At 32.2% G+C, this 72,089-nt stretch overlaps 9 protein-coding genes across 9 annotated transcripts; 5 read left to right on the top strand and 4 right to left on the bottom strand.

Annotated features, from left to right (window-relative positions):
* Window positions 1-457: 457 nt before the first annotated feature.
* HELRODRAFT_172841 (hypothetical protein) lies at window positions 458-8,736 on the top strand (the record flags this gene model as incomplete). The annotated part of the gene is made up of 7 exons (XM_009019475.1): window positions 458-545; window positions 3,872-3,985; window position 4,406; window positions 6,226-6,340; window positions 7,024-7,113; window positions 7,507-7,738; window positions 8,675-8,736. 7 exons carry the CDS (start codon window positions 458-460, stop codon window positions 8,734-8,736), a joined length of 702 nt encoding a protein of 233 aa, XP_009017723.1.
* A 1,236-nt stretch (window positions 8,737-9,972) lies between these two features.
* Window positions 9,973-11,655, bottom strand: HELRODRAFT_172842 (hypothetical protein; the record flags this gene model as incomplete). Its single annotated transcript, XM_009019476.1, has 1 exon — window positions 9,973-11,655. The coding sequence occupies one exon, from the start codon at window positions 11,653-11,655 to the stop codon at window positions 9,973-9,975; it is 1,683 nt and encodes a 560-aa protein (XP_009017724.1).
* Window positions 11,656-21,718: 10,063 nt separating this feature from the next.
* On the top strand, window positions 21,719-22,495 carry HELRODRAFT_172843 (hypothetical protein; the record flags this gene model as incomplete). The annotated part of the gene is made up of 1 exon (XM_009019477.1): window positions 21,719-22,495. One exon carries the CDS (start codon window positions 21,719-21,721, stop codon window positions 22,493-22,495), a length of 777 nt encoding a protein of 258 aa, XP_009017725.1.
* A 3,886-nt stretch (window positions 22,496-26,381) lies between these two features.
* HELRODRAFT_136290 (hypothetical protein) lies at window positions 26,382-26,543 on the top strand (the record flags this gene model as incomplete). Its single annotated transcript, XM_009019478.1, has 1 exon — window positions 26,382-26,543. A coding segment is annotated over one exon (162 nt), but the record flags the coding sequence as incomplete, so codon positions are not given.
* A 7,268-nt stretch (window positions 26,544-33,811) lies between these two features.
* On the top strand, window positions 33,812-40,014 carry HELRODRAFT_79229 (hypothetical protein; the record flags this gene model as incomplete). The annotated part of the gene is made up of 17 exons (XM_009019479.1): window positions 33,812-33,964; window positions 34,142-34,402; window positions 34,536-34,701; window positions 35,008-35,227; window positions 35,335-35,459; window positions 35,629-35,815; window positions 36,078-36,201; window positions 36,422-36,529; window positions 36,683-36,787; window positions 36,901-37,007; window positions 37,415-37,485; window positions 37,624-37,715; window positions 37,849-37,986; window positions 38,099-38,274; window positions 38,654-38,768; window positions 39,451-39,549; window positions 39,871-40,014. The coding sequence occupies 17 exons, from the start codon at window positions 33,812-33,814 to the stop codon at window positions 40,012-40,014; spliced, it is 2,391 nt and encodes a 796-aa protein (XP_009017727.1).
* Window positions 40,015-47,881: 7,867 nt separating this feature from the next.
* HELRODRAFT_191779 (hypothetical protein) lies at window positions 47,882-49,032 on the top strand (the record flags this gene model as incomplete). The annotated part of the gene is made up of 3 exons (XM_009019480.1): window positions 47,882-48,104; window positions 48,441-48,557; window positions 48,878-49,032. The coding sequence occupies 3 exons, from the start codon at window positions 47,882-47,884 to the stop codon at window positions 49,030-49,032; spliced, it is 495 nt and encodes a 164-aa protein (XP_009017728.1).
* A 12,325-nt stretch (window positions 49,033-61,357) lies between these two features.
* Window positions 61,358-62,134, bottom strand: HELRODRAFT_172847 (hypothetical protein; the record flags this gene model as incomplete). Its single annotated transcript, XM_009019481.1, has 1 exon — window positions 61,358-62,134. One exon carries the CDS (start codon window positions 62,132-62,134, stop codon window positions 61,358-61,360), a length of 777 nt encoding a protein of 258 aa, XP_009017729.1.
* Window positions 62,135-67,460: 5,326 nt separating this feature from the next.
* Window positions 67,461-68,104, bottom strand: HELRODRAFT_79144 (hypothetical protein; the record flags this gene model as incomplete). The annotated part of the gene is made up of 2 exons (XM_009019482.1): window positions 67,461-67,786; window positions 67,873-68,104. Coding segments are annotated over 2 exons (558 nt in total), but the record flags the coding sequence as incomplete, so codon positions are not given.
* A 3,707-nt stretch (window positions 68,105-71,811) lies between these two features.
* Window positions 71,812-72,006, bottom strand: HELRODRAFT_79312 (hypothetical protein; the record flags this gene model as incomplete). The annotated part of the gene is made up of 1 exon (XM_009019483.1): window positions 71,812-72,006. The coding sequence occupies one exon, from the start codon at window positions 72,004-72,006 to the stop codon at window positions 71,812-71,814; it is 195 nt and encodes a 64-aa protein (XP_009017731.1).
* Window positions 72,007-72,089: the final 83 nt, after the last annotated feature.

Genomic DNA, 72,089 nt, shown 5'->3' on the forward strand with positions numbered 1-72,089 from the left:
TATAATATTGTTATTATTGTTATTGCTAATATTAATATTAGTTTTGTTGCCTAAGCTTACACTATCAAAAAAAACTTTTCATATTTTTTAAAACACTTGATTTGAGGTTTTATTGAGGTTATTATCCTTAACAATGCAAAGTATGCCACAAAAACGTGGCTTCTGGAAGAATTTTAATCAAAAAATGGAAGCCAGATAAGAAAATATTGTACATTCACCACCAAAGAAGAATGTATGAAAAATGACAAAAACTGCGATAAATGATATTTCAATTGTCGATTGTCAGTATTTAAACATGTGCCTCAATATAAACGTGTGCAGGTACTTCACTACGAAACGCATGAAAAGGACGAGATAAACTTCAAGATGCCTTCAAGAAAAAATCCTATCCGCCACAATGGATACAATGTGATTTACGCTACTCCGATTTCAACATCCTGGGGAAATTTTTGTTGTGATGGCAGTTTCGCCATTTGACATCTACTATGGACCAATGTCCGATGAGGTATTGAGAAAACTCAATGTTTCCACATTGCAAGACAACGGTTATATATTTCTATGGGTTACAATAACAGCCATTCAATCTGGAAGAAAACTTTACAAATGTGGAATTAAAAGAATGAATTAACTTAGATAAAAACTAACCAGCTTCAAAAAATAGTCCGAACAGGACGAACTGGACACTGCTTGAATCACTCGAATGAGCATTGCTGAATCGGAGTGAAAGGATACTTACCCGTCAATAAAGGTCTCGATGACGTTGTCATCGTATCAGAACTCAGATATATTATACAAGCCGCAAACCCGACAAAATATACGGCATAATTGAGATGTTGTCATCAGGCACGAGAAAGATCGAACTTTTTGGACGATTGCACAACGTGCGACCGAACTGGGTAAAATTAGAAATCAACTGCCTAATATTATGATTGTTGACCCCAAAATGAAAAAAGCATTTTCTAACTCATTCCAAAATGGAAGCTGCTCTAATGAACAACCTTTAATTTTGTTCAACGTGATAATTGAACCACAAATGCATGTAATACTTTTTGAAGATGAATTTATTTTATTTTGACGTCATCTGAATTATCGACGTCATTAATATCATATTATTACTATAACTTATTTATTTTATTTAAACCGTTATTTATATCTTTTAACTGAACAAGTGTTGTTACGCTAGAGCCGAACTAAAAGCTAATAATAAAAAAATTAATCTTAAAGTAAAAACATCATCATCATTATCATCATCGTCGTTTGTCCAGATGATGTTTGCCCGCAGGTTAAACCGTCGTTTGTCCATCTTTAAGATGTTATCATTATAAGCAGCAAATCTGAGGTGATGATGACGATGATGGAAACAATTGTGATGATGATCATGTCACTTTTTATAACCATCTTCGTTGTTGTCATTATCATCATCATCCCATTCATAATCATCATAATTACTGTCTAAATTACCATCCTCATCATCATATCGTCATCATCATAACAAGACCTTTATTATCATCATTATAACACATCATCAGCGCGTTTAGATTATAGAACCAAGAATTACCGAACATGCTACGACAATTATAATAATGACATTAATGATGACGATGATGATGAAAAGCATGATATTGATGATGCCAACGACAGCTATGATGATGTGTTTATATGTCTAAACATGTTTATAGGCGTGTATACATGTGTGTATGTGTGCATGTATTTGTGCATGTATATACGTGTTTATGCGTGTATATGCCTATGTACAAATTGACCCTTACTAAGCAATCAAAACATGTGATAAATCATCCAATCAATTTAGTTTTCCGTAGTTTTTTATTTAATAGGCAAAGCAAAAGCACTCTATACAAAAATATAAATCCAACCTAACTAGTATGATCAAAGGTATCCACACTGATTACAAAATCTATTCTCTAAATTATGATCTTTATCTAAAATGTCATACAGAGCTAATAAACTTTTTAATTGCTTAAGGTAATGAAAGCTATTTCATTTGAATTGTTATACTATAATTTGCTAGGTACAAAATCAACCTGTTTTCAGCATTCTTTACTGAAAATTTTCAAACTTTTAAAACTTGTTCAGAGAAAATTTATGCATTCAAACTTCTGAATGAAAGAAAATGGTCATTACAATCATCAGATTCTTATATTTTTTAAATATTTATTTATATTTATATTAACATCATTATTATATTTGTACTGGTAAACAAAATATTATAAATTCACAAACTTTACCCGTGAGATTGACCATTATTATGAACATTATTATATGATTAGATAACTTTGATAGATAAAAAAATTAAGTAACTAATTCTAAAAATAAAATGGCAAATAATTTAAATTATTAAATAAATGACACTACCTAAATGACAGACAATGCCAATCTATTTGTGTCTTCTTTGCCACTCAGAAGCAGAAGAAAAATTTGTAAATTTGTTGGTTTAATGAATCTTTCAATATATACTTGCCAACCACAAGCCACCAACCCAGCAAAAGAAATGTTGTTCTCGACAACCCCCAATCACTATGCCGCTAGTCAGACACGCCGAAAAGTCGGAGAAAACGTTTTTATTATCAATAACATGAATTTAAACTACAACTAATTTAAAAAACACTAACTAACTAGTTGACTAAAAAACTACGGAAGTTGAAACCAACGCGCTCACCCAATATCGCCCAACAAAGACAAGTTATGTTTGCGTTGTTGCTGTTGTTTTTATCATTTTTATATCAACTACCACAAAACGTTCTACATTATTATATTTTAATTAAAATACTCAAAAACAATTTTTAAAAGCAATAATCATAAACTTAACAAAAAATCATTTTAACACTAATAAAAATAATTCAAAACACATACAAAAACATGAACATAACATTATTTACAACATAAAATAACAACTAAAAACATAAACAAAAGAATTTATAGCATAAACAAAAATATAAACGTAAGAAAAATATAAGCAAAATATAAGAAAAATAGTTTTTGTTCAATCCAAAAACACCACCACGCTAATAACAGACATCACTGAAATGCACCAAACAGGCAGGCACAGAATGAAACTTTTTCGCAAATCTTTATAATTACACATAAAACTGAACAAAAATTGTACATCAAAATTAGAATTAATTAGAGATACAAAAATGGAAAAAATTAATTACAAAAATATAAACATGAAAATAAAGAAATAAAATAAATATCAACTTTCAAATTATGTTTTAACGTCATGTTGCAGTATGTGTTAAACGTCCAGTAAAAATGAAACTCGAACAATTTACTCGTTTGTTCCTTGGTCAAGTTTTTGTATTTGATTTAGTCACTCAGATTTATTCATTTTCATCACCACTACCACCATCCTCACCGTTATTATCATCCCCATTGTCGTCATCTTCGTTAGTTCAACTGTTGACGTCTTCCAACCTCACTTCTTTCTACCAAAAGTTACAAGCAGATCCCAGCAAAACGTCATCAACAACATCGTTCGAAGCAACAACTACTACTATTACTACAACTACCACCACCACTACTACTACTACTACTACTACTACTGCTACTACTACTACTACCACTATTACTACTACTACTACCACCACTACTACTACTACTGCTACTACTAATACTACCACTATTACTACTACTATTACTACTACTACTACTACTACTACTACTACTACTACTACTACTAATACTACTATTACTAATACTACTACTAATAGTAATAATAATAATAATACTTTAACTACTACTAATACAATAACTTACAATATTACTACTACTGCTGCTACTACTACAACTACTAAAAGTTTGATCTCCACGAATAAAGTCTCATCCAACACTGACAATGATTTATGTTCTGTAGAAAAACCGACACACTCGACGAATATAGATACATCTCTGTTGCATCCCTTCATTACGGATGATTCGACGGCCGCACTGATTACTTGCGCATCGTTGTGTCGCTATTCAGTACCAGGTCAAGAACTTTGCTTCGGATTTAATGTCAGATTTGATCTGATGATGTGCGATTTGTTTCGGCATCGTCCGATATATTTCACAAAACAATTCGGATGTGTCTTCTACTCAGTAAGCTTTATATTTTATATTCAGGATTTTTGATTAAGATTTGGTTTTGATGTAGATAAAACAATATTTTTTATAATTTTAGTTTTTGTTATAAAAAAGCAAATTTTTGAAATATTTAGTAAAATGATTAATTCATTTGATAATTCGATTACCATTAATTAATTAATTAATTAATTAATTATTATTATATTATCATCAGCTCAAGCCTGTCAACGCTTCCAGCCCAATTGTAGTGATTCCGACGTATCCACCCCAGAATTTAATCAGTAATCAAAGTTGGTAGTATTCATAAACTTTACCCGTCGTTTAGCGTTAGTTGAAAGAATGATACATGATAACTCAGCAGTGATTGAATGATTCACACTGACCTGGTTCGAATGCAAAGTGCTTCCACTGTCACGAGTTTTTGCATCTGTGTGTCGTTGAAGCAAACGCAGTATAAAAAAATTAGTTTCACCAATTTAGACTTTTAACGGTTATGATGATAATGATAATAATAATAATGATAATAATAATAACATTATTAATAATAATAACAACAATAATGTAAGCTCTTTTGTTATCCAAAAGACGAAAAAGAAAAGTAACATAAAATCGAATTAATCGAATAAATTGTAGTAAACGTTTTTTAAATACGTGTTTGTTAGCTTACCGAACGTTGTAATCAGAAGAGATTATCATTTCTTGAAAGCTGTTATATGAGAGCTTTCCTGACAAATTTTAACTGGGAACTTCGACTATTCTACAATGTGGAATTTTAGAATGTAATTTTTTATCGACTTTTTTTTGTCATCCGTTAGCAATGGAATAAAGACAAGTGCTCAAAATCGGATTTCTGCTGACCCGCAGTTAGTGCATAGAATGTTGGTTTCGCTTGAACCACATCAGGAAGATTATATCTCCTTTGATGTGGCTGTTGTAAGATGTAGTCCACAAACTTTTTAGCGTGACTTGAAATAACTGCTGAGTTTAACTTCGAATGCTTTTGTCTAATTTTCAAGTGATCTTTTAATCGGCTTGATTTCAATTTTAACGATAAACGTTTCGACACGCTAATGCTAGGTGGCAGGGATAGCCGATCCCTTACCGATTCGACATTCAAGGGGTCCAGGCTGCTGCTTATCTAAATCAACAAGCCTCGTAAAATCAAAGTTTGAGTGAGATTGAATGTGTTTGCGTTTTATTTCCAATTTCCATTGAGTGATAAAGGATAAAACATTTTTAAGGTTTTCAATCAGCGGTTTTTAGCTTCTAAGTTGTTTTTTAAACAAAATATTTTTTCAAGCTCTGATTTTTAAATTGATTGTAAGCCTCCATATTTAGCCGCACTGTTGATTTTTTTCTCAATTATTGTCGTCACTTTTGTGATACATAAATTGAACAGAAATGGAGAGACGGAATTCGGGAAGTTGAACTTTTTCAGCCGGACAGGACACCGAAACAAATCGGCTTAAATATTGTAAAATAGATTTTCAATATGGAGTGAGATGTTTAAATGGTCAAGGAGAAAAAAAATGGTATCGGGGATGACTTCACCAAACGCAAAAATCTAAAAGTGTGACGACGATAGTATATTGACGTTTCTTCCCGTTGTTATACTCGTGTGTGTTAACATCTGGGTGGGTTCAGTCAAGCCATCAACATTAGTATAGAACCTTTATAGATAGTTTTTATATATTGGCTTGTTACCTTAAAAAATGCTACAATCTGTAACTGAATGTAAAAAATATTTCGTAAATTGGGTTGCTCGTAACTTTTTTCCAAAAATTTGTTTAGTAAATCCCTTTCTCAAGCATGTGGGAACTGTAGAAGAGGACCAATGATGACTTATGGATACGATGGTGGATAATTAAAATATCGGGCATGTTTTTAATTGCATATCTTTGTCTAGAGGATCGTAAAAAGACATCGTAAAAATATAGGATATATATATAGTCAGGTTTACAGCCAAGTTTCCAGAAGAGAAAGCCAAGTTGTAAATGAGATTTATGTAATTGCTTGGATTAGTTTATTCTTTCTATTGCTATCGGTATTCAAATAAACGTTCCACAAAGTTTGCGTTTGAAGCAGTTGTGTTCATCTAACGGAAATTTTGAACCTACGGATTAACGAACACTTGACGATCCTTAGAAGCTACAACACTGGTGTTGGAAAAATAGAGATCATTGAAGTTATAACATTGGTATTGGCAGTAACGAAGTCAAGGGATACAACAGTACGTAAGTTGAAAGCATTTTTTGATAAAGTTAGAAATGAACATTAACCTCTAACCATAAAACTGGTTTCTTGGAAGTCGAATTCCAAGGTGAGATGTTTTTATATTTTCAACTTTTGGTGATAATGGTTGGTTGCTCGCTGGTGGAGATTGTTGCCAAATATTTGGAGATGCTAGAAGCGATGATGACGTTATTCAACTTTTTCTTATTGTTAAAGGTTTTTTATGAGTTTTGCATGGCCGTTGATGCTTTTTTAGTCCTGATGCAGCAGCTATAATACAATTTATCAATATTAACTAAATAATCATTTTATAAATTTGAATTTAAAATGTTAAAGTTTGAATATTTTAATTTGCAGGCACTTGTATTTTTGCACAGCGCCAGGAGTGTCGGCCAGTTTTATCTAACGATCATTTTTTGTAATATAGGCGTTTAGTTTTAATAATCGGGAAAACAAAATTTAGAATCAAGATAAAATAAACAACGAACAAAATTGAAGTTATTAAAAATATCGCAACCTTTCTTGCGATTCAACGTGTAACGATCTAGTTTTAGAACCAACATAAAAATAGTGAATTGAACAAATTTGGCCAACACTTTTTTTACGCACGCTAAATAATAATAATAATTATTATGATAATAATGATAAAAAAATAACAATTTCAATAAAAAAAATTTCATTTAAAAACAATTTTTTTATTAAGCTTTGCAGCTATCGTCAACAGATTCTCAAATTTTTCTCGTTCAACTAAAACTTAATTCATCATCACTGTCCTTCAACAAGAGTTGGTCTGAATTCAAAGTCGGTTTTTCGGTACCAGGTTCATCGAAATCGCAAAATAACGAGTCAAACACAAAGAATTGCCACCATGAAAATACATGGAATGCATATTGGTTGGGTAATGAACTGTTATCTCAGTTGACGAATAAATATAAATGTGGTCTTCATTTATATTTTTATGCAAATATTCGTTAGTTCTGCTTTTGTGTATTTTTTATGTTTATTTTTTAAAATTTGAATGTTTATGTTATCTTCCTTATTATAGTTGAAAATTTTAGTTTAAAAATATTTTTAAAACCAGTTTATTCTAATTTATTATCAATAGACCTAGATTCGGGTCCAATACCTAGGATACATAGATTCCGTCCCATTACTAAATTAAATGAACATAAACAACTACCAACAAAACAACAGAAAACAAAACACCACCACCATAAACTAACAGTTGGCAAATCAGAACTTTACCATTCCCATTTTGACCGCTTTGTCGTTGGTTCCGAAATTTCCAACTACGAATTGAACGATATAAACCTTTTTAGTGGTTTGAAGGCTGGAATGTTGATGAAGAAAGGGATGAAATTTTCAACTTATGACAATGATAGCGATGCTAATCCTGATGGAAACTGTGCTTCGTTATATAACGCAGGTTTATGTTGGATTTGACGTTTTAAAAATATCCTCCTATTTTTTTATTACTTTTACAAACATTTCAAATGACTGTATTGTTACTTTGATTATCTATAATTTGAGGTAAATATTAAATTATTTGTAAAATTAGTGTTGGAGTCGGAGTCGGATATTATGTGTTTTATACTAAAATAAATGCTAACATTTATAATACTGAAAATAAATGCTAATAATGGAAATAAAATCACATAACTTTCTTTCAGTATGTTTTAAAACACTAATATAGAGTAATTTTACTAAAAAAACACTTAAAATGACTGATCTTAAGTGTTCTTTAAGTATTTTTTAATCGGTGATGGTAAAATTATAATGCAAAAGTTTAAGGATTTTCCTGGTAGTCAGAACATGAAATCGGGAATCAGAATCGAGAGTCAGAAATGAGTCGGAATCAATCAAGGAGTAGTCAGAAAAATTTTTATCCTACTCCGATACTACTCTGACTTTTATTTAAGAATGGCAGCCTCTCGTAAATAGTTCATTTATTACTATATTGCAATATCTTTCAATGTACTTAATAATAACAATAATATGAACATTTTATTGCACCAATTTGCACAGTTGCTTCAGAGGCACTCAATTTTTATAGCACCCTACTGTCGGGTGCGCTTAGTTGCTGTTTGCAAAGTTCATTAAAATTGCATCGGATGTTTCTTTATTGTTCTTTGAGTAGTTGTTGATGAATGTATGGAGGTAGGTATGTGTAGATGGTGGAGTATCCCACATGAAACACACGCGAAGGAAACGATGGAGTTAGGGCGGTCTCGTTGTCCGTTGTGATCAATAATAAGCTGGAATCGTTCCGTTGGTTTCATCATTCCGGTTGACAATGATACGTTGGCGGCGTTGACAATTAAATTTAATTAACATATTTTTGACGAATTGCAATCCGAAAAAGATTTCGGCAGCCTGGAATTGCTAAAAAGCAACGCCCGAAACACCAATGTCAACGAATCATAGACATCGCAACATTCATCTTACACTTACTAGTTTTAATTAACTTTGATTTGTTTTAGAGCGAAAGATTAATTCAAAATTAGTTAGTTCTAATTTTCGAATATTTATGTTTTTAATTAATTCTAATACATTTAAATTTAAGTTTGTATGTTTAAAATCTTTGGTATCTTTTCCAACTCTGAAACTCTAACATTTCTAGAATAGAATAAAACACTTTCAAGTGTTTTTATTACTGATGATTCCTCTGTTTCTAAATTTATTAGTAGGAAGAATTCCAGTTGCCCGTTGTTGAATATTTGTTATCTGATGTCTTTGTTCTATGAGTATTGTTTCGGCTAGTCATAAATTATAATGGCTGCTATTGTAATGTAAGATTTCAACATTGTGGTTCAAGATTTGTCTAGTAATTTTAGTTTTGTGTTTTTCTTTCACGTGATTCTTTATGGTGTCCGAAAAATTCATCGTGGGGTAAAATTCATTGTGAGGCTTATTTGAAGTTAGAGTTTGTGCAATTACACACCTATGAATGTTGTACATTATAAATACATAGTATATATATATATATATATATATATATATATATATAATATATATATATAATATAGTTAATTACGGCTGTGATTCGTCGGTAAAACGAAATCCTGATGGCGACGTAGTTGACAATTGAGGCAGGCGTATCGAGCGGTCCTGCCAATATTAGTGCCAACCGTTTTCTGTAAACCTTCCCGAAGAGGGTTCGATCGCGAGCAAAGCTAGTGCTATTAGCTTGAAATTCACTTGAATTCAAGTAGAAATTTGTTGAAATTAATTGAAAGAAGTCGAAATGTGAATTATTTTCAAACATTCATTAATAGATCGTTGATTGAACGACAGTAGGGTAGCATGGGGCAAAAAGCCACCTCTAACGTTTGGCGGTTGACCACACCCAACAACTCGAACATTTTTTAAAGTTTAATGCTGCCTTAGCTAGATTGGTATGTCCACCACCTAATTCTACAATTTAAATTATTCAAAAATACACTTTCTGTGTTTTATGAGGAAAACTATAGAGGTCTATCAAAAGAGCTTCTTGCCCCATACCTGGGGCAAAAGGCCCAAATTAAGAAATTAACAAAACAAGCTGTGATTACAATGGTTATAGCTTTAATAGAAACAAAATGCATGGAAAAAAATGCTTTATTATTTTTAATAAAATGACAAAATAAAATTTATTAAAATTTTAATGTTTTGTTTGTAATTTTAATCATCACACTCAATACAAATAAAAATGTCATTATAATCCTCTTCTAGTCCTTGGCAACCATTATGATGCCAAATGCAATATTTTTGGCATTTGATCCACTGACGCCCAGTTACATCTTTACAAAAAATTTGTGTGCAAGTCCCACATGGAGTTGTATCTTTGGTTCGTTTCACCGTTTTACTTTTTTTATCTAATAAATCTTTAGAACGCTTTATCTTTTTACAATTTTGATCATCTTTTTCTTGTAGCAATTTTTTGTTTGGTGAGGACGTTAGCAAGGTAGCTCTTTCAGATTTTCTTTTTCTACCTCGTGGCGTTGATGATTTTATTGGTCCAACAATTGACTCCAAAAGGCTTTTTGAAGAAATTGATTGGTTTGGGTCATCTTCAACCACTGATTCAATGGTTTCAATCAATGAATTTGAATGTAAATTCAAATCTAAAGCAGATGATGGTAACGGTTCATCTGTCAAATTCGAAGGATGAAAATCTTCATCTGAAAATACGTTCATATTCGGTGGCCAAAGACCTGTGGAAGCAAAACCATTTACTGCTTTGTCAATGGTAAGACTTTTGAAATAAGCTGTTTTGAAAATTGTTGCAATTTCATAGAATGTTATTCTACGGCCTTTGTTTGTCATCATCCAGGAATCAGCTGATGAGTTATAAAATGATTTCAAACTTTTGAAAAAGGTTTTATCAAGTGGTTGCAACTTGTGTGTGCAATGGGGAGGAAAAGTTAACATTTCAATGCCATTTTCCTGGGCAAACATCACTGACTCCAATGTCTTATGACTATGATGACCATCTAAAAGTATTAAATGCTTGTCATTCACTGATGGTTTAACAATAGAAATAAAATGTCGTAACCATTTCATAAAGCACTCACTATCGGACCAACCACTCGGAGTGCATGTCCCAATTGATTGTGGTGGACTGTCATTCATTAAAGAATCCACTATTCTTTTTCTTGGAAAGATAAACATAGGTGGAATAAATATTCCGGCAGCGTTCATAGAACATAAAACAGTTACTGTATGTCCACGTTCCCCGCTTGTAATTTTTCCTATTTGTCTGGAACCTTTGCTGCCAACAATTTTCACTGGTTTCTGAACAGTTGAGATTCCAGTTTCGTCCACATTCCATATTTTCATAGCATTGTAATTTCCATTGTTGAGAGTTTCAAGATATATGTCGAAAAATATTTTTACCTGCTCTTTATTGAAGCCAACTAACCGTGATAAATTTATCGCTTCCGGCTTTCTAATAGATAGCGTTGGATGTCTTTTTAAAAAACCATACATCCAGTCTATCCCTGCCATTTTCATTTCAACCTTGAATGGATGGCTTAATTTCATTTTTTCGGCAAATTCAAAAGCCACTTTCCTGACGTCTGTTGTGGTCATTCCGAAGAGTGATTTTTCCATACTTTTAATAATTTCTACTAGTTCTAGTTCTTGGTCCTTTGTAAAAATTGAGTGAAAATGTCCCAGCTTAATTTTTCCAGGAAATTTGGTCATGGCCATCTGATGCCTTTTTAAAGTTCTTGCAGGGACCCCATATTTTTTGACAGCCGTTTTTAGTGGCATGCCATTCGTTACTGATTCAACAGCAATTTTCAATGATTCATCATTATAAGACGAACATCTGGTGGATTTTCTTATGTAATTTCTTATCATTTTCAATCTTCAAAAATTAAAATAATTTTAATTTAATTTTAAAAACTTATACAAAAACAAAAGTTTGAAAAAATTTTAAAAATATAATTTTAATTACAATTATTGGCTGCCTTAAGTGAAAATATCTAAAACTTGACAAATAGTTAAAACAATTAAAGTTAGCCTTCTTGCCCCAAAGTAAAAGAGGCGTTTTGCCCCAAAAGAGAGCGCGAAGAATAAATTAAATTTTAATTAACAAAAAATTGTTCTAACCAATTTGAAGTTGATTTTCTATATGTAAAAATGATTTCTCCTCACAACAAACTACTCCTAATCACAAAAAATTATGTTATTTTAACAAATTTTAAAAGAAATCGAAAAACAAAAATTATAACACGAGCGATATTTGACCTACAAATTCTTGAAACTTTTTTAATAAAATAACCAAAGCTCAATACCACGCGGTTTTTTATTATAAATAATGTGGGTGCGTTCTATTTTTCAAAAATTAATTTAAAAATTTTCGGACTTGAATTAATTCGGAGAAATTTGAAAAAGTGCTTTTTGCCCCACGTGGCGTTTTGCCCCACGCTACCCTATTGACGAAGGTCAGGAATCGAACACAACACCAACAACTGTACCAATAAATTGATAAATTAATTAACTGAACCGAATGGTGAATAGATTTCGGCATTTTAATGATCGAACGATGGTTAGCAATAGGTCTAACTATTATATTGCACGATAGGAATTGAACCTACCGACTAATCAATGCGCTTAGAAGCTAAAATTTCGGGTCTATCCACGAAGATATTCCGCTCTATCACGGTTATTGTAATCTTGTACTATACGTTGAATTCGAACTGCCGTGTCTCAATAAACCTTTTGGCTTGGAGGCGTTTGGCACAAACAACATACTGTTTTATTTTTCTTTCATTTAAAGCTTGTTCGTTTTTCAAGGATGAAATGAATTTTCATATTGTTGGATGGCTAGCTCCAATTAGCTCACTGAAGACTCTGTGCTACCCTTCGCAGAAATTGTTGGTGTTTGGCAAGCCGTTGAGATTGTAGCAGTTCTACAGGTCGTATGCACGATGAATTTTCTACGATGCATTTTCCCCCAAGATGAATTTTCTACAAAGAATTTTCCCACGATAAATTTTCCACGATGAATTTTCCGTAAATCGATTCTTTATAGTACGATTTTGTACGTGTATCGTGAGTCTTTTCGATAACTTGATCATCGTCATATCAATGTATTCGAAATTATGGTGCTGATTAGAATACAAAAATAATCATTATTTCTATCATCATCTTCTTCTTCTTCTTCATCACCATCATTGTCATCATCATCATCTCCATCATCACTAACATCATCATCATCATAATTTCACTCACCAATCAGGCTGGTGGTACGCCCCCGTCGCAACAACCTTAGGTTTATGCGGTGCCACGAACGTCAACACGGGAGACCCTTACTTCGTGATCTACAACGAAGCAACCATTTACCGTTTGCTTAGTTCGCAGATGTGGATGCAGTGTTATTAAATGTGTAAGTAGAATTGACACTATAACGCTTATTTGTTTAGATGCCTTTATTAATTTGTTAAATACATATAGTAACATGTATGTAAAAATAATCGGACACAAATATAAGTCAAAAAACAAAGTAATTATGTTTAGTTTTCATTATATAACTTTTTCATTCATCAACATATAAATTAGACCAGTTTTTTTCGAATGGATGTATGAATGCATGTATGCATCAAATTAAATCAGAAATACTTTTTATTTACCAGAACAAAACACAAACAAAAAGAAAGTTCGAATAACATTGATTGAATGATTGATTGCATGTATGATTGTATGTATTGAGAATTTTTACATTATTTAGTTTATTACAAATTTATTATTTAGTTTATCATATATTACAATACATTATTAGAAAAAATAGAAAAATTTAAATTAATAATTAATACTATAACGATAGAATTTAATGAAAACGTAATGGCCTTTAACTTAATAATGTACAAATATACAAATATATATATATATATATATATATATATACATATATTTATATTATACAAAATATATAAGGCCATTATATCAATTAATCAATCAATGATCCTCCTTTTGCCATCAAGGGACCATCGAGGGCGATGGTGTACATCAAAGCATGCTTTTCAGTGGCGGATCTAGACAACTTTGACGGGAGGGGGCCAAAATTTTGAAAATGTTTAAAAGTTTAAATTTTTTTCAAATATGGATAGGAGACCAAGATTTATGGAAGCGTGGCCAAAATTAGGCTCGCGACCTTTTTTTTGATATAAACTGGTGTTTTTTTATGCAAAAACTAAGTTTTTTTAATAAATATACTGCTCACAACTGGGTGATGGTCTCTCCGGTCTTAACCCCCAAGATCCGCCATTGAATGTATATGTATAATGCATATACATTCAGTGGCGGATCTTGTAAATTCAGTACTGTATTTTAATAGCGCTCTGAAATACCCCTGATTGTTACCAGATTTGAGATCTAATGCACCGTCATCCCGGTGTCCACGCAAAGCAAAATTTTGCCTTCCACAAAGTTTAATAGTTTCAATAATATTGTTAAACAATTTTCTATTTTGCTCTATTTTTGTGGAAAGAGCGGAATTTGATAACTTTAAAACATTAGTTTTATTTTTAATCAAACTCAGAAACATTTCTGATTTTTATGTAGCCTTTCTATGAAAAGATGTCGCTTGATGACAGCGACATTGATCTAAAGCTGATTTATAACGATTTAAAGGTGATATAACAAATACTCCGACAGAGCCACATGATGGATGTCAATTTGCATAAAGTACACAAAACCTACAGAATGCTCCTTTTTCAAATCAGAATAAAACAGCCAGGAAAATTCTTGAAACCAATGGAATTTAAAAAACCGTTGTCTTTTACCTTTCAACACAAATGGAAATTTATAATTCTCGTCAGGTTTTCATGAATTTTTCAAAAGATCGTATCTTAAATCATTCGAAATGCTTAGGATTTCTGCAGTTGCATATTGTCCAATATCTAAAAGTATTAGTTCCTTTGAAAAACTATGACATGAATTACCAGTTTTGTCTGAAACATCAGTCATGTCATCGTTTAAATTTAATAAAAGTCCTTCTTCCAAGACATCAAATTTTATAATTGTAAAAAAAACTTTGAGATTAAATTTTTTTATTTTCCTACCAGACCTGAATAGTTAAATACTACAAAATTAATTCAAGTCTTGCCGGGTAACGACTGGTACGCATTAACCCTAACACCAAAAATGTTTTTATGCTTAGCCTATTGCTAATTTTTTTAGTTGAAAATACAAATTTATTTCATATGCAATTATTGAAATATCTAGGTATTACCATTAACGGCCTCAACTGTATTGAGATCATCGCACTGCTTCTGTTTTTTTGCCGGAGTCGGTTGAAAAAAGTTTAAAATACTACTTTTTTAAAAAACATTTTTTTAAATTTTAAAACGAATTCAAATGCAAACTGATTTTATGAAACACAAAAAAAATAATATAAGACGTGCCAAATCGTAAACGGAATAAAATGTGAACTGCGAGCAAAACATAAAATTAAGAAAAGTCTATATAAGTAAAAACTGTAATATTTTTTTGATTTACTTTTTGTTGATATTATTTTCAATAAAAGAAATATACTAAGAAAACATGAATTATTTTTATTTTGTGCCGCAAAACACTATTTAAGTTTAATATATGAATTATATTCGAAAATAAACTTCTATCAAATTTATATAATAAATCAGCGTTATTTTTATTGTTAAAAAGAGTCGATCTCAAAAATTTTTATATTATTATTTAACGCCGTATTTAATTGAACTGATGATAGCTGGAGAAGCCATGGCCCCCCCCGGACCCTCCTTAACTCCACCACTAATACTTTTTACATTTATATATAGGCCATTATATATATATATGTAGATTTTCGCCGGGCGACATTCGAATTCCGCACCACGCGGTCCCGAACCGCGTCCGCATACGAATATCCACCCGAGCCTTCGCTTCGGCGGAGTCTTTCCTGGCCGGGATCCGCCACTCTACAATAGACCCTCTCAGGGTCTGAAAACACGGGCCGGGCGGAAGTTTGTTCGCGCCCTGCTTGTTGACTAGAAACGCCGACCTCGTCAACTATCAACAAGTCTTCTTCAACATCCATTATTTTAGGTAGAATAATTAAGTCGAGCCAAACTTCAAGTGTACACTTCTTTTATTCAATAAAAGAAATAAAATAACAAACAAAATAATACAAATCAAACCTCTGTCCTTATTAAAACAAAACGATAAGTCCAAAATTAATCTATTAATAATACAACTGACAAGCAAGAGACCAAAACCTAAAATTAAGATAACAAACGACCAGCCTCTTTATATCTCAACTCGCGGCCTTTTATATGTTTTTACCGCCCTATCTACATAATGCTTTCTATATCATAGAAAATTCTATACTCCTATCTATACTCTCTTCCTATACTCAGAAAAGCGATACAGCACAGCAGCGTCGCTTATATGGCATATCAAATAACAAAATATACATGCATAGAATGACTAGTAAATAAATATATAGATATGTATAGGCGGCACGCCTCAAAGACGCAATCATTATCATCACAATTTCACAAAATATACAGGCGGCATATCTCAATCGCGCAATCATTATCATCCCAATCGTCACAACTTCACATATATATATATATATATATATATATATATACATATATATACTGCTTATTGATTTATCTAAATTGAATAGTGAAAATAGAAAATAATGATCTCTCACTTCTTCATTTAAATTGTAGAAGTATACTTAACAAACTTCATGAAATCAATTTTCTACCACAAAATTTTCAATTCTCAATTTTAGCTTTCTCCAAAACCTGGCCTAATGATGCCACATTTGCCATTGTTAACATTCCAAACTTTAATTCCGTTTTTCAAAATCGTCAGAATAGAATTGGAAGTGGCGTTTGTTTTTACGTAAATTTGATCTCCATTTTGTTGTGTTAGATAATATTTTTGATCCAAATGATAATATTGACACGCTAACCATTGAACTAAACCCCGGCAAACATTCAATCATCATTAGCATTCTCTATAGACCACCCAACACAAACGTTGATTCATTTTTTGAATATTTGATTGCCGGCATAGAAAAATTATCAAAATTTTAAAATGTTTACCTTGCCGGCGTCCTCAACATTGATCTCTTAAAAAACGATGCGTATAAGTACAGCAATACATTCAAAAACATCTTACACTCATGTGGTTTTTTTACCTCTCCAACCCGTGTCTCCCAGGAAACTAGGTCCTTATTAGATAACATTTTTACAAACGATTTCTCCCCTCTCATTTCGGGAGTCATTCAAGTAGATATTTCGGATCATTATCCAATTTTTGCGCTACCCAAACCAATATCATCTAAAACTACACAAACCCCCATAGTTTATAAGCACGCATTTTCAGATTTCAATTTAAGAAAAGTTATTAGGATTAAGTTATTGTTTTTATTACTGCTGGTATTAAATAAACGTTTGACGTAATTTGCGTTTTAAAGTTGTTGTGTTCATCTATCGGAGATCTTGAACCTACGGATAAATGAACTCTTGACTATCGTTGGAATCTAAAACACGGTGTTGGGGATTTAGCGAGTACTGAAGCTATAACATCAGTCTTGGTAGTTACGAAGTCGAAGAGGTCAGGGGCGTCATTTCAGATTTTGGTTGGGGGGGGCGAACTTATGTGGTCTATGACTTAGCATGTAACATATATATATATATATATATATATATATATACATATATATATATATTATTAATAAAGATCACGGCGTTTCTTACAGTACTCAATCTATATAATTCTCCGATCTACCAAGCTTAACTTGTTAATGCTATTAACAAAATTCCTATTTACAGAAGATATCATTATCTACATGTATGCATGCATATAGTACTATTTCGACTACCTAGTCTCGTCAGTGCAACATTATAATAAATTTTGCATTTGTAAAGTTTTTAAAATTTCAAAATTTTTAAAGTTTTAAAATTACTAAATTATATATCCTATATATATCCTTTTTACAAAGAATTTAAAATTAACACTTTTATAATTTATAAGTTTAATTTTTTTCTTTTGTAATTCATTTCCAGATGACCTCTTTCTACAATATAATCTAAACTTTTTATAAAATTTATTACAATATCCAGAAAAAATAGTTATTGTTATTTGACTTACCAACTTGATGATTTAAAATATTTTTTATATCATTGATAATTAATTTAATTTAATCATTTATTATTGATTAGTAGTTTGATCAAATTTATTAACGAAACTGAAACAATTTGTATTCAAACTCACCATCACTCTTTATCTTAAAAAATGATATAAATTGACTTCCAGCTAAATCAAAATAACATTAATAACAGCGAACGCGACAGTTAATATGGCGACAACACAACGGTTTTTTTAAAACAGAACATGAATTATTGTAGGAACAAATGAAATAAATTGTATAGCGCTTGACATTTAAAAATTTAAAAAGCACAATATTTTGTATATATAATTATAATAAATTATATAATTTTATATAATTATTTTATAGTGTTTGCAATTTAGAATTTTGATTTCTTGGGGGGGAGCAACTGCCTCCCCCCAAATGACGCCTCTGGAAGAGGTTACGACACTGGTGTTAGAAGTGGGATCTTCAGGAGATTACACACTGGTGACGGAGGTAAGATTCCGATAGCTGAAAGCTCACTGCAGTAAAAAATACCAGGACTAGAGAACTCAATGTAATTAGTCGGACAAAAAAACTTAACTACTGACTAATAGTTGTATTCCGTGATTTACTTGTCTGTTAGTTATTGTGCTGTATTGTAACGATTTAACGATCGAACGAACGAGTGATTACGGCAATACACACAAGTGATTGCCAGCACTGTTTTCTTTCTAATAAAGTCATCTGAAATAAGTCTGCTTAGGGATCAAGAATTCACGTAAAGAGAAATAACCAGACCCTACAAGCTCAAGGGGTCGGTTAAAACAATATATATTATGACATTACCATACATATACCCAGGTTTGAATTCTCCTTACAGTAACGGAATGTTATCGAGACTGTTGGGTTTGGTTGTATTCCTAACTTTTTTTCTCAATTATGGAACCGGTTTCAAGGATCCACACTAGAACCCCTTCTATTTTCTCCTCAACGTTTCGCCTTCAACCAAATGCGTACTGTTCGCAGACGACACCAACCTTCTTTTCACTTCCAACAACCTACCAGATTACTCTGAACTTATCAATCTTGAACTCTAAAAATACTTTAACTGGGTATCCAATAACAAACTAATCATAAATTATTCGAAATGTGCATACATTATTTTTGACCCAAAAATACTCACCAACCAAGCTCCTAACCTAAACCTACTAATTAACGGCGTTCCTATAAACCGCACCCTGTCAACCAAATTTTTTGGAATCACCATCACAGAAAATCTTTCATGGAATTCTCACCTACAAACTACCTCAGACAAAATCAACAAACTCACAGGCATCTTCTACAAAATCAAATATAAACTCTCTCTTTTTGCTCTTCGCACGCTTTATTACACATTCATCTACCCTTATCTAACCTACTGCATCACACTATGGGGAAATAGTCCAAAAAGCCACCTGAATAACCTAATACTCTCTCAAAAAAATCAATACGTTTAATTTTTAACCTCAAACCCAATTCCCATACTAAACCCTTCTTCCTAGCAAAAAAAATTTACCACTTAACTTCATCTGTTTTTACCACAAGACTAACAGTCTTATTCGGTCTCCGCATATTCAACTTCATAACTTTTATTCACTTATTTGATATGTTGTTGATTATGAATAAAACTTTGAAAATGAATTGAAAATATATATATATATATATATATATATATATATAAGATATATATATATATATATATATAAGATATATATATGAAAATGTTATTATACCATACCTATACATCATTCGGTCACATCGTGACTCACTACTTTCTTACAATAATTATCATCATCATCATTTCATATCTATAATGTAAATAAATTAGCAAATTTAAGCAGCAAATGAACTTTCAAAATCGGTTGTACTTGCTGTGCGTTGTGGAAAATGCGTTATACCTATAAATCATTCTGTCGCATCGCTATATTGGCCGGAAATCTCAAGTTAAGGTACGTGACAGATGAGCTCTTTTCGAAGTAAGCATCTTCGTTAGATTAATAAATATTAAAAACAACTTTTCTCAGGGTCATAGAAAACGCTTGAATGGATGGAGTTAGGTATTTACGTGTGATGGCTCAATGATAGAAGGCGTCTGGTCTTGCTGCTGCAGTGACTGGGTTCGAATACAAAGAGATCCCGGCCCATTATGTGCAATATGTAAGTTGCGTATATTTCAAGCGTATTCATAAGAGAGTAACCTTTATCGTTGTATACTTGTTTAAACCTTAATTTAACGCAAAATTTAAAACTAAAATTTAAGTTTATTTCAACGTTTTGTATTTATAATTATATAGGGTAATCATGATGAATAAGTCGTTAAGCTCCACTCACTTTTTTGTCACTTATTACATGCATAGAAACTAAACAGACATTGATGGAAAGATGTAAAACTTTAAAAGTGAAATTAAATTTTAAAATAATTATCATGAATTAAATTACAATTTTGTAAAATAGCTTTAAATTAATCTTTTTTCATAATTAAATGATTTTACGACACAATTTACGATGCATTTTAAAATCTCCATAATCAACGAATGACAGTACACAAATCCATTCTCTTATTTAAATCAAATAAATTATTTAAAAAACTTTCAAAACGTTATAAAAAAAACTTTGCTTCGGTTGTATAAGGAATAACAAAGGCATTTTTGCTATTATTTTATATTTCATTTTAAAGTCTTTGTAGCTTGACGAATGTCCCTTGGGCGGCTCTGTTATCAGTGAATTTTTATTATTTTATTATTATTATTATTATAAATGCTTTTCAAATAGAAGTGGAAAAAGTGATGCCTAGAGAAATATTGGCCTGCTCTGTTTTTTTCGGAAATATTTGAAATTTGATCTATTGGTGCAATAAATTTATTTAAAAATATATTTTATAAGCGCATTTTAATTTAAAATCCGTAGTTGAGTTGGTTTATGTTTAGGGATGTTCGAAAATGAAATCAGCATAAATATTTAATACCCGTTTCTTCTGTTACTTCTTTAAACGATGAAAGCACTAGCCTTGTAAAAGTTGCAATAAATGCTTTTCAAATAGAAGTGCTGGTTGTTCTCTGACAGAAAAAGGCAAGTTGTTTCAAAGAGGTGCATCTGAGGAAAACCTTACTGGCAACAAGAAGACTCCCTGAACTGTTGATGTAAAAGCAGTAATTTGTCAGTACTGTTAGATGCAATAAAAACCTTAACATATGAAACTAATTGAAATTAATGAAACAATTATGAAATAATTGAAATTATTATTAAACTAACCCTAATTATCTTTTAATTTAATTGCAAACAGCCCTTATATTAGGACTCGTGATTAAAACTTAATAAAAAATTTCCTGACAAATAATTTTTGTTAATTATAAGAACATTTTACTTTAAAGTTCAGAATGTAATTGTTAGACAAAGCTGAGGACTTGTGCTGTGCTGAAATAAATAAATTAAAAAAATAAAACTAAAAATATTGTCACGACCCAGAAACGAGAATTGCGCAATACGAGACAATTATAATAATTGTGTGAAAATTAACGTGTGTGCAAGTGTTTGTTTAATATTTACTAACTTTGACTTATTATTCTATGGAGCAATATTTTTATTAGTTGCTATAAATAAAACTTTATTAATATTTACTAACTTTGATTTATTATTCTATGGAGCACAATTTTTATTAGTTGCTATGAATAAAAATTTGTTGGTTTATGGGGCACCATATATAAAAGAGACAGTGCATCAATATACCATAAAGTTTTGTTGTAGTTGCCCATTCGAAATTTTATCTCCTATCACATGGCTGAACTGAAAATTAAACTGAACGATGCTGACGACCACACGCGAGCTCAGGTTGCTTACATCACATTGGATTACACGAAAATGTTTTTAGACAAGTTACGCTTTGAACGATTACGTTTGAGCGTGAAAACTTTGCGAGAAAACGTCAGCGATCATCAGCTGAGCAGCGAGGACATGTTCGATTTCGCCACAGACATGGCATCTAAAGTGGGAATTATAGAGAAAAAAAAGTGGGTGCGTAATTTTAAAGAACTGCCGCTCCAGAAACAATACGAAATGATGAAAACACTACAAGACACGTTTTACAACAGTCTACCAAAAGAAAGTTCCACTAAGATAGAACCTTACAGAAATAATTTTTTTGAAGGAAACATCATCCACACTGACGTCTACTACATTGCCTCTGCCAACATCAGAAAGTACATATTGCCGTATGTTAAAGGATGGTTTTTGAACGAAACCTGCCCAATCTGTCTGGAGAATTTTCAGGAAGGCTCCTTCTTGCTCCAATTTCCGTGTCAACATTCCCTGCATAGTTCCTGCTTTACTTCGTTAGATGACTCACAAGACAACTGTCGGCATCTTAAATGTCCGCTGTGCCGAAATGAATTTTGGATTTATGTGACGAGAGAAATAGACGTGGTGAAAAAGTCGAATGTAGGTGGACGTCTCACTATGGATATCTATCTAAAAACAACTGCTGCCACCAAACAAATGGATGAAATGCTGCCTAGAGAAATATTGGCCCGCCCTGTTTTTATCGGAAATGTTTGAAATTTTATCTTTTGGTGCAATAAATTTATTTAAAATTATTTTTTATAAAGGCATCCTAATTTAAAATCCGTAGTAACGATGTTCAAATATCTATCGTTGAGTTGGTTTATGTTTAGGGATGTTCGAAAATGAAATCAGCATAAATATTTAATACTCGTTTCTTCTGTTACTTTTTTAAACGATGAAAGCACTAGCCTTGTAAAAGTTGCAATAAATGCTTTTCAAATAGAAGTGCTGGTTGTTCTCTGACAGAAAAGGGCAAGTTGTTTCAAAGAGGTGCATCTGAGGAAAACCTTACTGGCAACAAGAAGACTCCCTGAACTGTTGATGTAAAAGCAGTAATTTGTCAGTACTGTTAGATGCAATAAAGACCTTAACATATGAAACTAATTGAAATTAATGAAACAATTATGAAATAATTGAAATTATTATTAAACTAACCCTAATTATCTTTTAATTTAATTGCAAACAGCCCTTATATTAGGACTCGTGATTAAAACTTAATAAAAAATTTCCTGACAAATAATTTTTGTTAATTATAAGAACATTTTACTTTAAAGTTCAGAATGTAATTGTTAGACAAAGCTGAGGACTTGTGCTGTGCTGAAATAAATGAATTAAAAAAATAAAACTAAAAATATTGTCACGTAACATATCAAACTAATTAAAATTAAAGAAATAATTATGAAATAATTGAAATTATTATTAAACTAACCCTAATTATCTTTTAATTTAATTGCAAACAGCCCTTATATTTGGACTCGTGATTAAAACTTCATAAAAAATTTTATGACAAAGCTGAGGACTTGTGCTGTGCTGATATAAATAAATTAAAAAAATAAAACTAAAAATATTTTAATATTTTATTTATATTTCATTTTAAGGTCTTTGTATGCTTGTTTAAACCTTAATTTAACGCAAGATTTAAAACTAAAATTTACGTTTATTTCAACGGTTTGTATTTACAATTATAAATGTAGCTTAACAAATGTCCCTTGGGCGGCTCTGAGTTTTTTTTTTGGATATTCTCAAACTCCTTACTGGCAATGCTCCTATGCCTCGAAAAAAACATCCAAATAGGAGGACAATTGGTTATCGGTAAAATTTAATCATTTTATTATTATTATTATAAATGCTTTTCAAATAGAAGTGGAAATTTATCTAAATTCTTTTGTTTATTAGCGCATCCTAATTTAAAATCCGTGGTAACGTTTTATTCACGAATATTCAAATATCTATCGTTGAGTTGGTTTATGTCTGGAGATGTTCGAAAATGAAGTCAGCATAAATATTTATTACCCGCTAGACTGTTAGAAGTTAATGTTGACAGAGCACACACGATACAGCCCAGTAAAAAATTACCTATCAATATATCTTGGAAATCGAAATTAGATAAAGTAATATGTACCGACAAGAGAAAGCAAGGTTAACAATGAGCATGTAATGTCTAAAACGATGAGATCCTTATGATTGTTGATATCGGTAAATGATCAAAATTAATTCAAATTGAGTTTGAAGATTTTGGAACAATAGATGAAGTTGAAGGATTGTTAGGAATGTTTTTGGACATTTTGCGGCTTTCTTTTATATAGATACTGACCGGCTTTGTTTTTTGCTTTAAATATAACGCAAAAATAATTTTTGATAAATAATAAGTTACAGATATTTTGTTAAAATATAATATTACAGTTTATAATTAATTAGATAGTTTTAACTGGCGAATTGTTTTACGCATTGTCCACCTTGCTGGACATAATGAGCGCAATGATGTAATTGCAGCAAAGCTTTATTAAAAAAAGAAAAAACAAGCTGTGTCCTGTTGTTGATTTGTTGATTTTACTACTTCTACTATTCGAAGCTATTTGAACTTGATGGATGTTACAAGCGGTGTACCTCAGGACTCAGTGCTGTTGTTCATTATTTTCATCAATAATATTGATAGTGGGATTTATTTTAAGATAGTCAAATTTGCGTATGATACCAAGCTCTGTGCAGGATGAGAATGTAGAAAAACTGCGAACTAATCTAAAAAAAAACTTCACCAATGTGCGAAAGACCGGCAAATGTAATTTAACATAAAACTGCAAACTAATCTAAAAAAAACTTCACCAATGTGCGAAAGACCGGCAAAAGAAAAATGCTCCATCATTCACATGGGGACAAAAAACAAGCAAAATATATTGAAATATGGATACAGTCTCATCGGAAAAAAGAGATCTTAAAATAATTGTAGACAAAAGTGGGGAACCTACCAGGCAATGCATAGAAGCAGCAAAAAAGCAAACAAAACGCTTGGCATGATAAAAAGGACGATTGTTAGCAGAGGTAAATCAATAATGTTAAATCTATTTAAAACGTTAGTGCGACCTAAATTGAAATACTGCAACTGACAAAAAACACAAAAGATTTGGAAAGTGTTCTAAAACGGACAACCCGGATGATTAACACTTGTGAAAGACTTTCATATGAGGAAAGATTGAAGAAATGTGAATTGACAATTTTGGATAAACGTAGGACTTATTCAAAGGTACAAAATCACAACAGGTAAAGATGAGATAGATTCGTCCCTATTTTTCCAATTTACCGAAAGTAGAAATACAAGAGGGCACTAGTACAAGCTTTTCAAAAAAAGGGTAGAAACAATAAAAAGAAGATTTTTAGCTCGATGGTTATTGAACATTGGAATAAGCTAGACAAAAAACTGCTTTTACAACGCAGAAGTTCAGTCAGACTTAAAAGATTGAGATTTTAAATCCATAATATTAGTTAAAATCAATCCATCCAGTGGTTCTCAAACATATATCTATTGAACCACTATAATTCTTGTTATTTTGAGTTTATTATTAATACTAGTAATGTTTATATTAATAATAGTAATAATAACAACAATTATCATTTATTAGCACAAAATTCATGAAATTAATTTCAATTATGCGAGCATTTATGCGTTCCAACGATTTTTTCAAACAAAGAAAAACAATTAAACGTGAGGTGGGAACAATTTTTTATGTGACATTTGATGGTCGGTTGAAAAATCCATTGTTATACAAAAAATTGACAAAGAAGGAAAACATTTTTAGAATTTTAACAGCAGCTTTTGAATTTAAAAATATAATTTGTATTTTGACGGTTTTGCCGTTAAATGTTTGAAAAAAGGACCAATTTTGACCACTTGACAAAAAACATTTAGGAATAAACTATCGTGCCCAGGGTCGGCTACACTTTGTTTTAAAAAATTTTGTAACTTTTACGACTTGTTCTCGTGAAATCAAATAAAATCTATAATTTGTTAACTTGTTTTTTTTAATGTGGCTTTTAACAATTGTTACGTTGTTAATTCGGTTTTCGACCAACTCGTTAGCATCAGCAGTTGCCAAAAAATATGGAATGATAGGAGAGCCAAACAACCTTATGTGTTTTGTTTACCTAACAACCTAACAAAGTAATAAATAACATACGATTGTTACAGGAGTGTTCCACCGAATGTTCTCATTATGTTTCTCTAGCAAATAATAACATCACTTGCAAGGCATTCGACTACATATCCAATAAAGGTAATGATCCAAGTAAATATTGTCAACTGTTTCATTTAAGTTGGGAAGTTCATTTCAAAAACGTTTTAAATAAAACGCATTGTCAAGCGTATGAGGCAAGTTTAATTTTTTGCTTTTATTTGCTGATATTTTTTTGCTATGATAGAGAGCCACTAGAAAAGAGCCACTAGATCCATCCGTTCTTGTTTTGGTTTAGAGTGTTGTGACAGATTAAAAAAAATGAACTTGCACTCTTTGAAATATCAAAAAAGAAGAGCTGACTTAATTTTTTATATAAAATGTTGGTGACCTATCCTGATGCTGATCATTTAATTCTGTTGCTCAGTTGTGACGAAAGAACAAGAGGGCATCAAAAAAAGTTACTTTACAGGTCTTTCCCACCAAGATGTCAGAAAATATTTTTTAACAATGAAGTTGTCGCAGACTGGAATAGACTTCCACAATCCTTGATTGACTCTCCAAATATGTGTGTTTTTAAATCTCGTTTGGATTTGTTTTGGGGTTACGCTAAATTTTGTGTTTGAATTGATAGGTATGAATGGATTGAATTGATACTTTTAGACTATCAGTATGATTTGACGTGAATGCTTATGGATGGGTGTGAATGATGAATGATGGATGAATACGTTATTGGTGCAATATTTAGTACGCTCATTTATTTTGTGAGCAAATGTTAATATTTAATTTATAGAATTGCCCCATTGTGTTTGATATTTTGAAATCATAACAAAATATGTGGGTGGGTATATGTGTATATTTTTTTATTTTAAGGTATCTGGACACATTTTTTTTTGTTTTTTTAATAAGTTTTAGTAGAATTATTTTTTTATATTGTTGTTTAAAATGTATTTTTTCTTTGTAAATTCGGCAATGGGCAATTGCCCGTGCTTTGTTCAAATAAAATAAAAAATAGTAAAAACATCTGTCGAATAAATATTTTGATAATTTGGAATTTTTTTTATTTTTTTTTCATTTTGCCTCTTGGCTATCCATAATGCTTTGTTTATGTTTCTTACCTGATCTACTCTTTGATTATTTTTCATTCATTGTTGTAAAATTTGAAAAATTAGCATGCCAATGGAGTGTGTAAGCTCCGTGGACAATTTTTGTTACGTTTGTGGTGAAATCACCTTCTCATCACGAAAAAGAACTATGACACCTATTCTGAAGACTGCCTACCAGCATTACTAAGATAAACACTTGTTCGGTTACACTGCGAGAACTGTTGAAAAAATAAAACAAGATCTTTGGCTTTTACTGTTCCTATGGTATGGAAGGAACCTACAAACCATGCAGATGACTGCTATTTTTGCTTGACCCGTTAAGGCAAGTTTGTCTATGAAAAAATTAGGAACAGTTAACAATCCGAATCTTCCATCAGCCATTTGACCTATTCTACATTCAGACGGTTTACCAGTTCCTAATTCATCATGCAGTTATGAATTATAAGCAGAAAACGAAGACACAAATGAAACAGAAGAAGGAAAAGAAAGCCAGCTTTCTACATTAAATGATTCTGATTTTGTGTCAATAGATGATGCACCACACAGATTGAGTCAAGCAAAATTAAGTGACCCTGTTCGAGATCTTGACTTGTCACAGGAAAAGACAGAACTTTTAGGTTCTAGATTAAAACAGTAGAATCTTTTCCAATCAGATGTCAAAATTTTCTATTTCAGAAAACGGCAACAAAATCTTATTCGTTTTTTGAAAAGAAAAATAACCTTGTTGTTTGCGTTGATATCTATGGATTAATGTATTGTCTCAATTTGAACTCTGATCCAACTGAATGGATTCATCTAAGTTAAGCTTAAATGAATCCATTCGATTCATCTAAGCTAATCTTGAAAGCTGTATTACTGCACAATGGAAATCATCTTCCTTCTGTTTTTATTGGTCATACAGCTCACATGAAAGAAACTTATCTAAATATGAAAACTCTTTTTAACTCAATCAATTAAAACAAATACAAATGGAAAATTTGTGGTGACCTAAAAGTTATTGCCATACTTTTAGGAATGCAATTAGTCTATTCCAAATACTGCTGCTTCTTGTGAATGTGAGACATTATAGACAAAATTTCACATAACACAAAAAAAGGACTGGCCTGCAAGAAACCTCAACAAAAATTAAAAAAATGTTTTGCTAAATCACTCGTAAATCCAAAAAATGTACTTCTTCCATCCTTACACATTAAGCTGGGTTTAATAAAAAATTTTGTTAAAGGTGTGAACGAAGAAAGACAGGCTTTTAAGTATTTAAGAAACAAATTTCCAAAACTAAGTGATGCAAAAGTTAAAGAGGATATTTTTGTTGAACCACAGATACGTGAACTTGTGAACAAACCTGCATTTGATAAAGTTTTGAAGGTGCAACAAAAAAAAATTTTGGAATTTCTCAAGGGTGTGATTTTTGGATTTTTAGGCAACAGAAGAGATGATAACTACATCCAATTGGTAACAGTACTTCTGCAAAAACTTGAATGTAACATGACCTTGAGGATTCACTTCCTCCACTCAAATTTAGACTTTTCCCCCTAGTTGGGGGCTGTTAGTGATGAACATAGAAAAAGGTTCCACCAAGATATTTCTGTAATGGAAACAAGATATCAGTGAATGAAGCTATGCTTGCAGATTACTGTTGTTTTATATGTAGGGATGCTACGTAGCTCGCATAAAGATCGCGTGAAGATATTCCATAATGATCTTTATATTTATAAGCTTTCATTGTTCAAAACTATTAGAATGTAATTTTTATTAAAAAACTAAATGCACTTTAAATATTATTAAAATAAGTAAATTATATGTCATATTGCGAATAAACGAAAACAAAAATTTTCTGAAACTTGAGCTAATAAAAAAAATCTTCGTTTGCGTTTTCGTTTTTTTCACCCCAAAATTAGTATAATTTGATTAAAGAAGTTAAAGATACAAACAAAATTTTTTGTTGTTGCCCAGTGTAATTATTGGTATTACCTACATAGTCAAGCCAGATAATGTTTGTCATTTACTCCAAAACCACTACGAGTTGGGATTACAGAGTGGAAAGTATTAAAGCGGTAATTTTTTAAAATCCGAGAATTTATAATAGTGTTTCGTGAAATCCCAATTAAACCAAAAGATGCCAAAAGTAAGAGTGAGGCCAATTCATTACTGAAAAAATTGAGTCATTTCTTTTTATCTTATTTGCTATTACACGGTATTAATTGCTTGTCAAAGTTAATAGAGAATCAAAAGTATTGCAAGATAAAGATGCAATATAGATGCCGCTTTTACATTGCTTGACAAACATTAGCTAACCGTTTTTCGAACCAATGGTGACAAAGAAAGTACTGAAATCGCAGAAGAAAACGATATTGCAAATCAGTGTAATGAACGACGTACAAGAAAAGTCAAAAAGTTTCTTGACTATGAGGATACAGAAAAAATCTTGGAAAATGATTGGAATATTTCTTAATAATTGTTAATCTTCTTTTTTTTTATTTTGTGTCTTATCTTTTCAGGATGTTGGCGACCATCTACCTCCACAAAATCCGTTCTTTAACACTTTGTAGTAGTGGACATGTGATGGCATTTACCAATTGACACAAGAACTTCACAAATGCAATTTGTTGTAAACCGCGATCTCTCCTCCCCTCAATATTTCCAATAGTTGTTAAATTTTTGTCCCTTCATTTCGCATGATGTGAACAAAATCTTTAATTGCCCCGTTGGATTATTTTTAATAATTTCTTCTTTTCATGCCCGGACTGTTTTAATACATTTTTATTGAATGTATGAGAGGTTCAACTAATTTTCATTATTCTTCTCGAAAACCACATCTCAGCAGCATTAATCTTTTTTTTCCATTTTTTAGACTCAGAGCTGTAAGTTACACAGGAAAAATGTAACTCTAACAGTTTTATATTTGTCGATATTCTGATTTTACTGTTAGTGAGGATGTTTTTCATTTTAGAATATGTATCCTTTGCCATAGCTACCTTTCATTTGATATTCACATCATATTTACAACCTGAGGTAATCAGACTTCCATGATAATTGAAGCTTTTAACTTGTTTTATCTGTTTACCATTGATGAATATGGACACGGACAGGTCGGGGCGGTTTTACTTTTATTGGTAACTTTGCACTTTGGTGTGTTGATGTTAGTTTGCAAGCCTTTCTTTTATTTTCAAAAACAATTTTGGAAACAATTGTTTGCAGTTTTTTCATGAAATCCATTATAAAAACTCTATCATCAGCATATCTTACATTGTTTATATTCACGCCTCAAAAAGGTATTCAAGGTAGAGATTGTACTATAGAGATTGTACAAATCTGGAGAGAATACACAGCCTTGCCTAACACCTTTCTTTATTTTGACAAAACTAGTCATCTTGTTACCAACTTTCATCGTCCCAATAAATGTTTTGTTAACTCTCGTGTCTTTTCCATCAATGTAAAAATTTATAAAAGCTCCACGTGTATGACGCTATCAAAAGCTTTGGAGTAATCGGCAAAACATATCAACAAGTCTTTCCTCATTTCAATCGCTCGTTTACTGGTCATTCGTAGCAAAACGATAGCGTTTTTTAATCTTAATTGTTGATAGAGCTAGAGAATCATTTAAAGAAAGATTCAAATTATATAAAAATTAAATGATAAATTTAGATTTATGAACGAATTAAAAAATTAAAGATCTTCACAACTTATATCCTAGCTTATCAACAGCAAATTCCAATTCTGATATTGACAAATTGGAAATGTTTGAAGAATGATGAACTGAAATTTTTAATTATGGTAATTTCAGATAACGAGCAGATACCGCTTTTAACTATATTAAATTATCTTCAAACAACAAAGTTATATTTAGCTATCTAAACGTATATATCACTATTCGAATATTACTCAAATTACCTGTTACGTTTGCCACTGCAGTTTTTTTTAATTGAAGATAATAAAAAATTATTATGATTTTTATTATTATTATTTTATTATTATTGGTGTGTTTGTAAGCTCCCTTTAAAAATATCTCACAGGCGCTAACGATTATTGCAGTACATTGCGAAGCCTTTTACTAAAGCAATGCAACGAATAGAGAGAAAAAGACATTAGCACGAGTAAGCTTGGACAAACAGATTGTGTTTTAACTTTTAACAAAATTGAATAACAGACAACGCAGGATTACGAAGGTCTTTAGGCAAATCATTCCAGACTTATTGCGGAGAAATTCCTTTGATCAAAAGCCAAGTTTGTGTCAGATATAAACAGTAAACCTGAATTGTCAAAGCGCAATGTTTGACTCATCAGTGGCATTGTCCTAAAAATAACTCTGTCAGTTAAATATTTAGGGGCAACTTCCTTAATACGTTAAAAAACTGTTAAGCATATCTTGAAAATAACTCTGATGAACCGGAAGCCAGTGCTCTTGACTTTTCTTCGGCTTTTGATACTGTTGATCATACATTCTCTGAGGCTGCTACATCTTTCTTTTAATATTACTGATTCTTGTCTATCTTGGTTTTCTTCTTATCTCTGTAATCGTTTTTCTTCTGTTGTTCTAAATAATTCTACTTCTAACTCCTCTACTCTTACTTTCGGAGTACCTCAGGGTTCTATCCTTGGCCCTCTTCTATTTATACTCTATACCTCTGAACTACCTCGTATTATTACTAACTTTTCTTTCTCTAGTCAACTATATGCTGATGATTCTTACATTTATACTTCTTTTCCTTCATCTAATCTCAATAGTGTTCTTCATAATCTATCTCTATGTCTTTCTTCAATTATCGCTTGATCTGACTCTATGTGTCTTAAACTAAATCCTTCTAAGTTTGAATTAATTTGCTTTAATAAATCTAAACACTCTATTACTATTCTTCCTATTATCTTACCTGATTCTAAAACTCTTGATGTCTCTCACAAGTTTCGTAGTCTAGGTTTTATCTTTCATTCTACTATGTTTATTCTTCTCAGATTAATAGTGTTGTTAAAAGCTCTCACTTTCGTCTACGTAGAACAAAAAAATTTTTGCCTTTTCTTGATGATCCTACTCTTCTCCTTCTTGTTACTTCGTTAGTCTTACTTAGGATTGATTATTGTAACTCGCTCTACTATGGTCTTCTTGATTCTATACTCTATCCTTTAAGTAAAGCTTTTAACTCTGCTGCTCGTCTAGTTGCTCGTGCCCCTTTCTTTTCTCATATATCTCCATATCTTGTTCTCTTGCACTGGCTACCTATAAAATATCGAATAATTTTTAAAATTTGCACGTTTGTGTATAAGTCTCAATCTAAATTATTTCCTAAGTACTTATCAGATTGATTAAGATGGTACTAATGAGGAAAAGAGATTGGAAAAAAAATTGGTAGACCTGCATAGAAATGGATAGATGACATTATTGAATGGACTGGTGTTGGTATTCAGAATTCAATAAAACTGGCCAAAGATAGAAAAGGTTTTTGGAAAGAAAAAAGGAAAAATTATAAGTAAAAAGCATGCTTAGATGCACCATCGGCCTCGACGATCCCTCGATGGACAAAGGACATTGATTGATTGATTGATTGACTTATCAGATATATTAATTGAACCTAAAAGCCCCAGTTTACAATCGTCTTCTTGTTCTTGCTTCTTCTTAACTCGTGTTAAACACTCTTTTGCCAAATCTGTTTTTGCTTTTTCTGGCCCTTTTCTCTGGAACTCTCTACCTACTTCTCAGACTACTTTTCCATCACTTACGAAGTTCAGAGCGGATCTCAAGACTCATCTGTTTTCAAAATTCATTGAGAAGCGCCGTTGAACATCGCGGAAATAGCGCTTTACAAGCTGATTGATTGATTGATTGATTGATTGGTTGATTGATTGATTGATTGATTGATTGATTGATTGATTGATTGATTGATTGATTGATTGATTGATTGATTGATTGATTGATTGATTGATTGATTGATTGATTGATTGATTGATTGATTGATTGATTGATTGATTGGATTGATTGATTGATTGATTGAAGAACAAAAAGAATTTGCTTAATGTGATCCTATTTAAGGCCACCTGAAACCAACCTTGTAGCCCAATTTTGAACCGATTGCAGTCTGTTCGAAATTGTCAGTCTTAAAATCAAAAGTATAAAATTAATATCTAGTGTCTCAAGAACGGCTAATAGGATTGGATATTATTTTTGTCAATTAGTTGTTTTTGCTGTTTTGTATGAAATCAGCAAAGACAATAAATTTATACTTATATTTATTTAATCATATATTTTCCAAAAATTTTTTTTAACAGTACAATCCCGCACACTTTTTTTGCACCTAGCCTTAGATACGTTAGCACCGGCCCTGGCAAAATAAACCGTTATCTTTGAAAGGATTTAAAAAATCGATAATAGATTCTCTACATTTGAATTTTACTCTTTGTTATAATATTATTTCATAGTTTATATATTTTTAAAAAATCCTATTATATATATATCCATATCCATGCAGATAGCCTTAATAAAACAAACATACGATTCCATGTTAATATATATATGTATATATTTATATATGTATATTTATATATATATATTTAGAATAAAGGAGTTCTGAACAATAATAAAATTACCGCCATCTCCTTAACATCGTGCTTCCCTCAGCAACATTCATCAAATGATCGATTCGTCGACGCCGCGAAACTTCAAATATAAACATTCCTTTATTTACCTTTTCAGTTTTTTTTATAGAGTTCATGAATCTGGATCTTAAATTATTAAAGTATTTTATTTAATAAATAAAAATTGCAAAAAAATGTGGATCCAAGTCCGTAGTATGGACGGTAGGAAGTTGGTCCGTATAGATGGATTGTCGAAGTTAACGAAAATCGAACAGTTGCGTGAAAAGTTAGTGAAACATTTTGACGCCCCAGTTGACAGGCAAAAACTTTTTTGCCGCGGTAAGATGGTTAGTTGCGTGATTTTTTTAAATTTTTCATTGCGTAACTCGTGTAATTCTAATAGCGATTCTAGTAAAAATGGTTTTACCAAAACTGCAAAGAAAGTAAAACCCAAAAATTGCCACGCCTAACGCTCTAATTTAATTTTAATCGTTAAATTTAAAAAATTATTTTTCGCTCGCCAGATGGTCGACGGCCATACATTGTTTGACTACAACATTGCCCTAAATGAGGTTGTCCTGATTCTCGTTAGGCCAATAATAATCGAAGATAAAGATTCCAAATCAAATTCTGATGAGGTCAACGATAATGTTATTGAATATAATAATAATGAAAATAATAATGTTGAAAATGGCAAAATAATAACAAGTGAGGATAATGATGAAGCCGGATCTAGTAAGGAACAGCTCACAGTTGAAAACAACATCAATAAAAATATCTATAAGGTTTTAGTTTGTTTTTTTTATAATATTGTCTGAAGTTTAATTATTAATAATTTTATTTTGTTATCCACAATGAATGACTATAAATAATAATTCATTATTAACATCATTAAAAGTATTTTATACTCCTAATTAGGTTGGGGATGTATTGGACGTTAGGGATGGGACATTAGGTGCCTGGTTTGAAGGGGGCATTGTCAAGGTCGTCTCCAGGGCTTGCAAAAATAATAATAAAAATAATATTAATGTTGTTAATAATAATATCAAAAACATTGATCTAAATACTGAAGAAAGCAAAATTAGTGGAATGAAAGAAGGAGAAATGAGGAAGAAAAATGAAAAGCATGGATCTAATGGTGGTGATGATGATGATGATGACAGCAAAAAAAATTATGATAATGATAGTAGACATTGCAATGATGATGATGATGGTGGCTATGAATATCATGTCAAATTTACGGGGTAGGCATAATTTTTTCTCTATTTCTTTCATTTTATCATTAATTCATTCGAACGTTAAAATAATTATGGTTTCAATTTATGATTTTTTAATTAAGATTATTTTATTGTGATTATTGTATTCATGTTCTCACATTTTTCCTCCAGAGACGATGACGATAGCAGGGACTTGACGATGGTTGCAAGCAGAGATCTCCGACCTCGTTCCTACAGAAAAATTTCTCTAACCAACCTGAAAATCAACGAAAAGGTCATGGTCAATTACAATTACGACGAGCCTGCCAGCAGAGGGTATTGGTATGATGCCGTCATCACTAAAATCAAAGACACTAAATCTTCAAAAGATGTATATGCCACTGTTTACATTGGGTATAAATGTTGATCACTTTTTTAAAATTCTGATTATAATTAGCTAACCAATCAGGGAGAAGCTTTTATATATTTAAATTGACTTTAAAAACATTTTGACCAATCAGGAAGGACCTCGTACCAATGGAGAATTGTAAACTGCCTTTTGTAAATGAAATTTTCATGATTGAATCTCCAGGCTCTCAGAGAAACTCTATGATTGATGGCGAACAAGCTGCTAATATACCAAATAGTTAGTTGATTGATGGATATTTTATTGACTTGCTGATTGATTAATTGAATAATTAGTTAGGTGAATAACTGATTGGTTAATTGATTGATTCAACATTCCTTATCACAATCTCAAACCTTAAATCTCAATCCCATCCCTAGATCACAATCAACACTCCCAATATCCTTAGGACAAGTGAAGCCAGAATGTGACCACTGTAAAGATGATCCGGCCAGAAAATGCAAGCACTGCTCGTGCTGCATCTGTGGAGGAAAGGAGGAACCCGAGAAGCAGCTGATGTGTGACGAGTGTGACTCCGCCTACCACCTCTTCTGCCTGAAACCACCCCTGATGGCCATTCCTGATGATGATGAATGGTTGGTTGGGGGTGGAATGAGGAAGGTGGTGATGACTTATTAAAGAAGCTATAAATGAAATGATGGATGATTGATCATCCTGATGTCATCATGGTGATGGCGGATGAGGTTGTTGGTGATAGTAGTGGGATGATGGAGATGAATGATGATAAGGATGATGATGATAGAGATCTAGCTAACATTCAGTAAGATGTGAAAAAAAGAGACATCATCAGCGTAGTCCTATTTTTTATTTTTATATTTTTTTATCGTCCCCACGAAGGTACTGCCCTGGTTGCAAACTCGACACGTCTCAAGTCGTTCGAGCTGGCGAAAAATTGAAAGAAAGCAGTAAGAAAACAAAGATGGCCTCCTCACAATCCACCTCCAATAGGGATTGGGGAAAAGTTAGTGCTACCGACCACAATCAGAATGGCGACCTCTGCGTTATTTTTATTTTATTTTGCATCCTATTTGCCCAAGCACTTATTCGCACGATTGAATGGCCGAGTCCAAAAGATACAAAATAATGTTTTCAAATATTAAGGTCGATGTCTTTAGTTGCTTAAGAAGTTGAGCAAGTAAGGTGCTGTATAAATAAATACTTATTGTAATTTTTTTGGTTAGGGTATGGCCTGCCAAGGTAGATCGAAGATGTGCACGATCGTCCCTTCAAATCATTTTGGGCCAGTTCCCGGAGTCGAAGTTGGTAGTCTCTGGAAGTTTCGGGTCCAAGTTAGTAAACAGGGATGTGCTTGCCAGTCAATAAAATGAAAAATTTATTTTCTAAGATGAAATTAAATATTCTAAAAATTGTTGTTTTGTGGGCAGTTTGTTTTGCGCTTACATTGTTTCACCTTCCTGCCTAATTTCCCTAACTTGCTGAAGGTTAGTGAATCAGGGATCCACAGGCCCCACGTGGCTGGCATCCACGGGAGGGAGGGGGAGGGGGCGTACTCGATCGTCCTCGCTGGGGGGTACGAAGATGATCTGGTCAGATGGTTCTCTTACTTATTTAAGTTTATTTCTTTAACAATAATAATGACAATAATTATTATAACTTGACAGTAATATTAATATGATGATCACAATAACTTTGCAAACAGGACGAGGGGAACGAGTTCACTTACACGGGCAGTGGAGGCAGGGATCTGTCTGGAAACAAAAGGACGGCCGGCCAGTCATGTGACCAGGTCCTAACTAGAATGAACAAGTTAGTGTATTAGGGATGTGCATGATGAGGATGATGATGATGTAGTATAATATAAGTTTGGTTTTGAAAAAGAATCTTAATTTAATTTTCTGTTTTAAAGTTTGACTTAAATCCCTTTAAATAACTTCAAATTTGCATACTGGCGGCCAGTACAAGAAATAAATTTATTATTATCTTGGTCTCCTGATCATTTCTTGTACGATTTGCTCCTGTCTGATTTGATTTAATGAATAATTTGATTTATTTGGATTAAGATGGTGGTGATGATGATGCTTGTGTAGTTGATGGTGATGATGATGATGTTGGTTGTGTTTTTTCTTACATTATACTAGTAGGTTTTTTTTACTATGGTTTATTTGTTGTTACTGGCTATAATTATTATTATTATTGTTGATTATTTTGTTCAGGGCTCTTGCTAGAAACTGTAATGCTCCCATCAATAATAAAGATGGAGCTGAGGCTAAAAATTGGAAGTCAGGTGATGATGATGATGATGATGATGATGATGATGACTATTATGGTGACTGAAATAGTTTCTATACTCATCATCATCATCACGTTTTAAGATTATCACCTTATTACGTGATTTAACTTTTCTCTCCCTCTCTCAAATCAGGAAAACCAGTGAGGGTGGTTAGGAGCTGCAAGGGTCGGAAGCACTCTCAATACGCACCTGAAGATGGCAACAGATACGACGGTGTCTACAAGGTATTGGGGTGATGACGTTGTTGTTGACGATGATGTTTAATGTAATGTTGATGGTGGTGATAGTGCTGCTGCTGATAATGATGATGAAATAATATTTCAGCGACAACGAAATTTGATGGTGCTAATTTTTCAGGTTGTGAAGTACTGGCCAGAAAAGGGCAAATCCGGTTTCCTAGTGTGGAAGTATTTGTTGAGGAGGGACGACCCTGACCCCGCACCCTGGACTCAGAAGGGGGCCGACAGGTCGAAAGTGCTGGGTCTCGTTATGCAGGTTGGTTGGTTGGCTGGCCGGTTGAGTGGATGGGTTTGATTTGTTTCTATTTATTCAATTTTTTATAATACTGTCATATTATTATTATTATTCTTATTATTATTGTTTGTAGTACCCAGATGGTTGGGAGGAGGCAAAAAAAGACAGCAACCGATCAAAAGGAGAAGATGATGATAATGACGATGATGGTGGTGATGATGATGATGATGATAAGAAGAATGATAATGGAAAATCCAAGAAAGATGAAAAGAAGATAATTAAAAAAAGAAATAATAAGCACGATGATTCGTCACGGACGAAGATGACGAAGAAGAGGAAGAGAAATGATGATGACGATGAGGATGATGCTGGAAATGATGATGATGATGAGAATGCTGGTGGTGATGATGATAGTGTCAATATGGCCTCAACTAAGAAGAAAAGAAGAAACCAATTGGATTGCGAAGCTAAAAAAGGTTAAATGATATTTGCAGTCCTTATTTGTTCACCATCATCATCAACACCGTAATCATTATCATCATCGTCATTATTATCATTAACAACATCGGCAAAGGTACCATCATTATCATCATCACCGTATTCATCATCACCATCGTATTCATCATCATATTCATCATCACCATCATCATATGCACCATCATCATCACGACGATCACGTGACAGACAGGGAGAACGCACAGAGTTACTCACCGAATGACGAGCTGACGGAAGCCATTAACGATGACGTCAGCAATGATAAACTTTGGAAGGACGTCATGCTGGCTGCCAAGAATGGCAAGAAGGTATAGATGGATGGATGGATGCTAATGAATGGATGAATGATGATGATGAATGAATGATTAGTGTGGGTTGATGGATGGTATTAATGAATTAATTAATGAATAGATGAATGAATGAATGACTGGTGGAAAAATTGATTGATTGATTGATCGATTGCTGATCGATTGGATGGATGAATGAATGAATGAATGAATAAGTTCTTATATTAACGTTTTTAACAGAGCAAAAATGTATTGGCAAATGATTAATTAATTGATTTAAGGGTTAATTTCCTTAATTATTGGAATATTGAATAAATGAATAATCAAATCATTAATTAATTAATCAATTTAATTAATATTATTCATAAATATTAATACTAACAAAATAACATTGTAATTATTTATGAATTGATTAACCATTTCACCATTCTCTCCTTTCATTCGTTCATTTATTCATTAACATCTTTCATCCATCATTAATTCATCTATCCATTCATTCATTCATCTATCCATCCATCATTCATTCGTTCATTCATTCATAAATAATTACTATAATAATATAATATAATATCATTGGTTGAAGGTATGAAGAACATAATAAAGATATATAGATGAAATATCAGTAACATTGTAAGTGGTTCTGCGTATGTCAGAGCTGCAATAATAAAGACTAATAAAAAAAAAAAAATAATTTTTTCTCTAGAGTTTCCTAGAGAAAGTTGAGTCGACGTTCACCTGCATTTGCTGCCAGGACCTCCTCCACCAGCCCATCACCACAGCCTGCCAGCATAATTTCTGCAAGGTTCCATATTATAATTATAAATAAATATTATAATTATAAATGAATATTATAATTATGAATAAATATTATAAATATAAAATTTCTTATTATTGTCAAAATTATTCTTTGACTGATTAACTTTCTCTCACGTTTCATTGCGTTTGGATCGCTGACCGACGTTATTATACTTTGCATTTATAATTGTTAAAATTATGTGGCATAATTTATAATTACCACAAAAATAATAAATTGTTATTATTGTTATTAAATTTAAAGCAGTTACTTCTATCACGTACAGCTTTTTTATTTTTTTTCAACCTCGAACTAACTCGATCGCCTCAGGACTGCCTGACTCGCTCTTTTGAGGCCGGCGTCAAAACGTGCGCCATCTGTCGCGCCGATCTGGCGGCCATCAAGTTTTCCACTAATGCTAATCTGACGCGAGCTCTCCATCTTCTATTCCCAGGCTACGGGTCAGCCCGGTGATTTTTGACGCTCTGATTGTGCTACGATGCCTCACTGTTATATTTTTTTAATTTAATATTTATTATTGGTTTATTATTTTTTGTTTGTTATATTAATTTACTTTTTATCAAGTGTGCTATGTTGCTGGTTATTAATTATTATTATTAATTTCATTCCATTCATGAACCATAATTAAGCAATTTAATAAACTGTAAATAAGATAAATGATACAAGTCAATGATGTTTTCCAGTCGATGCCTATTCGTATTGAGTGGTAAATCTTATTTTATTCTCTAACGGCGCAAAACTTGAATGACAGTCTGAGTGTATCCCCGCATATGCGCAACACACGCGCGCCTTTCTCTACCGTTAGAAAAATCGAAACATTAGACAGGAAGCTAACCAAACATGCTGTGATTTTCATCAATAATTGTATTTCTGACACTCTTATTCCAATGTATTTGTATTACAAAACATTTTAAATTATTAACAACAATTTTAGCAGCAGCAACAACAAAATCACATCAATAAATAACTTCAACTGCGAAACTAACAACAACAATAAACATGATACATATATTATATATCAAATCACTTTTATTCAATCAAACAAAACAAAGAAGCATGAATGATTCGGAGTGTATATACGATGCATGCATATATGTTGTACGTTTTTTCATATTCGTTTCGATAAAATATTTCCGTATTTTTCATAAAATTTTGCTTATAATATTTTGACACATTGTTGAATTTACAATTGTTTAATAAAAGAATTTGAGGGGAAATTGTCGTATTTTTAATTATGAAAAATAAAAGTTTTTTTAAATTTATTAACTTTGTTTGGCTTGCATAATCTAAATTTCCTGTTGTATACTAATACAAACTTGCTTTGTAAAGATAAGGGTTGTGAGTAAACCCACCAAGACTGGGCCCTGAAAAACTCCAGTGTACCAAAAACAAAAGATGTCTGTGAGACAAATTCACATTTAGATTAGCGTTATCTATAGACTTTTCTAAAGTTGGCGAACGTTTGTTCGGTTCGCTCGTTCGTTTCTAAATTGCGTTGTATTGTTTTATTTTCTTAGGATTCTGAACGTTGTTTACTTCATTTAGTTTATAGTTTTAATTAAATTTAAAATTGTTGATCCGTCTTTCGATTCCAAATAACTCACTTCGTCTCCGTGTAAATGTCAAACGAATGTTAACCTTACCTACCTACCTATCTACCTTACCTACCTACCTACCTACCTACCAGCAACTCGAGAGAGAAGGTACAACGATATCGAACCTGCTGGTTGACAGTCGTCCGCATCGTTCCCTCCCCGTTACTGTATACAAATATGCCGACGTGGTCACTAAAATAGTTCATGGTTGGTCCGAGTAACTACGTGAGAGTTGTGAGTGGACATTCAACAAATGACCACTGGTGATGTCTAGCCCACTGAATGCTGTCACAGATCCAACAGGTTCATCGAGCCAGGGTCCTGTACAAAGTTTGTGTTTAATCAATGTCAACAATCGTATTTTATATTTTTTGAAATTGAATTCTCTGCTTAAGGATAATAATTCTAATAAGAATTCTCTGTTTGATCAATCATTAATGTAGGAGTTAATTTTGGTCTCCTAAATATTTTTTCAACTACGTGCTTTGTTTTCATGTTTCCCAATAACTCCAACATTTGACTAAAACTGCACCATAACTAGCAAATAGCAAGCTTTTACGTTTTGATTGGTGTTACGAAATCTCAAACTGTCAAGAGTCACAAAGCCACATTGCAAGTAAACACTAAGCAATAAGACAGAGAATTAGGTCAGTAACAAAGCTTTCCGTTGTTGATTACAAATTTTTTAAACTATAAACCCATCATTTTCAGAGTATACCTCATTATAAACTACATGCCTTCTCATAAACTTCAAAAATGTCTAGTGATGAGAACAACTTTTTCTTTAGCTAAACAATAACTTAATTTGAACTAAAAAATATATTTTTATTTTTTAGTTAAACTTCGACTTCAGCTAAATTTTTTTAGTTAAACTAAAAAGTTAAACTATTTTAGTTAACTTTTGCCCATCACTAAAAATGTATTGTCTTTAATGTATTGCCGACTGACGTGTTTTTCAATACCTCGAACATCTAACCACATTTCGTTTGAGAATGCGCCAGATTTATTTCTCATTGTAAAAATTTGTCAAAAACTAACAAGAAACTTACACCTGGTATTTGGAAACGTTAACTTACGCACGGATGGCTGGACTAGATAACATCTGTTAAATTATATTGGAAAAACTGCGAGGAATGTCTCTATGTTAAACCATAGACACATTAAAAATCTTTGCTGAGAAAATATTTCATGTACACCAAGCATCAATCATTTCACATAAGGAATTTTTCGGACAATGAATGTTCAATATTCAACGAAGAATTTGAAGAGTGTATGATGGTGCACAAGTTGTCGTGCGATCACATTCCATTTCAAACACTCCTATACACCTGGTTTCAAAAGTCCTCGTGTCCAAGTTGCTGTCTTCAAATCCAATAAAAAGGAAAGTAAACATTTATTTAGAAGGTTTCAAGTACATTAGAGACGTGCTAACAACTACTCGTGATCTTCAGTGTATCATTTTAAAATCACCGATCCCAATGAAGGGTTGGCATGTTTGGAAACATGTCAAGTGAAAAATTGTTAACCAATTTAAGCTACGTTTCCATCTACTTATTCACCATCATTTATGCAAACACTGTTTTTATAAATAATCAAAATTTGAAAGAATGCCATCGAAAAGATTAAACTCTTCAATTGTACAAAAAGTTTGGTTTCTAAATTCTAACCTAGAAGCTTGTTCGATGAAAAGAACCGCTGGACACACATTAGATATATGATTTTAAGGTTTTAGTACCTTAGATTCCACAAAAGTTTTCAACACAGTAAATCAACAATTTCGTATTACATACTTCGAATACTTCTAGTGGCATCCCCCAAGGAAGTGTCATTGGACCTTTGTTTTTTCTGTCGTTTTTATCAATGACATGGTCAGGTCAACGGGGCAAAAGATTTTAAACTAATTTTGTATGCTAACGACTGTACACTATATAGCAACTAGTCAAATCTACTGGACTTAATTCAGAATGTACAATCGTTGGTCAGGTGCGATGTAGTTGACTGTTCAAAACAAAATCAACTCTTCATCAACTCCAGTAAAACAAAATTTGAGCACACCACGTGTAACAAAAATGTTAGATTAAATACAGACAGTTTGAAAGGAAATGATTTCGAAATTGAGAAAGTTGATTGAAAGTAGATTTAAAAAAACACGTAGATTACATCAAATCAAAATAAATGTAAAATTTGACTGTACAAATATAATTAAAAGAATTTGGAATAAAAAAGCAACAACAACTTTCTACTGCAATCTAATCTATAGCCACCTCCACAATTGTAATGTAATCTTGGGACTGCGAAAAAACTACACTGGAGCCGTTGTGTCGAGCGCAGAAAAGAGCTTTGAAATTTTTTTTTATCAAGAGAAAAGCTCAGAGAGCCAGTTTAAAGTAATAAAATGTTATCAGTTAACGGAATAAATACATTCGTAATATTCAAAATAAAAAATTACCTCGTAAATATACCCTGTGATACAATAAAAGACGTTCTACTCTTTAACCAAGAAACCAGATGCTCGAAGCGATTATATAATTGTTCTAATAAAAAAATTTTGACAATAGTAGCGTAAATTTTTGCTATTTTGGACCATTGCACTGGAGCTAGCTGCCTACATGTTTGAAATCGGAAATAGACTTTGCCGTTTTTAAAATTGTGAACAATTGTTTTTTTATTGTCTTGCCTGTGATAACATTTAATTTATTTTTTGATATTTCTATTCTGTGTTTATAATTTTAATTTTTCACTTTTTTTCAAATTTTGAATTTAGTTAAATGTTTTTTAAACTGTTTTGTGTATAAAAATTTTCCTTATTTCGTTTTTTTTGAAACTCTGGTTTTAGTTGACTGTTGTTTTAAATTTTTGTAATTTGAATGGTGGCCTCTCACAAGTTTTTTTTACTTTGGCCTCCATGCCATTTAACATCGTCTCATTGAAATCTGAAATAGATTTTACATTTTTCTAAAAACAAGCGTACATTTAATAATTGTTTTTATAGTATTGACTACGATAAGATTTAACTTCTTGGCTGTTTTTTATTTTGCGTCTATATTTTTTACTATTTCGTTTTTTTTTAAATTTGATTTTACTTGACTGTTTTTAAATTTTGAATGGTAGCCTCCCACATATTTTTACTTCTTGGCCTCCATGCATTCATTTCAGTTATCGGTCGGTAGGAGTGCCATGCCTCGCGCTGCTATTACGTGGTGCCATGGTTGGGATACGGTCTGACCGAAACTCAAAGACCATCACACGCGTATGGTGCGGTGCTTGTACGCGCATACATAATGTGTATGTGCGTCGTGTGGTGAGGACAGTTCAAACGAAAGTTTTATTATGTACATGTATAGAATAACATGTAGCCAGCTCTGCGTTTGACGGAGTTGCATTTTAGAGAATAAAAGAATTTCGAAAACGTTAACTCACACTCGGAAGCCAATAGAGAAAGAAATGACGTCACATTTGTTACTCAATTATCCATTTTTCATATTAAATCTAGGAAATCATATGTCTGTAATTTACAAACCGTGAAATGATCATATTCGTCGGAATACCAGGCACCTTTGGTGAGAACTTCAAATCTTAATCTACAGTCGTTAATTGGTGCACCTTCTCCAAGTCCAACCAGAAGTTTTTATAATAAATATCAAAACCTGACAGTAAAATAAGATTTTTATAACAATTTAAACAATATTACATTATATTATATTACACTATGAACTTCATTCATTAAATTAAGTCAAGCAAAATCAATTGAATGGCATTAAAATGACGCGGAGACAAAAAATAAAATAAACAAAATCTAGCGACAGACCACAGGTAAACTAAATTTAAAATTGACGTTTATATCACAGGTAGGAAACAAGTAAACAATATGTTAACCCAACATGTTAGAATGTATATTTACTAACGTATAAGCATGTGGGATTGAATAGGTTTGAGTATATAAACGTCTGTATAACAAACCAGCTGTATATGTACGGTAGAAGTAGACTGCGTATGAAAGGTGTACATTGTACAGGGATAAGAGATCGCGGCCAACAGCGATTCGTGAAGTGCTTGTGTCATTTGTTGAATATCACCACATTTCAAAGTGTTAAAGATCGGGTTTTGTGGAGGTTGGTGGTCGCCAATGTCTTGAAAGGATAAGGCACGAGAAAGAAGAAGACACTCACACTGTACATATATTTAAACTATATATATATATATATATATATATATATATATACATGTAAACTGCATGTGTACAGTTCACAGTGTACACATGCAGGGATGGGCATAGTTCAACGAATTAGTTGCAAACTAATAGTTGAACTATTTTTAGTTTCCTTCATAGTTTAACAAAAAATAATAATTTTGTGAATATTATAGTTCAAATATAATTTTTCAATTTCCAACTAAATAGCTAACTAATATTTTAATTAACCCTTTTTGCCAAGTCCAAACTTACGGTTTATACAAAACAATTGAAGCTTATCATAATTTTAAAACCAAGTACATTCACTAGGGTTGCACCAGATCTTAGCTCCGACTCCGGCCGAATATAAATCAACGCTGCAACGAGAATGAGTGCACGCTAGAGGTCGGTCATCTGCGCTGATAAAAACTGTTGGACTGGCTACAAACATTTATTCAACTGATGCAATCGCCTGGTTTGTTTGTTTGCTTGCTTGCTCGTAATAGTTTGTTGGTTAGTTCGTTCGTTCGTTCGTTCGTTGGTTCGTTTGTTCGTTCGTTGGTTCGTTTGTTCGTTCGTTGGTTCGTTGGTTCGTTTGAACCTTGCTAGCTTCGTTAGTCTTCAATATTTAATCTTTCATGTTTTTTTCTGTAGTTTATAAAACATACAACAAATTTAAATTTAACAGAGTAAATTCAAAATACTTTTTAGACATTTTTCTAGCACTTGCAGTTTGTTTTATAAATAGAAACAGCCACCTACAATATGCGGTTGTCATCGAAAATTAAATGAAAAATATTTAACGACTAACTCTGGATAACGTAACACTCAGTTTATCGCAAATACGCTTTAACGGTTCTATTATTTCTGAGTAAGAAATTGGCTGAATAAAATTAATTTATTATGATGTCATTGTTTTTGTTATGACGTCATTGTTGTCGTGATGTTCTGCTACTAATTTCACAATAAAAATCTCCATCGCTAATCCAGGCACTCAGCTATATAAATGTTAATTTAATGACCATTAAACCAAATGCGCTTGGACCAACATTGCTACCTTTGTTTCCAAAAATAGAAACTGTAATAATAATAATATATATTTTTCATTTTTTTAGGAGCGGCTCAAATAGTGACTCGATGTCTGACTGAAGTTTTTAGACAATTTTTTGACATTTCTATTTCTTCATGTTTGAAGCCAAAACTTTCTGCCATTTAAAAAAAATAGTACATTTACATTTATAGCTTTTCAGTGTACTGTGGCTTTCCAGAACCATGTATTTAGCCTGTATTGCTTTATCCAAAACGTTTACTTGAAATAGTAGTATAATGTACTACCATGCCATCCAAATGTAGGGATGGTGATAATAACTACGACGATGATGATAATGATGATACACCCGACAGGCAATATTTGCGATACTGCTTTCATAGAAATATAACAATCACGGACGCTTTATAATTTCTGCCCATTGTTATTTTATTATTTCAATACATCTTTTTATTTTCTATTTTTCTTGCAACATTCACTTGCGAACTACCGCGAAGGTTCTTTGAGCTGGATATCCTAGGAGAAAAGCGTCAATAAATCATTCCAATCCTGTAGAATTATGAAATGGCGAACACAAAGGCAAACATAAAATAAAGTTATAAAATTTCATTTTTATTTTGCGGTAAAAACATAAAAACATTTCAATATAATTTTTATTTACTCAAAATAGCAACTCTCATTTAAGAGTTCCTATGTTAAAAATTATTGTTTGAATACTGATGATTAGGCTACCTGACTCGCGACACACGACGGTGACGCCACTGCACTTGTATAATTTGCCTTTCCTACGTTTTAATGGCGTCACGTTTTAAAATGGAATCGATGGATTTATGGCATTTCCATGACCCTTATCACTTTCATCGTTCCCATTAGTGATTCATTCACACTTATTCAACCAAATGCTACACAGTTTTGCTAAAAAATGTATCAAATCATTAAACTTCATTTTTTTTCATGTTGAGCAAATTATGAATAGTTATTATATTTCGGATCATAGTTCTTTTACGTAGTTGTTTACAAACTTCGGATGGTTTTCAAAATTTTAAGTTTTTGAACGGAAATGGTTCAGTCACAATTAGTGTTGAATAATATTGTCTTAAATTAAATTTATTAACTAAATATTTGTGTGCATATATAAATATGTATATAAAAATTAAATTAACTAATCAACTAAATTGATTTTCCCCCTATCATCTGTTATAGTTGTGAAAATTTAATTCACGAGAAGTTGGTCAAATGTAAAAAAAAAATAATTGTGAAATAGTTTTCTTTTTAATAACTCAAACTTTTTTTTATATAACTTTTTAATTTTATCAGCTTAAAATTATCGAGAAATTTGTTTTAAAAAAATAACTTCCACGAAGAAAATTGGTTGAGTCATTTAGAGTAAGAGCACCGCAAAAAAAAGCCAACATTGAATCCGTCAATTCTCTAACATTCTTTACTTTATTCATCAACGTTCTTCGACATATCTTAACTCGACCAAACTGAAGCCTAACCTTGCCAATGACCTCCACTCTGACCCCCATCCACACCCCCATCCGCACCCCCATCCACACCAACATCGCATTTCTCACCATCGTAGCCATTCATCTTTGCGTCGACAGCATGGAGGCAGTGGTGTGTTTCCAGTGCAGCAGCAACGTGACCAGCAAATGTATCATGCCGCTTGGAACTGGCAGAGTATGCGAGGGTGCTTATTGCTATAAACAGGAGTCCAAGATTAAAAGTTGGTGAGCGTGTTTATTTGTATGTGTGTGTGTGTGTGTGTGTGTGTGAGTGAGTCTGTTTGTGTGTGTGTGTGTTTGTGTGTGTGTGTGTACGATGCTACTTTAACAAGACATATTAAATATAAAAATTATCACTTATCACTGAAATTACAGTAGCAAACAATTACAGTAGGGACCTTAAAATGTTTTTATGAAAAGTGTTAACGACATAGAAACAACAGAGACCACAACAATAACAACATCAACAACAACATCAACAGCAACATCCACAACAACAGCAACAACATCCACAACAACAACAACAACCACACAAAAAACAACCACAACAACACCAGAATGGGGTACGTACAAACGTGTGGTGGAGAGAGGTTGTATGATGAAGAGAAGCTTTCTGCCGAAATGTTCGAAAGAGTTCATATACTCGTGTTCGTGTAAATCGTACCTCTGCAATGGTGAGTACGGTGGAGATGATATCTTAATCAGGATATTTGCTATTACATGATGATGATTTTGTTGATGGTGGTGGAGATTGTATAGTGATAATGTAATTATATCGCAATGATGTGTTGATGAATTTGATCATGGAATGATGGGATGTTTATTTTGGTGACGATGATAACATAGTGATGAAAATATTTTGATAATTTTGAGACTGATTACTTATTTGATTATGATATGATGATGACATAACAGTAAGTTTGATGGTTATAGAAGTGCCTGCCATGTCTTCTGTAATTACTCTATGACCCGGTTCGAATGCTGTCTGTTCAAGACTCGAAGACTATCAAGGAAAATGAAGCGACACAATGCGTCGGTACGTCGAGTCGTGTGGAGAATTTAGCCACTGGGGGGCGAAAGTTTAAAAACTGGAATGACATGCGGGCAGATTTGCGTGTGTCAGAATTGCATTATGAAGAAAAAGAATGATGCCAGTGTGTTGCAATTTGCTATTTTTATGTTCGTTTATTTGATCATTTGACAAGTTTTTTATTTATTCATTTAAAAAAATAAATACATTATTCAAGAACTAAATTAAAATGTTGTTACAGTATTGTACGACTTAATCTTCAAACAGACGTCTGCCGATGTTTACATTCGAAATGTTAATTCAAACTTTTTATCCCATCAGGTGATTACTTTTGCAGAGGTGATCCGTGTACAAGTTAGTTATGAATGAATGAATGAATGGATGGATGGATGGATGGATGAATGAATGAATGAATGAATGAATGAAAAAATGTTTTTAGATTAATTGAACGCATGGCTTGTTGATGAAATTAATTTATTTTATTAACTACATCTAATTATTATTGTTATTAATTGCACGCGGCTATATTATTTTAGATAGTACTCGAATTAAACAATCACACACACACACACACACACACACACTACCACACACACACACATACACATCCTCACACTCGCCACTCACACATCCACACAACCACACACATCTACACACACTTAACCACACGCAAACACATACACAACCACACACCACAGACGCCTACACACACACATTTACACATACTTAACACGCACACACGTATACCACCACACACAGGATTCGAAGAAGATGAAATCCACATAAGTTTTAGATATTTTTCATCATTCTTTCAACCATCTTTGCCATTATCTTCTTATGTATTTAACATTTTCGTTTTTGGTCTTGCGACAGTTTTGTATTGATGTAGATATTTTATTTATTAATTGCTCTTCTATTTAATTTCTTTTGTAGATGAAAATTTCAATTTTTGAACTCTCATAAAATGATAATCTTATTGTTAATGATGATGTTGATGATGTCAATATATGATGATAAAAAGGACGATGATGTTACTGCTGATGATGATGATAATAATAATAACAGATGATGAAGATGATGACGTTGATGTTGATAATGACGACGACAACGACGATGATGACGGACTCTCCTCTCACGGACTTTTAAAATTTTACATAATTTTTATCGCATCTTTTAACGGGATGGGAGGTTTTGGCACGTACAGATGCCTTCGCTGAAAAAAAATTGACTAAAACAGTCCGGGGAAAGCATGGGATTTCTCTGGCTATCAAAATTGCAGTTTACAAAACAGTTGCACTGACTACTCTGTTATATGGTTGTGAAACATGGACGGCCTATCGACGCCACGTACGAAAGCTCAATTAATTTGACATAAAATATCTTCGAGCTATTGTTCTTATCAAATGGAAAGATATATTGTCAATTGTCATGGTATTGGAGAGATGTGGTACAATGGGTGTCGAAGCACTGCTGCTCCAGGCTTAGTTTTGCTGGTCAAGGCACGTTGTCCGCATGCCGGATGTAAGAATTGTAAAACAGGTTTTCTTAGGACAGCTGGCCTCGGCTGCTCGTATTGCAAGTGGTCCGGTTTGTAAATATAAGGACAGTCTGAAGGAAAACTTGAAAAAGTGTAGATTGGATCCAAAAACATTTTGCACTAAAACTCAGCATCGTACAGATGGAAATCGAACTCACAGGCGGCGGTTTCCGCCTTTGACCTGGCACGAATCGCAACTCTGGTTGACAAAAGGAAGCGGCGGCAAAAACTGGTGGTCCAAGATGGAAGCGGCACAGGAGTGTGGGTCTGTAGAATCTGTGATCGTTGATGTTTGTCTAGAATTGAACTTTTTGCCCACATGAAGTCACATCAATGACCGAGTTCATTCACTAAGATTCTTACTAGAATATTTTGAAAATTGTCCAAATAACTAAAATGAAAAGAAAAGTAATCCCACAATTGAGAAATAGGCATAACGTAGAATGAATTTAGATAAAAATTTTGATTTTAATAAAAAATTAATTAATAATTTTAATTAATAATTTTAATAATTAACAATTTCAAGATATTTCTATTAAAAAAAAATTAAAAAAAAACTTTAAATTGCCTTTTTAAATGAGTCGCAGATTTGGAAAGAAACATAGTGGTTATGATGATCTACTTAATGAAGATGGTAATGATGATTTATTCGACGGATCTCTATATTTTATTTACGGTGTTCTTTATTTTGAAAGAATATGTTATAAAATAGTATACTGCAATGTAATACAATACAACACAATACAATAAATACCGTATATTACAATATATTATCATATAGTGCAATATAAAATAATAACATTATACCAAAAAAATAGCACGTGTGTGTTGTTTGAAGTATGATTTAGTTAGATTCCTAATATGCCTTAGCATCAAACAGGTGCCAATATTTTAATGTACGAATCACGTCTGTGTGTGAAAATGCTGATAAGCAAGAGATATTCATTCACTCATCAAATATTTTGAATTGATAGTTGGCTGAATGTAAGGGAGGATGAACTGTCAAGAAACTTATGCCAACATCTATTTTAGCAAAATAGATGTTGGCATTTACTTTGTTGTATCCATTTTTGTTTAACCGATTGAAACAAATTTAGACGATTAAATCGATCTTTTTTTTAGGTATATCGTTACTCATTATTGACAATCACAAACAGCATACAGATGACAAGTGCATGCAATTTTTCAAAGCATGTTATGCTAAAGAATGTGTACACCTGTATATTGTTTTTTTATTTTTTCAAAATGTAATTTGAGAGTAAATGTTAGGTTTCAAATTAATTAACACCCTCGTGACGAACGATGATTCATTTAAAATGTTCGTACAAATATAAGGCTTACATCAAATCGTTCAATATATTCATACAATTTTGAAAGTAGCAAATCTGTCGAAATGATGATGCTGTTTGTTCTCCTGGTTCTAGTGCTCGTTGCGAACGACTTCGCACAAGGCGGTGAGTTAGTTGTTTTAATTTTCGTTTAAATTTTGTTGAATTTTTTACATGAAACCTTATTTATTTGTTCATTCATTCATTTATTAATTAATTAATTAATTTATTATTGTTGTTGTTTTTCGTTAGGTTCGGATGATTCCAATGCTGACGTAAGAATTATCTTTTATAAAATCTTGTAGACTGTGAAATGATCTTATTATTAATTTTTTTAAATTTAGTGAAGTGTAACAATAATAACATTATTAATTATTAAAAATTTAGTACTGCTTATTTCTATGAATGCAAGCTGCTCAACTCAATTTTATGAATATGTCCAAAAATTTTCGTATCTTTGTCGACCATATCGAAGAGTTTTAACCCACATTCGATGTTCCATTTTTCACTTTAAACAACTTTCATGAAGCAGAAATTCACGTGTAATGTTAATTTAAATTTGAGAAAAATCGTTAACCATGAACTGCTTGAGGAATAAAGGAAACTCTGATGCTTCATACAAAAATATTTGGTCAATTCGTAGCTCATTTCTAATCTATAACGTAGTTATTGGTATGAAAAATTTATATTTATTTATTTATTTTTATTTAATTATTTATTTTCACCTCCAAAAATAAAATCAAAGGCAAAGGATGACTGTGAGGAGTCAATAGAGACTCATTGGGCACAGTCACCTAAACAAAAATCAATGTATATATAATATTTAGAATGAATAGAATTAGAATATAAATTTAGAATATTTAGAATAAATAATATCAATGTATATATAATATTTAGTATATTTAGAATAATTCATTCATTAAATATGTTCAATTTTTACAAAATATTTTTACCATTACAGGATGAGTTGCGTTTGAAGAGAATTGACGTTTGCAAGTTTTTGAAATTTCCATGTGATAAAACGAAGGGTGAGAACAAGAGCGCTGGAAGTGGCTGAAGTCGAGTTGGGAGGTGGGATTGGAAAAAAAATTTCAAAAAACGTCTTCCACTAAATGATTTGATTGATTTATTGGGAAAAAATTTTTATCAAATTTTTATTTAATTGTTTTAATAATTTGAGAGAATCTGAAAAAACAAAACTATTTCCATTAAATTTAGAAAAAAAAGTGTTAATTTTAGAGTTTTATTGTGAAAATTTGGGGTAATGTTTGGATTAAAGTAAAAAATAATTGTCGCTATTGTTACTCACTTTGCCGCCTCACCTTTTAAATTTTTTTGAACTTCTCTCGTTAAAACGCTCATGATACTTTTGACGATTTTCAATTTTGTTCAAAAAACAATTGAGATAACTAAGATTCAAAATTCATAATCTTTCTCGGCAGGCAGTCGTATGTTTACCCACAAGCTCCCATTGAACTATTTTAGTAACCACATTAACATATTTGACACATAAAAGTTGACAAAACGAGTTTTTTTTCGCGGTTTTATGAGATCGCTTTTGATGATTATGGTGATGATGGTGGTAATTATGATGGTAACGATAATGATGATGATTGTAACAATGGTGATGATAATGATGATGATTATTTCCATTCATTCATTTATTCATTCACATGCATTCATTTTCAATAGTTTCCAAATAATTTTTGATTTAAATCCACATGCAAACGTGGAAAAATTATCACGTTAGTTCATTTTTTATTTCCTTCACATTTCAAACAAATTTCATATTTATATTATACACAAAAAATTCCAAAAATAAAAAAAATTAAAATGGATAGATTTTTTAAACTATCATTGATGAAAACTTATGTGACACAAACAGGCAACGAGATGGAGTAGTGGTTCAGACGGCTGGTCCTGTTTTCGAGATTCTCATCCACCACATCCAATGTGTCTGATGCGTGCATTTACATGCGATGGTTGTATCTGATGTTGATACTCCAAAATGTCTAAATAAGAAAATTTTTACAATTTCAACGCTGCTGCAACTTCTCTCAATTTTTTGAAAAAGTTAACTTCTATAATTCCTTATCTGCTATTAGATGTTGAATTGAGTATCTTCAATTGATATTATTTGTCAAGATTTTTCTTTGATACTATATATTTTGTAACATTACCCATATAAAACATCACCCATGTATTTCTTCTAAGATTTATTGCTTGACATGATGTTTTAAATGTTTAGTTGAGCAACATTTTCGTGTATTTCATTTTTCCATGCAATATATTTTCACAAATCTTTCAAATGTTTCTTGTCTTAAAACCAAAATATTAACAAAAAACAAAATTATTTGATTTTCTAAGAATCAATAATTTAGCGAAAAAAGCAAGAAATTAGAGAAGAAAGTGTAGAAAACTTAGACGTGATGGTCAAGCGGTTAAAGAAGCCAGGTCAAATTTCGTAATGCATGCAGTCAGTGAGCCTAATTAAAACAGAAGAATCACGATATCGCATGTTTCCTGTCTGATGCGACGTTTGGTTTGGCACGTAATTATATACGATGCGTGTGTGTGTGTGTGTGTGTGTGTGTGTGTGTGTGTGTGTGTGTGTGTGTGTGTGTGTGTGTGTGTGTGTGTGTGTGTGTGTTGTTCATTTGTCTGAACATTGGAAAAATATATAGAAACATTTTTTACTTTCAACGCATGGGCAGACAATGTTTGGAAAGGTAGACATAAAATTAAATAAAGAGAAAAATGAAAAATGGAATAACAAAGAAAGATAAACACATTTTTTTCAAATATAAACATAAAAATAATAAAAAAGTTGTGTCTGATAAAAATTCAGACAAGATTGGGTTCAGCAGCCCGTTACGTTACAGTTCGTAATCTGCCAAACCCATGTTGATTTAAAATCTTGTGCTTTTTAAAAAGTTGAGACATGGAAATTGGGATTTCGAAAATTTTGAGTTAATTACTTGATTCTTAAGCCTTTTTTTAAATAAAATTTTTAATAAAAGCTAAATCCGGTGAAGTAATTTTAGAGAAAGAAATAGTACTTGAGAGATGGACTGAATACATTAACGATCTTTTCAATGATGTAGTTGATAGAGAAATTAAATGCCTTGATTACTTTGACATTGAAAAAAATTACTAAAATTCTTAAAAATCTATCCAAGTCAATATTTATTGCATTGCCTAAATAAAACATAATGCAACGAATGTGAGCCACATCGATCAGCTTGATAAACCATCTTACAAAACTTTTCGTGAAAAGTCCAATGGAAAGCACGAAGCAAAATCAAATCTGAAATTTCAAATGTCCAATGTGATTTTAGAAAGGATTGTGGCACAAAAAATGCTATGTTTATGCTACGAATGATCAGCGAACAAGCGATTGAAATGAAGAAAGATTTGTTTTTATGTTTGTTGATTACTCCAAAGCTTTTGATAGCGTGAAGCAGCATGAGCTTATAGAAATATTAGAAAATTTGGACATTGATGGAAAAGACACGAAAGTTATCAAAAACCTTTTTTGGGACCAAAGAGCAGCGATGAAAGTTGGTAACAAGATGACTAGTTTTGTCAAAATAAAAAAGGTGTCAGACAAGGCTGTCTATTTTTTCCATGCTTGAACAATGATTGTACAATCTCTACAGTGAGATCATCATGAGAAAGCTAAAAGATCTACTTCTAATATTAATTGGAGGCGTGAATAAAAACAATGTAACACATGCTGATGATACAACTCTTATAGCAAAATCAATGGAGAAACAATTGTTTCCAAACTGGTTTTTAAAAGATAAAGGAAAGGTTTGCAAATTAACATCAACAAAACAGAAAAAGCAAATCCGTCCGATCTGCTCCATAATCATTAATGGTAAACAAGTAAAACAAATCAACAGTTCAATTATCTCGGAAGTCTGATTGCCTCAAGTTGTAAATGTGATGTGGATAACAAACGAAGATAGCTATGGCAAAAAATGAATATTCTTAATGAAAAATATCCTCATTATCAGCAAAATCTGAATATCAACAAAATTAAAACAGTTAAAGTGCTATATCTTTTCTGTGTTAACTTACAACTCTGAATTCTGGATATTTTCTAAAGAAATGGAAAAGAAGATTAATGCTGCTGAAATGTGGTTTTAGAGAAGAATTATGAAAATTAGTTGAACTTTTCACACTTCCAATGAGGATGTATTAAAACAGTCCGGTTGTGAAAAGAGGAAATTACTACAAATAATCCGATGGGGGCAGTTAAAGTTTTTTGGTCACATCACAGGGAAGGAAGGAATGGAAAATCTAACAACTACTGGGAAGTTTGCAGGGAGAAGTGATCGCGGCCAACAACGAATAACATTCGTGAAGTTCTTGTGTCACATGTTGAATATCACCATATTTCAACTGCTACAAAGTGTTAAAGAATGGGTTTTGTGGAGGTCGATGGTCGCCAATGTCCTGAAAGAATAAAGCACAAAAAAGAAAAAATATGAATGAACATAATGCATGCATAATGCCTGTAAATAATATATTGAGATTTTTTGTAGGCAAAAGTTAGTTCAATGTAATCACAAATGCGCTGAAATTTTTTCAATTCAAATAAAATTCTCACTGCAAAAACGATTTATTATAAAAAATAGTGTTTAATGTGTTAATATACCAACATTGTTTTCATCCTTAATCAATGGTCACCGAGTAAACTCAGTTGTAGAAGTGCCATGACTCGCGCTACTATAACGATGTCTGTCCGAAATTCAAAAACCACCATACACTTAGGATGCGGTGTTTGCACTTTCATAGCATACATAACGTGTATGTGCGTCGTTGGGTGTGGATAGAACAGCCTTTGTAGCACGAACGTTTAAATACGAGTATACAGAATAAAATAAAAGTTGCTCTGCGTTTGACAGAGCCATTTTACCAAAAAACAAAAGAATGTAGAGAAATAATTATTTGATTATCAAAAATTTTTTTTCATAATGGTATTGTTTAAAGACACTTTGAACACATTTGACTTTCAAAATAAAATTTTTACTTCCGACAGCGCTCTCATAAAACAACCATTGGTCTGAATGCAGCTCTACAGGAACACCATACCGACTAATTTAGTTCATTACAATCACTTCAGCAACAGTACAAGTTTCCTGATTTCATATCTGATACACTTTCGGCCACTTGCTAAAATAGTCCGCTACAGCCAGAATTTAACGGTTTCATCATTTGAATCAGGAAATGGTCCGGCAATGTCGATAGCAACTCTTTTGAAGGACACACCAACATTATAGATTTGCATTTTTCCTCGTAACCTCCTTTTTGGAACTTTCACTGCTGCACACGTAGTGAGTATTGATTCGACTAGTTGTAAGTTATAATGGTTGTTATTGTAATGTAATATTTCAACATTAAAAGTGTCATATTACACAAAGTTGAAAATTTTAATAACTAATTAAATGATCGTTGAGTATTTACTTTGAACAAAGAATCAATATTGTTGGGTTTAATAAACAGAAATTTTGAAGATATTGGTAAAAATGTTTTTGTTATTATATAAATCCTTAGTTAGATCTCAGCTGGAATACGCAGCAAGTGTGTCGTCACCGTGGACAGTACGTGAAACAAAAGCGATCGAGAAGGTTCAGAAAAGGGCAACAAAGACGATCAAGGACTGTGAGGGAATGAAATATGAGGATCGATTAAGATTTTTACAACTGCCAACACTAAAATACAGACGAATAAAAGGTGATTTGATAACGATGTTTAACATGTTAAATGAAAAGGACCAACGAAGCTTGCCGGAAATATTGAGAGCCACCAGACAAACGAGAGGACATGAGGTGAGGCTTACAGCACTGACATTCCATACAAACTTGAGAAAAAATGATTTTGTTAATAGAAATATTAATATTTGAAATAATTTGAATGATGATGTTGTTAATTGCAGTGATTTGAATAAGTTTAAAAAAAAGTTGGATGATTTTCTTACGAATGCTAAATTTAAAAACGATTGGAGAGCGGAGTTGAAGGATGACTATTTGTGGAATGCTGTTTATAGATTTTGGATGATGGTTTTGTTGAACCGCACATCCATAATTAAGCATGTGACGACTTACTATATATAGCTTCAACACAAAGACAACAGCCTTTCTTCTTGCGACATTTTACAATCGAACTTTTCTTTGTCTAATTGCATTGCCGAACACGTTTTCATTTATTCTGTATTACGTGAATAAATACGTTATAAACATTCTTACTTGTTGTTTCTTATATCTAAAGAAACTCGCAACAATAGATATATCTGTTTGAGAACCACTGGATGGATTGATTTTAACTAATAATATGGATTTAAAATCTCAATCTTTTAAGTCTGACTGAACTTCTGCGTTGTAGAAGCTGTTACAGTTTTTTGTCTAGCTTATTCCAATGTTCAATAACCATCAAGCTAAAAATCTTCTTTTTATTGTTCCTACCCTCTCTTTGAAAAGCTTGTGCTAGTGCCCTCTTGTATTTCTACTTTCGGTAAATTGGAAAAATAGGGACGAATCTATTTCATCTTTACCTGTTGTGATTTTGTACCTTTGAATAAGTCCTACGTTTATCCAAAATTGTCAATTCACATTTCTTCAATCTTTCCTCATATGAAAGTCTTTCACAAGTGTTAATCATCCGGGTTGTCCGTTTTAGAACACTTTCCAAATCTTTTGTGTTTTTTGTCAGTTAGGACTCAATGCCTGTTGCAGTATTTCAATTTAGGTCGCACTAACGTTTTAAATAGATTTAACATTATTGATTTACCTCTGCTAACGATCGTCCTTTTTATCATGCCAAGCGTTTTGTTTGCTTTTTTGCTGCTTCTATGCATTGCCTGGTAGGTTCCCCACTTTTGTCTACAATTTTTTTAAGATCTCTTTTTTCCGATGAGACCTGTATCCATATTTCAATATATTTTGCTTGTTTTTTGTCCCCATGTGAATGATGGAGCATTTTTCTTTTGCCGGTCTTTCGCACATTGGTGAAGTTTTTTTTAGATTAGTTTGCAGTTTTTCTACATTCTCATCCTGCATAGAGCTTGGTATCATACGCAAATTTGACTATCTTAAAATAAATCCCACTATCAATATTATTGATGAAAATAATGAACAACAGCACTGAGCCCTGAGGTACACCGCTTGTAACATCCATCAAGTTCAAATAGTTTCGAATAGTAGAAGTAGTAAAATCAACAAATCAATAACAGGACACAAATATGGTATATGAAAACGTGCTAAACGACTCATCACCACTGGCGGCGACATGTACGGGCTCGAAACCCCCCCAATATTTAACCCTTCGGGCTCAAGCCTATTTTGAGCCCTCTCAATATTTGAAAATAAATATTTAAAAAAATGTCTTTGTTCAAAATATCGCTATACGCTCTCATGACGATGATGATTCACATTTTCACTGTCTTTTACGTCTGCGTTCAGAAGATAGTCATGAAATAAAGGAATGGCTTGAACAAACATCATATCAGTGAACTTCAAAAGATATTCAAAATGAATGGTTGGAAATTATGTCGCACAGTGTTCTCAGATCTGTTATAAGTGATATTTATTTGAGAAAGTATTATGCCATACTTTTAGACGAAACTTGTGACATTGCAATTAAAGAACAAGTCAGCATTTGCTTAAGAGTTGTTGATAATTAATATTTTTCAGAAGAATATTTTTTAGGATTTTATAACACGGACGCCACAGATGCTGGTACATTGTTCAAAATTTTGAAAGATGTTTTACTAAGATTAAATTTTGATATCAGAGATTGTCGAGGACATTGTTATGACGTTATATCTAATGTTTCTGGTATTCATAATGGAGTAAAGGTTAAAGTCTTAGAAATATCGCCTTCTGCAATATTTGTCCATTGCAGCAACTACAATATTAGTTTGGCATTTCAAGATGCAATTTCTATGATGTGATGTCAGTTTTCAGAGATGCAATCCATTTTGTAAAAGAACTTGTAACGTTTATCAAAGAATCTCTTAAACGTTTAGCTTGTTTTTTCTTTTTTTAACAAAGCTTTGCTGCAATTACATCATTGCGCTCATTATGTCCAGCATGGTGGACAATGCGTATATGTAGTAGATTCAAGAGCGCTTTAAACAATTCGCCAGTTAAAACTATCTAATTAATTATAAATTGTAATATTATATTTAAACAAAATATCTGTAACTTATTATTTATCAAAAATTATTTTTGCGTTATATTTAAAGCAAAAAACAAAGCCGGTCAGTATCTATATAAAAGAAAGCCGCAAAATGTCCAAAAACATTCCTAACAATCCTTCAACTTCATCTATTGTTCCAAAATCTTCAAACTCAATTCGAATTAATTTTGATCATTTACCGATATCAACAATCATAAGGATCTCATCTTTTTAGACATTACATGCTCATTGTTAACCTTGCATTTTCTTGTCGGTACTTATTACTTTATCTAATTTCGATTTCCAAGATGAGATCGTAAGATATATTGATAAGTAAATTTTAACTGGGCTGTATCGTGTGTGCTCTGTCAACATTAACTTCTAACAGTCTAACGGGTAATAAATATTTATGCTGACTTCATTTTCGAACATCTCTAAACATAAACCAACTCAACGATAGATATCTGAACATTCGTGAATAAAACGTTATTACGGATTTTAAATTAGGATGCGCTAATAAACAAAAGAATTTAGATAAATTTCCACTTCTATTTGAAAAGCATTTATAATAATAATAATAAAATGATTAAATTTCATCGATAACCAATTGTCCTCCTATTTGGATGTTTTTTTCGAGGCATAGGAACATTGCCAGTAAGGAGTTTGAGAATATCCAAAAAAAAAACTCAGAGCCGCCCAAGGGACATTTGTTAAGCTACATTTATAATTATAAATACAAAACGTTGAAATAAACATAAATTTTAGTTTTAAATCTTGCGTTAAATTAAGGTTTAAACAAGCATACAAAGACCTTAAAATGAAATATAAATAAAATATTAAAATGTTTTTAGTTTTATTTTTTAATTTATTTATATTAGCACAGCACAAGTCCTCAGCTTTTATTAAGTTTTAATCACGAGTCCTAATATAAGGGCTGTTTGCAATTAAATTAAAAGATGATTAGGGTTAGTTTAATAATAATTTCAATTACTTCATAATTGTTTCATTAATTTCAATTAGTTTCATATGTTAAGGTTTTTATTGCATCTAACAGTACTGACAAATTACTGCTTTTACATCAACAGTTCAGCGAGTCTTCTTGTTGCCAGTAAGGTTTTTCTCAGATGCACCTCTTTGAAACAACTTGCCTTTTTCTGTCAGAGCACTTCTATTTGAAAAGCATTTATTGCAACTTTTACAAGGCTAGTGCTTTCATCGTTTAAAGAAGTAACAGAAGAAACGGGTATTAAATATTTATGCTGATTTCATTTTCGAACATCTCTAAACATAAACCAACTCAACGATAGATATTTGAACATAAATCGTTACTACGGATTTTAAATTAGAATGCGCTTATAAAATAATTTTAAATTTATTGCACCAAAAGATAAAATTTCAAACATTTCCGATAAAAACAGGGCGGGCCAATATTTCTCTAGGCAGCATTTCATCCATTTGTTTGTTGGCAGCAGTTGTTTTTAGATAGATATCCACAGTGAGACGTCCACCTACATTCGACTTTTTCACCACGTCTATTTCTCTCGTCACATAAATCCAAAATTCATTTCGGCACAGCGGACATTTAAGATGCCGACAGTTGTCTTGTGAGTCATCTAACGAAGTAAAGCAGGAACTATGCAGGGAATGTTGACACGGAAATTGGAGCAGGAAGGAGCCTTCCTGAAAATTCTCCAGACAGATTGGGCAGGTTTCGTTCAAAAACCATCCTCTAACATACGGCAATATGTACTTTCTGATGTTGGCAGAGGCAATGTAGTAGACGTCAGTGTGGATGATGTTTCCTTCAAAAAAATTATTTCTGTAAGGTTCTATCTTAGTGGAACTTTCTTTTGGTAGACTGTTGTAAAACGTGTCTTGTAGTGTTTTCATCATTTCGTATTGTTTCTGGAGCGGCAGTTCTTTAAAATTACGCACCCACTTTTTTTTCTCTATAATTCCCACTTTAGATGCCATGTCTGTGGCAAAATCGAACATGTCCTCGCTGCTCAGCTGATGATCGCTGACGTTTTCTCGCAAAGTTTTCACGCTCAAACGTAATCGTTCAAAGCGTAACTTGTCTAAAAACATTTTCGTGTAATCCAATGTGATGTAAGCAACCTGAGCTCGCGTGTGGTCGTCAGCATCGTTCAGTTTAATTTTCAGTTCAGCCATGTGATAGGAGATAAAATTACGAACGGGCAACTACTTTATGGTATATTGATGCACTGTCGCTTTTATATATGGTGCCCCATAAACCAACAAATCTTTATTCATAGCAATTAATAAAAATAGTGCTCCATAGAATAATAAATCAAAGTTAGTAAATATTAATAAAGTTTTATTTATAGCAACTAATAAAAATATTGCTCCGTAGAATAATAAGTCAAAGTTAGTTAATATTAAACAAAGAGAAAGGTCACTTGCACACACGTTAATTTTCACACAATTATTACAATTGTCTCGTATTGCGCAATTCTCGTTTCTGGGACGTGACAGGCACACTTTACAAGCAAATCGATGGTGTCGCTATGGGTTCCTCCCTTGGCGTCCTATTTGCCAGTTTTTACCTAGGACAGCTGGAGAATGAAACATTCAAAAACAATACAAATGTGAAACCAAATATCTACGCCAGATACGTGGATGATATCTTTGTCTCCTATAACGATCCTGAACAAATCACCCAACTTCTTGGTGCCTTAAACAAATCAAAACTTAGATTTACCATTGAAATTGAAAAGGAACAACGTTTACCTTTCCTCGATGTGTTGGTCACCCGAGGCGAAGAACGATTCAAAACCTATGTCAAAGAAACGAATACAGGAATTTGTTTGAATGGACAAAGTGAATGCAGCTTAAAGACAGCACAATAAAATCATTTGTAAACCGGGCATTCACACACTCTTCCGATATTGAAAATCGCGACGCTGAATTAAAAAGAGTCACTAACCTGCTTGTAAACAATGAATATAAGACTTACTCTATTGAAAAGATTGTTAAAGGCAAATCACTACATAGCAATAACCTTCCTAGTACCAACAATCAAGATAACGACATCATCTTATATTACAGAAATCACATGTCAACTGCATACAAGGTAGATGAAGCTATTCTTAAACATATCATCAAAAAAAATGTCACACCAACCAACCCAAATAGTAAAGTTAAACTCCGAATTTATTATAACAATAAAAAGACGTCTCACCTAATACTGAAAAACAACTGCAGTCCTAGAGATAACTCTGAGTTAAAGCGTAATCACGTAATATATGAATTTAATTGCCCCTTTGACGGCTGTGCACGTCAACATGACTCATATATCGGGATTACTACTACCTCACTGACTAGAAGGCTTACGATGCATAAACAGAGTGGTGCTATCAAATCTCATTTGGACTCAACACACTCAATCACAATTAGCCGTGAAATCCTCGACAGCAACACCAAAGTAATATACCAGAACAGCAACTACACGCATCTTAAAATTGCAGAAGCAATCCTAATTGACATCAATAAACCAAAAATAAATATACAACAAAAAATGACAACCTCACTTCCAACGAAAACAAAGAAGTAATAAAAACTAGCATCGTAAATAGTGACAAAGAAGAATATGATGCTATCGATGAAGAAAAGGAGACCAAAGAAGATTATGAAATTAAGAAACCAAATTTAGGAAAATATTAGTAACATTTAATTTTTAATTAATTTTCATGTTATTTTATTACACTTGCAGTGTAATTACTTCACCAGTGTGTTTTATTACACATATGATCTTGTATTTTTGAGTTCCGCTTTTTAAATATCATTTGTAAAAATTTGCCTGTTTGGTAAAATTGCGACTCGTGCAGATGGGTCGTGGGTTGGGTCGGGTTGGGTTGAAAAGTTGCATTTTCAGGCGGGTTGGGTTGGGATGGGTTGAGTTAAGTGATGGGTTGGGTTGGGTTGGGTCAGTAAAAATGGACCCATGTCCACCTCTGATATACTGCAAGGAGCACTGATGATGATTCATTCGGAATCGAAATATGTCCTTATTTGCAGCATGAATTCGAAAAATAAGTTTATTTTGAATTTTAATAAACTAAACGTTCACCAAAAAACTTTAGTGAGAAAAATCGAAAAAACGTATTAACTAGAGATGGGAAAGAACCCGAACCCAGTTCGAAAGAACCGAACTAGAACCCATATTTTTGAAGAACCGAACTAGAACCCGAACCGTCATTATTTTTTTTTTCAAAGAACTGGAACAGAACCGAACTCAGGTTAGCTAAGAACTCGAACCGATACAGAACCCATATTTCAAAGTTCTTTCCCAATCAATTATTTAATTATTTAACTTTTAGAGTTTAAAAATGAAACGGGCCGAAAATAAATTATTTACATATATGCACATTTCCAAAGATATATTAAAGTAAAATTTTAAAATTTTATTCTATGCTTACGCACATCCCTAATCTTACTTTTAATCTTAATCGGAACATTTATTATAAACAAGATGGCCACGTGCGATAGAATAAAAAAGGAAGAGATTGAAAAACTAATGAAATGTGACGATGTTACAAAATTTGAAAAAGTAGAACCAGTTTGGACAAAAAGCAAGCATTGGCAAGGAAATTTTTGGGCTGCTAAAGTTGATGGTGAAGTTTTAAAGACGTTTGGAATATGTAAAGTGTGTAGCATGGTTTTGTCTGTACCAGTTGGAACTACTCAAACATTGAATCGCCATCATGAGTCCCACGTCAAATCGAAACTCTTAATTACACCAGGTAGCAAACAGTCGACCATAAAATCGTTTGTTCAGTCAAAGAATATTCCAGAAAAGGTTAGTAATTAGTATATAACTTATATATTGAATATTGTAAGGTATGTCTAGATCAGAGGCTAATGAACTATTTAATAGTATAGAATAAAATACTAATGCTATGCGATAGCATAGTAAGTTATAAATAAACTTATCTTATATGCGTCATGACTTTCCCTGGTTAATTTTCAATTGACGACAAATTATAAAATAAGTAATTTGACTTAGTTGATGTTAATGTGAATTACATTTTCGAATATGTATTTTTTTTATTCAGGTGCGGAAAGAAACGTCCAAAAAATGTTTGTTTATGATTGCACAAGACCTACAGCCATTTAGTGTAGTGGAGGACTCAGGCTTCAGGTCTATAGCACAACATTTTATAAACATAGGTGCACGCTATGGAGTTTTGAACATTGAAGACATTTTATATGACAGAACAACGTTTGCTGGGGCACATCTTACAGCTGAATACAATGTATGTAAGGATGTAATAAAAGATATGCTGAAAAAATTGAAATATCTTGCTATTACAACTGACCATTGGTGTGATGATATGGTAAAAAATTCATACCAAGGTTTTACTGTGCACTTCATCACATCAAAGTTTCATTTGATTGAAAAGTGCCTCGGATTGTACGAATTCCCAGAAGCCAAAAAAGCATTAGCTGTCAAAACTAAAACTAATTGGCTGCTGGCATCTTTTCTGGGAGATGAATTGTGTTTGTAACCGATAATGGTTCCAATATGAAAGCTGCTTATAGGAATGATGTACGGATAAGTTGTGCTGCTCACAACCTCAACCTAGTTGTTGAGAATGCTTTGAAGTCTGATTATGTCGGTGAATGTGTACAAATGATAAAAATCGCTAGAGAAGTTGTTGGTTATTTTAAACATTCTGGCCATAATAAGGAACTAAAGCACACTTTAAAACAGGATGTGTCTACACGCTGGAATAGCCAATATTTTATGTTGCAATCTTTGCTCAATGAATACGAGGATGTTGTGACTATCTTGGAAAATGAAAAGCGGTATGAAAAACTTGAGCATTTATCGAATTTGAATAAAGCAGACATGCAAGTTATAGTTGATTTTCTGCACGACTTTCATGAAGCGACCGTTATGCTATCTAAATCCAAGGAGCCAACAATTCACCTTGTCTGGCCTATGCTTGATCGTCTGTTGTCATCTTGCAAACGTAAAACAATGGATAGTGAAGTGGTTTGTGAAGTTAAATCAGCATTTAAAATTCCTTGAAAGAAAAATATACCTTACATCCTATACATAAAACTGCAACAGTCCTCTGTCCTGCATTTAAACATTTGTCATTTGTTACCTTAGAAGAAAAGAACTCAATATATTCTGATATTCGCATGGATATCCAACAACAAGTGTTACCAAATGAGGATGATGGTCATAATGACTGTAGTACTGAAAGTGATAATGAAATTACCAAACTAGACTCTAGAAAAGCAACAGGTTTCAATTTCATCTAATGTTTTAATTTATTATATGTTAAATAAGTAATTTTGGTTATGTAAAGAAATGTTTGTGCTTTGATTATTTTAAGGTGAGAGAAGTTCAAAAAGACCTAATTTAGATTTCAATGCCACAGATGAGACATTCCTGTCAGGACAGATGACAAGAACTGTGTCCATTTCGCAGGATGAACTAACAGGGTATCTTGACCAGATAATCGACACTGTAGATGTGCTTTCATACTGGAGAATGAATGACAAAAAGTTCCCAAAGATGGCATTACTCGCAAAAAAAATATTGGCAATACCAGCAACTAGCACGCCCAGTGAACGCATATTTTCAACATGTGGACTTTTGCTAAATGACAGACGTTGTCGAATGAATACTACAACACTTGAAATGCTTCTTTTTCTCAAATACAACATGGACATTTGAAATGTTTTGAAAGATATTTTCTCTGGCTTTCTTGCTTATTTTTGTTTTTATTACATTTTTTCATATTATTTGTTGAGCGCTTTGAGAAAACTTTTGAAAACGCTATATAAATTGTAATAATAATACTGTATTGTGTTGTATGTTGTTTTTTATCAAATTTCGTTACAAGAACTCGAACAGAACCGAACCCATATTTTGAAAGAACTAGAACCCCCCCCAAAAAAAAATTGACAAGAACCCGAACAGAACCGAACTCATATCTTCTAAGAACCCGAACCGAACAAGGACCCAAAAATGTGGGTTCTTTCCCATCTCTAATATTAACGCCAAACATTCGGTAGAATTTATAGAATATTGTATATATATATATATATATATATATAGTATTCTAATTTTAGATAGCTAATGTTGGAAGCAAAGTTTTTGGTCTTTTAATTTAATAGAAATTATTTTGAAATAAAATTCAAATGTTGAAAAACCCCATAACCACTACAGAAAAAATAGTTCGAAAATGTATACCAAATGAAGCCAGTTAAAAAAATCATAACAATAGATATTTAACAAAGTATTAGAATACACAAAACATTGAGTTTTTGTTTAAAAATGTCAAATTATAAATTGTTTTCAATGCTGGTAATTAAAAATGTATTTGCCAAAACATTCAACAATAATGAAAAAAATAGGCAAAAATGCTAAAAATTTTAAAATACTAAATTTATATATATATATATAATGAGTAGAAAAAAATTAAAAGTGAAAATTTCTCATTTTAAAGAAAGATTTAGTTCATAGACGTTTTACTTTATTATCAAGAAAGTAATAAATGTAAAACCAATAAAGAAATTTAAGTAAAAACTTTGATAATTTGAAAACGACAAAGACGATAGAAATGATTATTAAAATAAGAAAAAAGATAGTGTCGAAACATAAAAATTGATACAAAGGCAAATCTATTGCACTTGATCTCAGGTGACTGCCGCCATGTTTGATCACGTGTTCGATCCAGAAGAGAGCCGTTTGAAGAGATGTCATTGGTTGATCTTTGAATGCCTCTGACATGCGCTTTACAGAGTTTTTGTACTTTGGATTTTTTAGAATTTCCAAGACGTTTTCTAGTAAATAACAATTTTAAAAGCTGATAATAAAATTAATAATAGCTTTATTGATGTTAAGACAACGTTTTAAGATTATCGCTTACCCAATAGTTCAGTTTCCGTGAAAGTTAAGATGTCCATTTTCAAACCAAACCCACTAGCAATCATTCGTCTGCAGTTTTCAAATTGATCGCCAAAGAACGGGAAGCCCAACATTGGGACTCCGTGATAGAGAGCTTCATGTAGACCGTTGTTTCCACAGTGGGTGATGAATAGTTTGGTAGAAGGGTCGCCTAAAACATCGTTTTGAGGCAGCCAGTTCAAGATTAAAGTATTTGGTGATGTAAGAGATGTAAGCTGTTTTTTTAAATTCAAATATGAAAAATCAACTTTTTTGTTGAATTAATTATTGTGTTTGTTGTATCGAAAACTACAAACTTCTTTGTCATTTTCGTCTATGTGAAGTTTAACTAGAACAGTTTCGTTAAAAAGTCCAAAGGCTTTTAAAAACTTCTTCTTATAGCTTTTTGGCATATTTACATTTGTGCCAAAACTCATTACAATTACGCCAGGGTCTAATTTATGGGTAAAAGTTTTAAATTTTGATGTAAAAAGTTGAAACTACTAATATTAAAGTAACCTCTTTCGTTAACAATTCTCCCATTAATAAATTTTAAAATATTTTCAGGCAGGAGCTTGGCAGGCGAGCATGTGGATCCAGCTATTGAAATGTGGTTAGGAAATGCAGGAATGAAGTTATTAAAATGATGATCAATTTCATAGAAAAACAACAAGGCTTTCCTCATGAGAGCTTCCCACGAAGCAACCCCTGGTGCATATTTATGTAAAAGAGTCAAGTTTCTATTTATCGGTGACCAACTAGATGATAAGAAAATTGTTCCTACCAACGTGGCAAACCTAACAAAGAATGAATTGTTTTTGTGATTATCATTTGGATAAAAATGACGAGAAGCAAAAGATGGTAAGGCTGGGTATCTGTCGATGTTATATTAACATTTAAAAATATAATTTAGAAATAGTAGTAAGAATTTTCAACTCTAACCTAGCGTTTAATGAAAAGTACTGAGTAGACAGGCTGATAAATGGAGTTTTTAGATATATTGGCAAAATGAGAGAACACATTTGCAAAATAAACGGCTCGACAATAATTAAATCGAATTTGATATTTTTAACTTTTTTTAGAAAATTTTCATCCCTCATCATAAAATCGCATTCCTGGTTAATTAATCGCTCCAAATTTATTAATTCAGTAATGAACTCCAACGTATTGTTGAAAATTTGATTCTCTTGATACATCCTAAACTTTTCCGATGAAAACCTCGGAAAATCATCCGACTCTTCAAAGAAATGAAACTGAAAACCTTGATCACGATACTTTTTTACTAATTTCTGATCGAATTTTGATTCGAGAACAATATGAACTTCGTGGCCAGCCTGTAATAGCACAGAACCAATAACAGCTTGTTTCATAACGTGACTCGTTATTTGAGGACTAACAAAAAGAATTCTGTATGATAGCACTAAATTTAACTGCCACAAAAATCCGAAAATTAATACTAAAACCAGATTAATGTTTTTCTTCAACATCATCCTTAAATATTTTGCAAAGTCCAAATTGCAGAAATATTTAATTTCAGTAAAAATGTTCAATTTTAAATTTCAATAACAGCAAGTTTAATAAAATTTGTAAAATATATCAGTTTGCCATGCTATAAAAAATTATCGAACGGTTTTACGTAGAAGATGATGATGATGCTAGATAGATATAAAGTTTCAAGAGTTATTCATGTGGAAATTTTTAAAAATTTTTATGATAAAGTAGACATTATGACGCAGGTCACAGGTGCCGCACACGCCTAGCAAACGTTTCGCCAATTGCTCAAATTTATAAATTAAAATTATTATAATTTGAAAAATGAAATAAAATTTGTACATTTCAAAGTTATTTGATATAAGTGTGTAAATAAATAAAAAGTTATCTAAAAATTAATTAACTGAATGATTAATTTTTTGTTTTGTTCAAACCCAAGCAAAATAATAAAAAGTTTAGCCAAAGAGGTGATAGTTGCACGCGCCTAAGAAAAAATTCGCCTTAATTATATTTAAAGATTTGAGGCATTTAGATTTGACATACTGTATATGAGGTAAGAAACTGAACTTATGATCAAAAGCTAAACCTAAGAATTTTATTTTGTTTTCAAATTTTATGGGTGTTTTGTCTATTGTTAATTTTGGAAACTTTGTTTTTCTTTTTTTTGTGAATAATATAGCTACAGTTTTTGATTCAGAAAATAAAATTCCGTTTTCTATTGACCATGTACTAATTTTATTTAATAATTTATTTAATGTACTTTCAATATTTTCTATATTTTTGTTTTTATATGCAATCATGAAGTCGTCTACGTAAAGACATTTTAGCATGTCAGGTGGAATTATATTGCATAGACCGTTGATTTTCATGCAGAAAAGTGTTACAGACAGGATACTACCTTGTGCTATACCTGTTTCCATTTTTTTATATGTAGAAAAAGTTTGATTGTATTTTATTTTAAATTCTCTATTATTTATTAAGTTGGAAATGAATATTGGAAGTCGGCCTTTCAAGCCAGCATTATGCAGATCTCTGAGTATTCCATGTCTCCACGATTTATCATAGGCCTTTTCGACATCAAAGAAAATCGCTACCACCTGTTCATTACTTATGAGAGCTTCCCTTACAAATGTCTCCAAAGAAACCAAATGATCTAAAGTAGAGCGGTTCTTTTGACCTCCGCATTGGAAAGGCGATATTAATTTATTTAGTTCTAAAAAGTATGTTAACCTATTATTTGCAATTTTTTCAAAAGTTTTGCATATGGTGTTTGTTAAAGATATTGGTCTATAGTTGGATGGATCTTCTTTTGACTTACCGGGTTTTAATATTGGTATTATAATGGCTTTACCCCATTCTTCTGGTACAGAATAATTGCACCACGTGAAGTTAAAAGCGTCTAGGAGTGATATCAAAGATATTTGGGGTAAATTTTTTGGCATATTATATGTGATCTGATCGGGATCAGGTGCTGAATTAGTATTACTTGTTTCTATAGCGTTTTTTAATTCTGTGAGCGTTATATTTTCGTTATAATACTCTGTGTTATCAGAAGTAAAGTCTAGCGTGGTTTTTTCTTCTAATTTCATTACATTTGAAAATGTTTTATTAATATTTTTGATTAATGAATTCTCTTGAATTTGGTTGGCAAATATTTCGGCAATTTCTTCATTTGATTGGTAGATATTTTGTTTAATGTATATATTATTTGTATTGCTGTGTGTGTTTTTGTTGTTCATTTTGTTTACTACAGACCATATTTGCTTTGATGATGTTTTATTTGTTAATGAATTAACATATGTGTTCCAACTAGTACTTTTTTCGTTTACGGCGCCATTTCTAAACCAAAGATCTCCTGTAATACTTAATGACAGTAACAGAGATTGATAATCTATTTGTACATGTTCTTGAAAATGTACGTTCGGAGTGTTCGTCTGTTCAATGTATTTATTAAAAGAAAACTTGCACAATTGGCATAACAATACTAATGAATCGAAATGCGTCAGCTGTTACAACCAAATTTTATGAGCGTTATAATTCAGCTTCAGGCAACGCTTTATTGAACAATTGTTCCCGTAATTATCGAATCCATTTGCATTAACGAAACCACATGTACAAAGGAATGACCAAAAAATGTTTGAAGAAATTAGATAGCAGCCTCCTCTAAAAAATTTATTTAATTGAACTTGATAATTGTAAAAGCAACTATATGTTGAGTTAAAAAAAAAACAAGAGACACATCAGGTTTTCGAGACGTCTTGACTCTCTAATTGTAACGTTGTTTGCGCGATTTCATTCGGAGGCTCGAATATTTGATTTAGATATATACTCAGGAAAGAGAAAATAGTTTAGCTAAGCTAGCAAGCGTATCATCGCTAGAATGGGTGGCTCTGAGAAGAGCCGTTTGTTTTGTCTTTATGTCAGTGGTCGATTACTTTGAGCTGGTGTACTTGGTGACGGCCTTGGTGCCTTCGCTGACGGCGTGCTTGGCCAACTCGCCGGGCAACAGAAGCCTGACGGCCGTCTGGATTTCTCTGCTAGTGATGGTGGATCTCTTGTTGTAGTGGGCGAGGCGAGAAGCTTCGGCGGCGATTCGCTCAAAGATGTCGTTGACGAATGAATTCATTATCGACATGGCTTTGCCGCTGATGCCCGTGTCCGGGTGAACCTGCTTCAGCACCTTGTATATGTATATAAAGTAGCTTTCCT

This window comes from Helobdella robusta (genome assembly GCF_000326865.2).
Source record: "Helobdella robusta unplaced genomic scaffold HELROscaffold_24, whole genome shotgun sequence".
In the NCBI taxonomy this organism is placed as follows: Eukaryota; Metazoa; Annelida; class Clitellata; order Rhynchobdellida; family Glossiphoniidae; genus Helobdella; species Helobdella robusta.